The 72,089-nt window shown below is 42.0% G+C and overlaps 1 long non-coding RNA gene across 1 annotated transcript; it reads right to left on the bottom strand.

Moving 5' to 3' along the window:
* Positions 1–34,020: 34,020 nt before the first annotated feature.
* Positions 34,021–36,765, bottom strand: LOC148519941 (uncharacterized). Its single transcript, XR_015878894.1, has 3 exons — positions 36,655–36,765; positions 35,126–35,178; positions 34,021–34,511 (listed from the first exon to the last, which is right to left on the bottom strand). It is a non-coding gene; the product is annotated as an uncharacterized LOC148519941 (long non-coding RNA).
* Positions 36,766–72,089: the final 35,324 nt, after the last annotated feature.

Raw genomic sequence — 72,089 nt, 5'->3', positions numbered from 1 at the left:
CAATTGAACTATACATTATACATGACATTTACCTGCACAGGACTATGGTGCAATTTCTACAGTGCATTGCTGTTATTTACTTGGTATATTATCATGCATGCACTATTTACTAAATATACATAATAAGGGGCCCAGTCCCTGCTCAATCCAGTATGGTTTTCAAATCCTCTGTGGAGGCTGACCACACCCCCTCTGGAGGCTGGCCACACCCCTAAGCATGGGCCAATATCACTGCATTTCCCCGGTGGGCCCTTCATGCTCCAGTCTGACACTGGATAAGGGAGCTTCCTGGAACAGGCAAATATTTTTTCTCAGTTTAAACTGGGTCTCATATAATACCATCTGAGTTAGTACAGTACACTTCAATGGCTGTTATTTTTTTACTTATTGTTTTGCAATACTGATTAGAATGAGCAGCTGTCTTGTGTATTGCACTATTGTAAGAGGCACATAGCCTTAGCATCACTGTATTTAAGGCAAAACCAGTTTGTTTCTAGAACCATCAGCATCGGGGGTATGGAACATATGGAAAGTATTCAGCCAAAGAGGAGGGAGAACCTAGATATGCACCACCCATGCCCCACTAGTGACAGTGTAGACGCCCGGCGTCCCTTCAGTTGGGACCGGGCATCAGCCTCCCGGCATATGTCTAATGACAGGCATCGGCATATCGACACCTGTCTTTAGATCCTTGCTGGGATATGACAGTCGGGAAGCCGGCTGTCGGGATTAGGTCTGCCGGCTTCCCGAATGCATACCCTATGTACAGTAAGTCTGCTTATATAATATATTTATTAAAAGTTACGGTTTAATAATTTTTCAGAAGAGTGCCCCAAAAAATGTTTTTCTTCCTCTCTATACTATGTCTTTGCAGTTGAGAATCTTTACATGTTTGTATTACTTTGATAAGGACCAAACTGCAATAGCCAAACAATCGAGTCAGAGCATTTTTTAAACAACAAGGCTTGTGGGAGCTTCAAGGTTAGTCAAGGATATTATAGGAAGTGCTCACTGATGCCATCAATGTATCAGAGCGGTAACTGGGGCAGATACTGTATAATGAAGAATAACAGAATAATGCTAATGTTAAAATGTTTATGAACAGATAAGGTATAAAGTGCAAATGTGAATGTAGCAGATTGTTAATAGGTATGGGTTAAAAACTAAGGTCAAGATGTAATGAGGTATCCCCATCACCTTCTCACAGTGTGGAATACAACAAACCTGCAGCTAATGTCTTTTTGTAAAGTTTGATCTTGTCCTCTAAAAAATATGGTTGCTATGTTAATGAGCCACTGACAGGGTGTTGGGTGGCCAAACTCATCAATGCAAGCTGTCAATGAAGGCATCCCATTTGGTATGAACCAACAGAAGGGCTACTGTGGCACACATTGCAGAATACATGTATGTTAATGATGGTGATGGAGTAATGTGTCACAATGCATCGAAAACTGCTGCAGCTGGGGTTGCATAGCCACAGCCCAGTCTGATTGTACATGCTATTGCCTGTCCACCATCAAAAGCACTTACAATGGGCATGCTAGCATACTAAATGGAAAAAGGTGCCCTTGTTTGATGAATCTCATTTTCTGTTGCTTCATGTGGACCGCCTGGTATGTCTGTGTCATTTACCTAGGAAAGAGTTGACACCAGGATGCATTGTTGGAAGTAAGAAAACCTTTGGGTCCGGTCACTACATGGACATGTTTAGTGGACCAGGTACATCTTTTAGTGGACAGTGTTCTTTGATGGAAGTGGCCTCTTTCAGCAGGATAATATGCCCTGCCACACTGCATGAAATGTTCAAGCATGATTTTAGAAACGTGATGAAGAGTTCAAGGTGTTGCCCTGGTCCCAAATTCACTGAATATCTATTCACTTTAACATCTGTGGTATGTTTTGGAACAACAAGTCCAACTTACAGGAGTTAAAGGACTTACTGATAATGTCCTGGTACCAGATACCATAAGACACCTTGAGAGGTCTTGCAGAATACATGCCTTGGCAAACAGAACTGTTTTTGCGGTACACAGAGGAGATACAGCATATTAGGCAGGTGGTGGATCATCAATGCTGAAATATTTTGTTCCTACCAATTTTTATGTCAGTAAGATTTACAGCACCAGCTGTGAGATGTCCAGGTAAAGGAGAAGCAACATACTGGGCAGTGATATTTATTAGGAAAAAATAAAAATAGGAGGTGAGAGGAAAGTAGGAAGAAGGGGGAGGGCAATGTGGGCATTTACTACTAACAGAACTTTGTTAAGCAACATATCTACTTTACCATTCAACAGAGGTATATTATTCTGTATGACTGATATATGTGTTACACAAAAAAATCTGCTGATTTTTCAGTTAGCCGTATTTTTAGATGTGTGTGACATACAGAAACTTTTATGTGTATGTTCAGAGTGCCAAATGCTTCTAACTTTAAGTGGGACTCTTTCTGGAATTGCTCCTAACACTAACAGGGGTATTCAATATGAAACGTTAACTTCACTGTCGAAGTTAACGTTTCATATCAGAGTTTTTTCCTGCGTTAAAGTCTGGTGCGCGCTCCCGCTTATCACCGTATTCAATATTAAATTAACGAAAATGGGAAACTCCGAAGTAGGATTTGCGTAAAGTTACGAATTTTTCCTTAAAATAATTGTAAGACCCCCCTAAAGTTGTAAAAACATGGGGGAACACTATGGGTACCCCCGTTTTAGCCTTTAATTGAAAGTCGGGGATTTAAATAGCCGCAGCAGGTGTTTTTTTCCTGACATGGAAGAAGTGATGCAGAAGAGCACTTAGGTTATTTTTTTCGTTTTTTTAAGTGGTCCCATCAAATTTGGGGTACATGAATATGGGTACTAGCATATTTTGGTGTCCCTAAAGTATTTTTTTTTTAAATTCTGCATTTGTGCACCTGCCGCTATAATTCTATTCTAGAAAACATCTGCCGCATACTTGCAGAATAGCCCTGAACCTATTTCCGTATTGTTTAACAATTTTTTCCCTTTTTTTTTTGCACCCCAATTTTTAAATTAATTTTTTGGGGTGTCCCTATTTTTTTTTTTCATTTTTTTGACACCGTTCTTTTTTAAATGTCATTCTCGGGGGTGCAGGCTATTTTTTTTAAGCCTGCATCCCTAGACCCCAATTCTGCACTTTTTTTCGACACCTATTCAATGGTGAAAAGTTATCACCGTTTTTTATCAAAGACTTGTCAAAACTGCGATAAGTCTTTGAAATTGAATAGGGTGTAAAAGTAAAACCTGCGATAATGACGTCATAATTGCGATATTAACGCAAAAACTATGTTATCGCACCCATATTGAATACCCCTGTAAATGTTTGTCCTGAAAAGCCCATAACATTTTCTGGGGTAGTTCACAGAAAAACAAAAACAGCAACATTATTTATGTATAGATGTTGATTTATGTGGATGAATGTGTCTTGTGTGGTTATTTGCAAAACCTGAGTGTGTAGTTTTGTTTTTTTACCCTAAAGGAAAAAAAATTATTAATTGCTAAACTTGAAGAGATTGGATTGTTTTAAAGATGCCAAAAGCAAGTACAAACTTTTAATGGTATTTACATATCAGTATTATTAATAGACTCTACATGCAGAAATGTTTAAGAATTATAGAATAGTTCAGTATTTTCTCATAGTAAATTGTCTGCAGTTTGTCATCCATATCTAGAGAGGAACTAGGACAACCATGTCACCTGATTTCTCATAAAAGCAATTCTTTGCTTTCAGGTGCCAAGTATATAAAAACACATATAGGAATCAGTACATACATATTATGTTAATCAGAATGATTCAGAAATCTGAATTGTCAAAAAATTCAAATAACATTTCACAGATTACAAATAAGTAAAACCAGGATGGTACTGTAACCAAATTCATATCCTCTGCATGCTCTTGACTTGCTCCTCGATAACTAAATCACTAAGAAACAATTGCTATTACTGTGGGCAGATTTATGAACTCCTGGCCTGATTCAGACCCGCTTGCGAGCACTCGCAAGCGGGTCGATGGTGCCCTAGTGCGCATGCACACGACGGAGGGAGCTCTGTCGTGTGACTGCACGAGACCCGAATAACGATGGGGTAGCCGTCATTATGGGTCTCACACCAAAGGGGGCGTGCTGTCGATGGTGAGTGACAGCACGCCCCTTTGGTGGGCGTGCCGGGGGCGTGGCTGTCAGACAGAGGCGTTCCCATGGGAACGCCTACCATCTGGGTCCGGCCCCCCTGACATCACTCCAGGGCTTGCGTTCACCGAGACCCTACCGCAAGGTCTCGTCGCAAGCCCGATGGTCGCGATGGTCTTGACCATCACGACCATCATCATGGACGCTCGCATAAGCTGTGGGTGGTAACCCACAGCTATGTGAGCATCCAAAAGACCGGACGGACAAAAAAAAACACGCCCTGATTCAGAGCGGGCGCTCGTTCAGAGCGTCCGGCTCTGAATCAGGACCTCTATTAGTAAATATATATTATGGAAACCAACTACATGTTAACCACAAATGTCAATTTAATAACAAATAATTAACGACTTTGAAGCAAATGACAAGACATTCTTGAAACTTTACAGTTTTGCCAAGGTCCCTTGATTGCGTCTAATCATAGCCAATTTAAGAGTTTATGGGCCTGTGTTCAAGTTTTCCTTAACCCGTCCCAGAAAAATGGTGTCTATGAAGTATACAGTAAAGACTCTGGCAAAGGCTCTTTTCTATTTTCTGTACAGGCGCCAGTGGCATATTTCCAGAGCAATCTTCAGATGTGGTCTGAGTCCCATAACCACAGTTGAAGAGGGAGCTATAAATGTGGTGGCTGTCACAGATCTGGTTGTATGGTGGATCACATAAAGAATCCCTCAAACCATGTACACTTTATAGATAATGTACAGTATGTCACGGTTTGAGATCTAGCTTCAGAAGCTGTTGTAGGTGAAAAGAATGTATGCATCAGCCTTTGCCATGACAATGAGAGCCATGATATGCCTGCTGTAATTTTAGTCATGATATCCAGATCATATTTTACTATAAACTTGCTAGAATAGAGAACAATTACGAAAATTCATAAATATTCTGTTGCCAAAAATCATCCCCATACTGTACAAATGGTGAGTCTAATAGGGTAATGCATGTCCATATGGGTGTCACCTCAGTTCCTGAACAATAGGAATTATGTCCTAAAGTGTTCAATCGTCTCATTGTAATGGCCGGTGCCTCAACTGAAGCCTACTACTGTGTTGGCTTCGGAAAACCCCATTAACATTTAAATAGATTTAAATTACCCACCTTCCCTTTTCCTTCAGTGTCCCTGTGACATGTGACATAACTGCACCAGATGGATCAAAATGTAGATATATATTTATTGATCAGGAAAACCTGTATTAGGATGGTCAATATACAATATGTAGCACATTTATTGGTCACTACACATAATTTGAAATATGTGTGGTGAGAGTGTCTCTCACCTGAATTACCCACATTCTGGTGGAATCAGCTCCTTCCAAAGGAGGCTTGAGTGAAACCTTTGCATTCTGCATTGGCGGTGGAGGCGTGGAATTCCAGGTTTTCACATTTACACAGACCCAGATGGAATAATCACTGGAGCACAGGAAGGGTTTTAAACTCCCACACACCTGATGCTCCTTGCTCCTGATGCCAGACAAACTGGCCAGGCAATAGGCTGGGGGTGGTGGTTAGCATTATGGTGCCAGGACCTGGAAGGTCCACAGATATTGTGACTGATGACTGTTAAGTACAAAGGAGTGCTAGGACATTTACTTTTATAACTATTCGCTAATTTTCTGTTATGTGCCTGTGTGTATCCAGGCTTATGCTCATGTATGTTCAGGTGCAGTGTCTGCTACCATTAAAAGACACTGCTTTACCAAGTACTCTGTGCCTATGACAAAGCCGTGGGAGGAGCCACAGGGAAACGCGTCAGGCACGGCCACTGTTATCTATTTGCATGAGGATCATTTGTACTGCCGGCAGCCAGGATTTTTTCATCCCCTAGGGACCATTGATTCACACTGCTGTATTGTTGCATGCATAGACTTACTTCTTACAACGGGCTGTTGGGCTACCAGGCTGTCATCTGCCATTGTGCTGCTAACCAGCGGGATACCAACACGGCTTGATTCATTGCCGCGCCTGCCACACCTGGTCCCCAGCCACGCCGGTGTTACTCACTACCAGCATCGGCCGGTCAGCTGGAGATACACGCAGCTATCCATCTTGTTGTCATTGGAGACCAGGCACGCTGCTGGACATTCATTCATCCTATAGGTGAGAGCCCTCTTTTTCAAATAAATAGGACTCTCCTATTGCAAGTCCAGCATCAAGCACTATACACCTGACCCATTTACCATTTATTGGGATATACCATCATTCCGGCATAAGTAATCCAGGAGACCTCCAGTGAGGGCAGAAAGTTCCAACTCTCCAGCTTACCCGGATTATACCCATTGACCCATTATTCATTTATGCATGCAAGCACTACTTGCTATCTCAGCACTGTTTTTTGGTCTTGATCTTTTTACAGGTTATATTTTTATCTGTTTTTCATTGTGTTTATATGTCCAATTATATTATATCATTTTATATTAATATTAAAATATCTTTTATATATTGAATTGAGGGTACTGAGTTTTTGCGCTGTGGATAGTCTACACATTTACCAAGTACCTGCCTGTCTGGAGTCCTCATTACTATACCCTGTGTTACATTTGATAATAACTGAACAGGTAACACTTATTAAAACGGTATTATAGAAGATTATAGAGCCCAATCCTTTCCACTCCCAATAAAATAAAACACTTGTTATTTAAATTAACCCTATCTTACACCTACATCCTATAATAGCAGGGAAACAATTGTCTCCTAACTCTTTTCCCTAGGCAAACACAACAACAAACAGCGTCACCTCTGGAAGATCAACCATGTGACACACTGACTCCGGAGAAAGGCTTGTGGCTACTCTGATGGAGGTGATGCTGGTCTTGTGGTTACCTAAGGAACTGAGGGCCTGAATCAGAACTGGATGCTCTGACAAGAGCGCTTGCTCTGAATCAGGGTCCTCCTACCTAAAATTGGAGCGGCCTCCTGGCCGCTCGCATAGCTGTGGGTGACCACCCACAGCTTATGCGAGCGGCCAAAAAGATGGTCAAGACCAGGAGTGCTTTTGGCTCTATCAGAGCCAAAAGCACTCCCACTGACATCACTAGTGATGTCAGTGGGGCAGGCCCTAGATGGTAGGTGTTCCCATGGGAACGCCTCCATCTGGGCAGCAATGCCCCCGACACGCCCACCAAAGGGGTCGTGCTGTCACTCACCATCGACAGCACACCCCCTTTGGTGCGAGACCCATAGCAACGGCTGGGCCATCGCTATTCGGGTCTCGCGCATGCGCACGACGGAGCTCCTTCTGTCGTGCGCATGGGCACTAGGGCACCATCGACCCACTTGCAAGCGCTCTGCGCTCGCGAGCAGGTCTGACTCAGGCCCTGAGTTAGAGCAGGCCTCCTCACTTAGGGCCCCATCCTTATTACTTAACTTTATTATCTGGGTACTAGCCTCTTTAGATATAATTAACATACACCTCTGAAGAGACTGGCAAATTAAGTAAGCCAGAGAAATGTGACAGAAAGCTCTGGTGACCCCCATATCTGGTGCTAGCCTTTCTGAATATCCATGTTATTACCTGTACCCTGTACCTAACCATTGTACCCACATTACAAGCCAGGATGTCTAACATCTGCCTTTGTAAAGACCCACATCTAGAAGGATGTACATCGGGTGCCTTTTTGACCCCGGACATCAAGTGAGTTATTACTACTCTAACATACAATGCAGCAAAGTTTGAAGATCAGTGGGTCCCATGTGGCAAGCTGGATGCCTAATATCTCCCTCTTTAAAGACCCACATCTAGAAGTACGTACACCAGGTACCTTTGGGACTGTGGACAATGTTTGATGACCGACGGGCCCCATGTGGCAAGCTTATTATCTGCAAACCCACAATAAAGCATTGTAACCCCATGAGACCTGGACATTGGCCCTCATTCAGAGCCACTCGCTATCGGCAGTACGCTCGTTCCGAGCGATGTTCGCACATCTGCGCATGCGTACGGTTTTTAGTACGCATGCGCGAATTAGTCAGTGTGGCCGAAAATCATTTGTACGCAATATAGCGAGTGCCTGCTATTTTGAGTGACAGAATGAGGCGTATGTGGGTGGTAACAGGGGAAGGTGCTTGAAAACGGGGAGTGGAGATCCGATCGCAGGCGTGCTTAAAGGTCAAAACGGGCGTTTTATGGGTGCGCATAATTAATATAGCAGCGTCAATGACCACGTCACTTGTTTTTTTTTAACTCAGAACTGCTCGCAAAATAGCGGTTGAAAAAACCAACCACAAGAATAGCGAGCAGTTCATATCCTGTTCGATGTACTCGATTAATCTAATAAATAGCGGACATGACGTATGGTGCGAGCGGCCAGGGGGCGTTTTTAAGAAATAAAAGAGCGTATGTTTTGCTCACTCATTCAGACTTAGAGGTGTGAACAGACTGCAATGAGCGAACGGATCATTTGCATAGCCATCCCTTGTTTTTGAACGAACGAACACAAATAGCGAACGGCTCTGAATGAGGGCCATTGTCAGTTATATCTGACCCTTTGAGATCTGGACACTTTGCTTTATATATTAGGATCACCAAGCTGAGACCATCATCTCTCACAAAATAAGGGGTACATAACCCATTATGGAAATTGATGATATAATTTTGGGTCCAATTGAACATTGAACTTGCCTTCAGGATCTGGACATTCCGCACATTTTTGTTTATCCGATTGAGTCTATTTGCATATTTCATATGGAATAATTTTCTCTACAATCATTTAAGGAACAACCACCAGCAAAATTGAGCATAATTATTCCAGCTGCAATAACCCTGTATGATTATTTTGCTTAATACCATCTTATACAGAAAGAAATCACTGACTGTTATTAGCCATCATATCCATCTACAGGATCAAGCAGTGAAAAGCATGGAGAAGTGGACCACTGGAGAAGTTGCACATAGCAACCAATCAGCTTTTAAGTCACATTTATCAAGTGCAGTATACAAAATAATAGGTAGGAGCTGATTGGTTGATATGGGCAACTTCTCCACTGGTCCACTGCTCCATGCAGTCATCAGCAGTCAAATTGCAACAATGCTAACAAGAAACAATCCATAGAGGAGATCCAATTAAATTTATGATAACTACCTATTCAATTGTGAAACCATTTATAATGCAATCTTAGCAGGGAAATGAGAATCAGCAATTGATAAGATAATATAAGAGTTATGCTGACATATCAAAGGAGATCACCCATATGGGGACTATAATATTGGAATGGGATGTAGTTAATACTGACAGGGTAATCCCGACAAGGGACTTAAGATAGACATAGAAATACTGATGCCTTAATCCCGATACCGGAACGCCGAAGGATGCCATCCCGAATGAGGTAAGTCTGGGGCACCCATAGCATTGGCCGTGGGTGGGGGATAGTTAGAATTTGGGGGGGGAGGTTAGGGTTAGGCACCCCTAGGGGGGAGGGTAAGGGTTAGACACCACTGGGGGGTTAGGGTTAGGCACTAAGGTGAAGGGTAAGATTTGGGCACTAATGGGGAGGGTTAGGGTAAAGGGTGGGGAGGGGTTAGGGTTAGGCTGCAAAAAAGGAGGGATAGGGAGGAAGGGGGGAGGGAAAGTATACTTATCTGACCCCTGTCAGGATACCAACCATCGGAATGCCGCTGTCAGTATTCTGACAGGAGGCATCACGACAGCCGGCATTATTATTATTATTAACCTTTATTTATATAGCGCCACAAGGGTTCTGCAGCACTTCACAAAGTACATAAACAAATGGGCAAACACAAAAACAGTGACTTACAGTACAAAACAATGCAGGACAAGGATATACTGTAGTTTATATACATTACTGCAATAGCATCATAACACACAAAAATAAGCAGTGTCAGCTACCAAGTGTTAGGTGCCCTTGTGGGAAGTTTGGAGTAGATGATCGAATGAGTGAGGGAAGGAAAAGCACATGAGGGAAGACGGCCTTGCTCATTATTGCTTACATTCTAAAGAGGAGGGGCAGGCAGACATGGGTGACACAGATGGGGTAGACAGGAAGAAGTAGGTTAAGATAAAAGCTGGAAGGCTTTGATGAAATAATGAATTTGAGAGCCTGTTTGAAGATTTGTAGAGAGGTGGAGAGTCAGAGAGGGAGAGAGTTCCAGAGGTAGGGAGAAGCACAGGCATAAACAGAGGCCGGAGTGGGAGGAAGTACAGTAATCAGTTGGCAAGAGAGGTGGCATGCATTTGTTGAGCCAAATGGGTGGGCAGGAGTGTGAAGTGATATGAGATCAGAGATGTAAGAGAGGATTGGGTGAGGGCTTTGTAAGGGAGTGTAAGAACCTTGAATTGGGTTCTGAAGGGGAAGGGGAGTCATTGTAGAGTTTGTAGGAGAGGGGAGGCAGATGTAGAATATTTTTAGAGGAAGATGAGTCAAGCAGCAGCAATGAGGACAGACTAGAGTGGAGAGAAGTGGGAGTCAGGGAGGCCAGAGATAAGAGGAGGTTACAATTGTCCAATTGGGAGATGACCAGTGAATGTATGAGGGCCTTAGTTGCCTCCAGGGTGAGAAAGGGTTTGATCCTGGAAATATTTTTGAGATGGAAGCAGCAGGACTGTGAAAGGTACTGAATGAGTAGTTTTAAGGAGAGGGATGAGTCAAGGATAACTCCAAGACACCGCACTAGGGTGGTAGAGATAGTTGTGCTGTTAATAGATAATAAAATTGTGGGAATTGAGGTTATATGGGAGGGTGGAGAGATGATCAGCTCAGTCTTAGACATGTTAAGTTTAAGAAAGTGCTAGGACATCCAGGAAGACATAGCAGAGAGGCAGGTGGAAATACAGGTGAGGAGAGAGGGGGAGAGGTCAGGGGAGGAAAGGTAGATCTGAGTATCATCAGCGTGGAGATGATATTGGAGGCCAAAAGAGCTGATTAGTTCACCAAAAGAAGATGTATAGATGGAAAATAGGAGCAGTCCAAGAACAGAACCATGGGTAACACCTACAGTTAGTGGAAATGGGTGGGAAGAAGAGACAGAGAAGGAGCAGTCAGAGAGGTAGGAGGACAGCCAGGAGAGGGCAGTATCATGTAGACCAAGTGAGTGAAGGATCTGCATGAGAAGAGGGTGGTCCACAGTGTCAAAAGTAGCAGAGAGTTCAAGGTGAATGAGCAGAGAGTAGTAGCCCTTGGATTTGGCAGTAAGGAGGTGATTGCTGACTTTTGTATTGGCAGTTTCAGTGGAGTGGAGAGAACAGAAGCCAGACTGAAGTGGGTTAAGCAGAGAGTGAGACAAAAGAAAGGTTGCAAGGTGTTTGGAGCTTGGAGGCAAAAGGGAGGAGAGAGATGGGTCAGTAGTTAGGATCAATGGTAGGTTTTTTAAGAATGGGGGAGAAAAGGGCATGCTTGAATGCAGAAGGGACAGTGCCTGATGAGAGGGAGAGATTAAGGAAGTGAGCAAGATGGGCGCAGGCAGTAGGAGAGAGGTAGCAGAGGAGGCAGGAGGGGATAGGGTCAGGGGGGTGGAAGGGGGGGAGGACCAGATGAGGGCCATGATCCACTCCTGAAGCAGGGGAGAAAGATGCCTAAGTAGGTGAGATGGATGTGGAGAAATTATCAGGGAAGGGAGGGGGTGGAATGCTAGGGGTTTGGTGGGACATGATGTCATAATGTATGGATTAAATTTTAGATGTAAAGTAGGTGGAGAAGTTAAGGGTAGATAGTGTGGAGGGGGGGTGAAGGGGGTGGACAGAGGATGGAGTAAACAGTGGAGACACCAGGGGCTAGAGTACTGGGAAGATATGAGGTTCTTGAAATATGACTGTTCAGAGAGGAAAAGGGCAGAACTGTAGGATGAGAGCATACATTTTAAAAGGAGAAAGTCAACCTTAGAGTGTGATTTCCTACACTGTTGCTTGGCGGTACGTGAACACTTTTTTAGGTATCTGGTACTTTTGGAATCCAAGGGTTGAGGTGTGGCTCTGTAAGGGTGAGTAGTGATTGCCAGAACAACAGAGTCCAATGCAGAAGTAAAGTAGGCATTGTATAAGGAAGCTGATTATTCAAGACAGGAGAGAGAATAGGGGAGAGAAGAGAGTTTAGTATGGAGGATAAGGAAACTCAATAGCGTCAATGTTACGCTTAGTAATAGTAGCCTTTGGAGGAAGAGGCAGAGAAGGAGAGAGTGGTAGGTTAAAAGAGAGAAGGTAATGGTCAGAGAGGGGGAATGGGGAGTTGGAGTAATCAGTAATATCACAACGGTGAGTGAAAACCAGATCAAGAGAGTGGCACTCACATGGGAGGGTGATGAGGTCCATTGGGAGAGACCAAATGAAGATGTAAGGTTAAGGAGTTTAGAGGCAGAGGATTCTGTAGGGACATCGATTGGGATATTGAAGTCACCTAAGATAATAGAGGGAAAATCTGAGAAGGAGGGCAAGGGGGATGGTAAATGACAGCTACTCGCAGGTGTACTGGTTGGAAGAGGTGTAAGGCATGATCCTCAAATGTAGAAGATGTAAGGGATAGTTCTGAGGGTATGAGTTGGTAGGAGTTGCTGGGGATAGAAGGACCTCAACACCATCACCATGGCGACTCCCAGGGTGAGGAATGTGAGAGAATGTGAGGCCTCCAGAGGAGAGAGCAGCAGGAGAAGTAGTGTCAGAGGTGTCACTTTATCTCTCTCCAAGCTTTGATAAATCTCCCCCATAAAGAGCCTCCTTAGCACAAAAATGCCATTTATTGTACTATAAATGTTAGGGTTTTTATTTAGAAGAGGGATTACATATATATGTATATATTTATATATATATATATACATATAGATAGATAGATAGATAGATAGATAGATAGATAGATAGAGAGAGAGAGAGATTCCCAAACTCCGCCATTACAGTCCAAGTTTTAAGGATATCCATGCTTGAGCACAGGTGACTTAATTAGCAACTCAGACAATTTGATTTAAGCATCTGAACTAAAATATCAGATGCTCCAGATGCCAAAACTTTAAGTAAAAAATGTAAAAGCAAAGTGTCTGTTTCAATCACTTAGTATACGCTTGTACCCAATCCTCTAACACCTATATCACTGTTTAATCAACCCATATTTTTTTTACATATTTTTGCACCTTCAACAATTATATAACATTAATGCTTAGTCATAACATACACTTTAACCTTGTCTATTACTACACTACAAAACTTATCATAGAAATATAAATAGTGTCTGCGCTAGTGTCTATACAAAAATCCCCAAAGTTGTTATTTTTGTATAGATACTAGCGCAGACACTATTTATATTTCTATGTTTTTTGTGAGGGTTGTGAGGGTTTTTTGACAGAACTCCTTGGTTGTTAGCAGCAAGTTTCTATACAGGGCAGCATCTGTTAAACAGCGAACCTTCTTTCCCTTAATACAAATCTTATCAACCTGCTTTAACATTTAGATCTAGATCAGATCTATTTATTTATCACCATTCTAAAAAATTCCAGAAAATTACATTACTCATTGTATAATGTACAGGAGTAGTTTTACCTCTATTTCTACAAAACTGGTTGGCTGTTGCTAAAATAATAGAAATCAGAGACCACTATAAAACTTTCTCCTGTGTAAATTAAATGGTTCTGCTGCATTAACTTCATAAAACCATAATCCTCTCCTCCATAAACTATTACATGCACTGCAACATATCTGATTTATGAGGTGCAGAATCGATGGGAAAAAAATTAATGCTTCAAAAACATATTAGAGACATTATTGAACAGATTTTAATTGAGATTTGATTTCAGTGCCCCTTATACACATGATTAATAGATCTTGCCCCTCAACTTATATGTGGAAAGGAGAGAGTCTTTAATATGACAATTAAGTATCTGTCTTTGCGTTTTATGTAGCTATTCTCCCCAGATCACTTCATCAGTACAGTGTGGCTTTTGAGCAGATTAAATTGAGACTCAATTTTCTCTATTTTCCAGCACTTACTTATGTTTTATGACAAGCGGTAAATCAATTTTATGCTATTATTGATTTTTTCTTAAATGGACACAAACCATTTCGCCTTTTGCCCTTCTTTTATGCTTTTCTTTCCCTTTTTTCACTGTAAGCCTGATATACAGCCAGCAAAAGAATTTCCAACAATTTCCTGAGATTTCATCAGGTTGCCAAAACCCATTCAGTTTTTACCACATCAAAAGTGACAGAAAGAAAGAGAATGAAAGAAAGAAAGGATCTGGATATAAAGGAGTGTTTATATGTGTATCTAAGTGTGTATATATACAGTATATATATATATATATATATATATATATTACACAGGAGTTGAAAGGTGAGCGACAAAAGTGCTTAGTACACACTATTTATATATTACAATGAGTACATGAAAAAAATGTATTAATTCATATGTAGTGTTTCAATTGAATCAATAAATAAACTAAAATAACTAAAAAAAAACCTAAATACAAGCTCATATAGAAGTGCAAGTATAGGTGCATAAAGAGCTAAATGAATAAATACATAAATAAATATATATGCTGGCCTTCAACCAATAATAAATAATGAAAAAAGTGATGCTGCCATGTTGGTTCATGTCATCTGATTGGTATCCTCCAATGGTAGCCTATGGTCGCTCAGCTGTATCAATTGACCAGCCACCTAGGGATATTTTAGTCTGACTCTTGGATCAAGAATTTGCCTGTGCAACTTCGCTTCTCTAGTGTTCATTTGCATCCTAGGTTCAACACTATTCCCTAGTGTTCTCCATCAAGTTGAAACCCCTTTGTTTCTCATTGCTATACAGTGTCTGTTTCACTCAAAGCCATCATCCATCGCTATACAGCGTCTGACTGTTACCCATTGCTATGTAGCATCTGGATACTCATGGTCTCATCTCCACTATGTAGCAACCAGATCAACCAGTAGTACTATTTCATCATACAGCGTCTGGTGTCCCAGTGCAGCTTTCCATTGCAAATATAATCTGGAGTGCCAGAGTTGTCCCCATCGCTATTGGCAACTGCCCCATCTTACTAGTCCTTCTAGTTGTCCCTCCAGTAAATTTGTGGTCTTGTCCCTTGTCTTCTTGCTACTCTCAGATACCTATTACGGGGCTGCGACCTTTTCTCCTGGTGCAGCAAACCCTATATCCCGCTTGGAGGGGTCACTGGTGAATACCAATGGGTGGATTAGACTCCGCTCCCTTTGAGTAGCCTATGAGAAGTAGCCTATGTTGCCTCCAATTCACCCTAGACCCCCTGCTACTGAATCTAAACCTGAGAATAAACCACACCCAGGCCTTACACTCAGGTCATTTTTGCCAATGTCATAAACCACCAGACTGTGGCTCCTACTTATGAGGTCCATACAGTCATTGGTTCCACCTTTCTTAAGAGCAGAGGTTCCTGAAATGTGATTCATGGACACCGCCATCTTTCTCTCACTTCCATGTGCACCTGACCAATCAATTCCTGGATCTCCATACAGCTGAGTGGCAACAACCAATCCTTGCTAGGATTCTCATTGCCTGAACTTTATCTAATCTATATAGTCAGTAGAACTATGGCTCCTGGATATCCTTGTGCTCCAGAGTCATTGCCATTTCCTTTTGTGCACAGTCTCTCTCACTGCTCCTGCAGTTTAGCAGATACAGCTATGCTTTAACCCTCTATAGTGCATAGAAACTCACTGCTCTTTCAAACCTGCAGCTACATCGGGACTTTAACCCTTGTTATTCTCTGCTGTGCCTTTCCAACACTAGTATACCTTCAGTTCAAGTGCTCTATTTCTCTAACCAATCTTATCCTGAGATAGATTTTGCAACTCCAGTCTAACAGAGCTAATCAGGATAGATTTGGATATGAATCCACTTAAAATACTTCTGTAATGATAGTAAGTTTAGATCTACTAAATAGACTCCCCATGGAAACCTATACAGATGGTAGATCCAGTCTGCTCTGGTGTTTGTATCAATTCATATACAACCAAAATGCAAATATATACAGATATATATATATATATATATATATATATTGCTTGTTTCATTAAAAATACTTTTCTTAACCAATTTGTATTTATTTAGACAATAATATAATCATCTGCTTCCACATGTAAAATAGATATAACAATATCACGTAGTATACAGATTGATACTCTCTATAGATTGTGTCAAAACAACTGCTACTTGCAATAATAAATAACTCAAAATTGTCCTCTTATAGAACCACATTGTTTAGTAAACTATTAACAGTATATACTGTAAGTGTGCTCACCACTGTCCGTATTTGAGGAAAATCAGTTCTGGATGTTCAAATTAATGAATTAATGTCCTCCATACACAAGATATATTGATTTCCAGATTGTAAATAGGTTTTTATCGACACCTGTAATGAGGAGCATTGTAATCTGTCAGCTGTTGAATATACTCAGCTTTCCCAAATGAATAATCGCAGCTGGTGTCTCCTATATTGCCCACTATGTAATGAGCGTGCTGAGTTCTTGCATATGCAGATAGCTGTGGCTGCTGTCTCCTGTAGTGCCCACTGTATAGTAAGCGTGCTGGATTCTCCTGTCACCACTCACTGGCCGCAGTTGGTATGCAGGTGGCCTGTCAGCTACACAAGTCTACTTTCCTTATACAGTTAGTGCTCCAGCTAGGTATCTCCCTCCTCCACTCGCTCAGGTCACAATGCTGAATCCTGCAGCTAGCAGGCTCTTACCTTTCAGTGGCCGCTGGCAGCAAGTTCACTGGTAGTTCATCTTAGGTGTGGATAGCATTTAGCGGGGAGTCATGGGAGCACTAGGACAGCCTCTGTGGATATCTCAATAGGCTTTTAAGTAACCCTTTAGACATGTTTCGCTCCGGTCCAGGAACTTTATTAAGAGGTCTTCAGCCATGCAAGCATTGACTATAGTGGCCTCAATTTAATCACCATAAAAAAATCTTTATCTTGTTTCTTTTATTACAAAAATATTTGACCATATTAAAAGAGCAAAAGTCTTAACTAAGTTGGACCTCCATGGTACCTACAACCTCATAAGGAATTGTGGGGGAGGTGAGTGGAAAATGCTCATCAATATTAGAGATGGTCATTACGAATACCTCATTTTGCCTTTTGAGCTCTGCAATACCCCAGTTGTCTTTAAGGTGTTTATCAATGAGATTTAATGTGACTTGCTGTATATGTTCATGGTGGTTTGCTTAGACAACATTTTTATCTTTTAAATGATTTATCCTGCCACACAGTTCATGTGTGATGTTCTTTCCAGTATATGACAGAACAAACTCTATTGTAAGCTGGAGAACAGACTTTTGAAAAAAAAAAGATTCCTTTCCTTGAATATATAATTTCAAGTACTGGACTGTACATGGATCCAGAGGAAGTCCAAGCTCTTATCAACTGGCATAAGCCAACATGCCTCAAGGAAGTTCAACAGATCTTGTGCTTTTCCAACTATTGTCAAAAGTTCATTCAAGGTTATTCTGTGTTGTTGGCTCCCCTTACAGCTCTTACAAAAAATGGATCCAAATGTAAAACTAATTCTGAAGAAGCTACATTGGCTTTCAAAAAACTAAAAGAAGCCTTAGTGTCAGCACCTAATTTGAACACTTTGAAACATTCAGAAATGACTAAACAATTTTATTTGGAAGTCAATGCTTCCTCTGTCAGAGTTGGTGCAGTGCCTTTGCAAAGATCTGATTATGGGAAACTCCATACCTGTCACTCCTAAAATGTGAATGGTCTTTACTCCCAAATACCTCTGTCTTCCTCCTTTCCTACTCTGTCAGTTCCTGCTGCTAAATATATCAACAAGATTTTCTCTAAAAATTGGCAAAAGATCAAGTGCAACCTCAAAAAGTCATCAGCTTAATATAATTGTTTGCATATACTGTAAGACATGTAGAGTCATTTCCAATCTTCAGGTTTGAGACAGAGTTTAGTCTTCTACCTGAGACTATGGGGTATATTTACTAAAGTGAGAGTTTTTAGAAATGGAGATGTTTCCCATAGCAACCAATCAGATTATACTTAACATTTAACTAGCACCTTCTACTTGGTTACTATTGGCAACATCTCCACTTCTAAAAACTCTCACTTTAGTAAATATACTCCTGTGAGTGTCATGTATGAAGTTCACCCCTACCTACATTGTTATCCTTCAAATCATTAATTTGGATTCTTACATTCTCAAGTTCCATCCTACCCTCCGTCTCCACTACATTTCTCACATCTCTCTGTTAAAACCCTTTATTAACATCAGATTCTTATGATCTGAGACATTACAGAGATACAAACTCAATTTGGGGAATACTTGAAGGTTAAGTAAATGCCGGATTTCAGATTATCTAGGAAAAAAATTTGATTATTTAATTCACTAAGAAAGGTATGGACCAGAAGAAAGTACTTGGGTGCTCACTTATAATTAGAGATGAGCGGGATCGGTTCTCAGAGAACCGAGCCCACCTGAATTTTTCAGATCCGAGTCGGATCCAAGCAGGCTCGGAGTTTCCCGCCTGACTTGGATCTCGAAACCGAGGCAAAACCATAGAGTTGGAAATCTCGCGATTCGCGAGCTTACATCTCTATGATCAATGTAGTATATAGGGACCACGCGGTGGACGCCATTTCACTCTGGCTGTGGAGACTGAACAGGGAGGGTGGGTAGTGTAGGGCTGGGAGAGTGGTGCTGTGTCATGTGTCCTGGGCTGGTGCACTGCTGATCCATTCCGGGCTGGTGCTGATCCATTCTGGGCTGGTGCTCTGCTGTCTGCTGTGTCCTTGGGTGCTGCAGTGCTGATCCATTCTGGGCTGGTGCTCTGCTGTCTGCTGTGTCCATCTGGGCTGGTGCTGCGTCCATCTGGGCCCAAAGTCTGGACTCCCCAAAAAAATAAAAATAATATATTGTAAAAAAAAGTGTCTTTTAGTGTAATATTTTTCTGTGTGTGTTAGGCTTAACCGCACAAGATCCAGACAGCAACGCAAGTTGCAACCTAGTGCTGCCCGACTCCAGTCGTGATCAATCGGTGCTCTGGGCCCAAGTTCTGGAGCTTAAAAAAAATAAAAATAAATTGTCTTTTTTTATCTTTAACTTTAACTGTGTGTGTGTATCCAGCCAGCAATGCAATTTGCAACCTAGTGCTGCCCGACTCCAGTCGTGATCAATCGGTGCTCTGGGCCCAAGTTCTGGAGCATAAAAAAAATAAAAATAAATTGTCTTTTTTTATCTTTAACTGTCTCTGTGTGTGCATGTATCCAGCCAGTAATGCAACTTGCAACCTAGTGCTGGCTGACTCCATTCATGATTAATCTGTGCTCTGGGCCCAAGTTCTGGAGCTGAAAAAAAAAATGTATTGTATTTTTTTTGTCAATTTTTTTTTTGTGTGAGTGTCAGCCACATCTGGCTATCACTGTCATCGGTGTTGGTGCGCAGGGGTGCTGTGCTCCTGTCTGTCGAGGGGCTGCTGCCCAAAATAATAAACAATTTTTATTGTGTGCGTGTCAGTCACACCTAGCTGTCACTGTCATCGGTGTAGATGCACAGGGGTGCTGTGCTCCTGTCTGTCAAGGGGCTGCTGCCCAAAATAATAAATAAAAAAATTTATTGTGTGCATGTCAGCCACACCTGGCTGTCACTGTCATCGGCGTAGGTGCGCAGGGGTGCTATGCTCCTGTCTGTTGAGGGGCTGCTGCCCAAAATAATAAATAAACAATTTTTATTGTGTGCGTGTCAGCCACACCTGGCTGTCACTGTCATCATCGTAGGTGCGCAGGGGTGCTGTGCTCCTGTCTGTCGAGGGGATGCTGCCCAAAATAATAAACAAACAATTTTTGTTATGTGCATGTTAGTCACACCTGTCATCGGCGTAGCTGCGCAGGGGTGCTGTGCTGCTTTCTGTGAAGGGGCTGCATGAATATTGCAATGAAAACTTTTTTTAAGTTATTGGGTTACAAAAAGTAGTTTTTTTTTTAATCTTAAACATAGCAGAAATGTTATCCTAACAGCTTATAAAGTTGTATGCTCTAAAAAACTACAGCCTATATTTAATTACAAACCTATATAGAGTAGGGGTGTGCACCGGCCACTTTTCGTGTTTTGTGTTTTGGTTTTGGATCTGGATCTTTCTTCGTGTTTTGGATCTGGATTGGTTTTGCCAAAACCACCCTTCCGTATTTTGGGTTCTGGGTTTTGTGTTTTGGATCTGTAGTTTTTTTTTAAAAAGCATAAAAACAGCTAAAATCACAGAATTTGTGTGTTTTTCTACTCCTATGCTATTATTAACCTCAATAACCTTAATTTCCACTCATTTCCAGTCTATTCTGAACACCTCCCACCTCATAATAGTGTTTTTATGTCCAAAAGGTTGCACCGAGGTAGCTGGAACACTATGCTAAGAGATACGAGTGGGCGGCACAAACACGTGGTCCATCTAGGAGTGACTCCATCTAGGAGTATTCATTCTTCCCCGCTGGAATCCACAACCACAGGTCCCTCTGTACGTTCTGGAGGCTGGTCTCCCTGGAAGAGTTGATAATTCATTTTATGAACATCATCTTCTCCACATTTTGTGGAAGCAACCTCCTACGCCTTTCGCTGACAAGGTTCCCGGCTGCACTAAACACTCTTTAAGAGTACACACTGGAGGGGGGGCAACTCAGGTAAAATAGAGCCAGTTTGTACAGGGACCTCCAAATTGCCTCTTTTTCCTGCCAGTACAGGTACGGACTGTCTGACATGCCTACTTGGATGCTGTCACCGATGTAATCCTTTAACAGACAGACACATGATTGTCGCTGCTGCTTTGAGGATGCTGGTGCGGCTACAGCCCACACAATTCACAAAGACAGAAAAAAAGAAGAACATTTTATTTTTTGTGGAGGGCACTTTGAGGGTTACACCACCCTTTAACAGACAGACGCACGCTCGTCACTGCGGCTTTGAGGATGCAGGTGCGGCTACTGCGCATATATTTCACACACAAACACAGAAAAAAAGATTATTTCATTTTGTTGGAGCGCACTTTGGGGGTAACACCACCCTTTAACAGACAGACGCACGCTTGTCACTGCTGCTTTGAGGACAGTATCATATGCAGTGACAGTAGACTTGTCAGAAATTGTTGGTACGTCCTTCAGTCCGGACCAGATGTCCAAACCGGCCCTTGACTTATGTCACAGGCGCACACTTGGCGCTGCTACTTTGTTGATGCACGTGCGGCTACATCGCACACAAGTTACAAACACAGAAAAAAAAATGTTTTTTATTTTTTGGAGCACTTTGGGGGTTACACCACCCTTTAATAGACTTATGGGACACAGGCGCACGCTTGGCGCTGCTCCTTTGTTGATGCACGTGCAGCTACAGTGCACACAATTCACAAAGACAGAAAAAAAAGAATTTTTTATTGTTTGTGGAGCGCACTTTGAGGGTTACACCACCCTTTAACAGACAGACACATGCTTGTCGCTGCTGCTTTAAGGATGCAGGTGTGGCTACAGCCCACACATTTCACAAAGACAGAAAAAAAAGAAGAATTTTTTTATTGTTTGTGGAGCGCACTTTGAGGGTTACACCACCCTTTAATAGACAGACGCATGCTTGTCGCTGCTGCTTTAAGGATGCAGGTGCGGCTACAGCCCACACATTTCACAAAGACAGAAAAAAAAAGAAGAATTTTTTTATTGTTTGTGGAGCGCACTTTGAGGGTTACACCACCCTTGTCGCTGCTGCTTTGAGGATGCAGGTGGAATTTAGATGGGATTTGGAACCGGGGACACACTACCTCCATCAATTGTCTAAATCCCACTGCACTAATGGCGGATACCGGACGCACATCTAACACCAACATAGCTGTCAAGGCCTCAGTTATACATTTTGCTTCAGGATGACTGCTGTCGTACTTCATCCTCCTCGCTAGGGACTGTTGGAGGGTCAATTTTTTTGTAAAAGTAGTGGTGTTCCTACTTCCTCTCTGGGATGATGAACAACTCCCAGCAGCAGCAACAGCATATACATGCTGCTAAGGCGCACACAAACACAGAAAATAATTTTTTATTTTTGCTGGAGAGTAGTGCACTTTGTGGGTTACACCACCCTTTAAGAAATGAGCCAGCCGGCCCTTTACTTATGGGACACAGGCGCACGCTTGGCGCTGCTCCTTTGTTGATGCACGTGCAGCCACAATGCACACAATTCACAAACACAGAAAAAAAAAAATTATTTTGTTTGGAGTGCCCTTTGGGGGTTACAGCACCCTTTAACAGTCAAGCCAGCTGGCCCTTTAATTATGCAACACAGGCGCACGCTTGGCACTACTTTGTTGATGCACGTGCAGCTACTGCACACACAATTCACAAACACAAAAAAAAATATTTTTTTATTTTGTTTGGAGTGCCCTTTGGGGGTTACAGCACCCTTTAGCGGTCAATCCAGCTGGCCCTTTATTTATGGGACACAGGCGGACACTTGGCACTACTTTGTTGATGCACGTGCAGCTACTGCGCACACAATTCACAAACACAGAAAATATTTTTTTATTTTGTTTGGAGTGTACTTTGGGGGTTACAGCACCCTTAAATGGACAAGCCAGCCGGCCCTTTACTTATGACACAGGCGCACACTTGGCACTACTTTGTTGATGCACGTGCGGCTACTGCGCACACAATTCACAAACACAGAAAATATTTTATTTTTTTTTGCACTTGGGGGGAGCACCCCTGATGAACAGAGCACCCTCTGGACAGCACTAGAGCACCCCTTTAGCACTGGGACTTTGCACAGGACTTTGGAGTGGACACAGCCCCTATGGACAACTGACTGCACAACACTGTCCAGCCAGCCCCTATGGACTTTGGAGGAGTGGACACAGCCCCTATGGACAACTGACTGCACAACACTGCCCAGTCAGCCCCTATGGACTTTGGAGGAGTGGACACAGCCCCTATGGACAACAGCAGCACAGCACAACACAGCCAGTCCCTATGGACTTTGGAGGAGTGGACACAGCCCTTATGGACAACAACAACACAACGCAGCACAGCACAGCACAACACTACACTGCACTACACTACACTACACTACACAGCCCAGACAGCCCTAACTCCCACCCTCCCTCTTCACTTTCCACAGCCGAGTGAGAAAATGGTGCAGACGCGTGTACCTTATATAGGATCCAAAACCCGCGAGACCCGGAAGGCGGGATGATGACGTATTGCCTCGATTTCAGATCCAAGTCATGCGGGAAAAGTCGAGCCTGACTCGGATCGGCCTTGGATCGGGAGGCTCGGGGGGATTGGATTTCAGAAATTCGAACCCACTCACCCCTAATATAGAGTAGACATCCTAAATTCTACAACTGTTCTATTCAGAAATGTAAGCAAGAGTCAGGAGAGGCCTCAGAGAACATGAAAAAAGATACTCTAGATGCTGGACGTCAAGGGATTTCTCCATCATGTTCTGAAGTGTGGAAAGGTTTCATTCACATGTTTTCTATAAAGCAGTTCAAAGTTATAGCCTTCAAAGTGTCTGGCTATAACACCCACCTTTGCCAGGAATTACCAAATATTATTACAAGATAAGGATTCATATGTCCGGAATCTGTCTGGGAATTCATGGATCGTATTTGGCCTGAATGCACTAAGACATCCAGTGATTCTGTCACTGTGTTCTGTAGCAGACTTTATTCCTACCTGAATCGCAAACTGAAATACAGAATAGTAAGCACAGACAAAATGGAGGCCTTTGTTATTTTGCTGCCTGCATGCCATCCAATACCTCCCAGACTACACCCACTGGGGGGAGCAGGTCTTGATAATGACCATCCCCATCTGTTGCTAGGCCTTCTTCTTCCAAACCATCCATCCGGGACTTCCTGTCCAAAAAGGGTGAGCAGGGTACAGAAAGAGGAGCTAGATGTCCCCAATGGCATTTTTTTTCATCTATAATAGATGATGTGGAGAGATAAGAGCTTCAGATGTTGGAACACGGGCTCCCACCTATTTGGCTTCCCTCCAGAGAACATAGCTCTGTTCCTCAGGAAGTGTCTATGCCTGAGCTGATAGGTAGGTAGTCTCTGTCTGTTTGTAAACACCCTTCAGGAGATAGCAGCCCAAAATAACAACAACTATAATAATGTGTCCACTGATAACCAGCCTGATCCCTTAACAGCAACATACCCCGTATGGCCAACTCATAACATGACACCCAGTTTGCAGCCTCCTTTTCCTTATGACACTAATCCAGTAACCATGGTTGATCAATCAGCCATGTGTGGTCCACCCAAGTTTTGGCCTTCTACATACTAACATATTCACATATCTAAGAAGTGGACAGTGGGAACAATTGCAATTTGAAGGCCACTAACTAACTGTTTTTTAATGTCCCTGTACAGGTTGGAAAAAGCCTTTACAGAACAGAAGGTTTGCAAAGGATTATTTAAGTCAATTGTTTTTTGGAAGCACTCTTCATGGTCCCCTTCTGGGATGAAAATCCACTCCTACCTGCAGAAGCAGGCACAGGATTCTCAAGAAAGACACAAGTAAGGACTTAAATCATGGGTAGCCAACCTCGGTCCTCCAGAGCTAACATTTTCCAGATGACCTAGCTGGTGCACAGGTGTATTCATTACTCACCAAAATATTTAGAAAGATCCACAGGTGCAGTTAATTATTATAGTTTTGATTCTGTGAGGAGACCTGGAAAAAAAGCCTGTTGGTAGCTCTCAAAGACCAGGGTTGGCTAACCCTGCCCTTAAATCATAGATCTTACACTTGTCCACATATCTGTCCTGGTTAAGTGGCACTTTGAGGCCACTAACTATGTTTTTTTTATGTCCCTGTACAGGTTGGGAAATGCCTTTATAGAAGGTTTTCAAAGTATTATTTAAGTCAATTGTTTATTTTTTTTATTTGAAAGCACTCTTCCTGGTCCCCTTCTGGGATGAGAAAATCAACTCCCAGCAGCAGCAGACAAGCACAAGTATTCTTCTGTGGCAGGGACTGATGTAAATGTGCTGTATCACATTTTTTTGTAAATGCCTCCTCCCCTCCCCTTCTTCCTCATAAATTTTCTTTTGAATCAAAAAACAAAATTAAATTTACTATCAATCAACCCTCCCTGTCCCTGCCCTACCTTCAACTACATACATACTCCATCTCCCTCAGGCCTCTCTTGAATAATAAAAGTGTTTCCTGATGTGCCATGTTTGAAGTTGCATTGCCATGTGTTTGTGCTGCTCACTGCTGCAGCTTAGTTTAGTCAGCCAGCTATCTTGGTGCAAATTTTGGGCCTAAACAAGATGAACAAATCAATATTGTGAGCTGTGAGGTGGTCAAAATTGACTGCAAATTAGTGGAAATAAATATTATTGAGGTTATTAATACTCTAGGAACAAAAAAGGCAAATTTTATGTGATTTTAGATGTTTTTTTGATTTAAAAAAAAAAAATCCAGATCCAAAACCAAAACACAAAAACAAAACACGGAGGTGAGGTTTTGGCAAAACCAATCCATATCCAAAACCAGGGGAGATCCAGATCCAAAACCAAAACATGGGGTCGGCTACGTCTTTACTTATAATGTTCCTGCTCCTGCTTTAATTAAGATGTTCCATCAGCAGTTCTCTCTTTTGACTTTCTAATAGGTATCCAGAGGCCACATGTAAAAGGCAGTTACTGTCACAAACCACTGGACTGCATCTCCTACTTACTGTGTTCAGGCCATCACTGATCCTTCTTGCCTTGCAGCAGTGGTTGCTGAACTGTGACTCCTGGGTGCCACCATCTTGCTCCCACTTCCATGAGGAACTGACCAATCCCATTCCTGGATATGCAGACAACTTATTGGTATCAACCAATCATGGCCAGCAGGGGTGTATCTAGGGATCCAAGCACCCCTGGCAATGTAATGGACTGGCGCCCCCCATGCAGTGCCCCCAGTAGTAACCCTCCAGCTGCATTGCCCCCAGTAGTCCCCCCTATACAGTGCCCCCAGTAGTAGACCCCAGTTGTAGTCCACCCTATACAGTGCCCTCAGTAGTAGTCCCCCTATACAGTGCCACCAGTAGTGGCAACCCCCTAAATTACCCCCAGTAGTGGCCACCCACCTAAATTGTCCCCAGTAGTGGCCACCCCTATACAGCAGGCACCCCATATAAAGTGCCCCCAGTAGTGGCCACCCCCTATTTCAGTGTCCCCAGTAGTGGCCACCCCTTTAGAGAGCCCCCAGTAGTGGCCACCCCTATACAGAGCCCCCAGTAGCACGCACCCCCCATAAATTGCCCCCAGTAGCGGCCACCCCCTATTTCAGTGCCCTCCTACACACACACAAAGAAAAAATATATAACTTACCTGATCCCCGCTCCTGATGCGACCGCCGCTGTCCAGTCAGAGTCCCACCTGCTCTTCTCCTGCATGGGAGAAACGTCATATGTCATGGAGCTCATTAGTGAGCTCCAGCTGGCTCCCTCCACGGATGACGCAGCAGCAAATCAGAGTCTGTCTGACTCTCATTAGCTGTTTCCTACTACAAACACACAGCCGCTGCTGGCGGCTGCGTGTTTGTAAACTGTGTAGGGCAGACCGCTCTCACTGCGGTCTGCCCTACACTTGTGGGGCCGGGGGACTTGTCCACCCCTTGGCTACTGGTGGCACTGCCGGCGGCGCCCCCTTTGGGCGGTGCCCCTGGCGAGTGCCATCCTGGCCAATGGGTAGATACACCCCTGATGGCCAGACTTCTAATAGCAGCAGCCTTCTGTGCACTCAATCCCGGAACATCTAATCTACATGGCGAGTAGAACTATGGCTGCTGGTTCCTGGATATCCTTCTGCTCTAAAGTTTGTCTTTTTTTTTCTTAGAATTCTCCTGGAAAGATTCAGAGGGGTATTCAATATGGGAGCGAAAAGTCTGTGCTGGACTTTTCGCTGCACATCGGAGATTTTTCAGGGATAAAGTATCGGGCGCCCCGTATTCAATATAAAATCTACGAAAACGGGACCTGGCAAAGTGGGATTTGCGATAAACTACAAAGTTTTCCTGGAAAAAATTGTAGGACCCCCTAAAGTTGTAAAAACATGGGGGATCACTATGGGTACCCCCTTTTTAGCCTGCAAATGAAAGTCGGGGATTTAAATAGCCACAGCAGGTGTTTTTTTCCCGACATTGAAGGAGTGTTGCAGAAGAGCATTTAGGTTATTTTTTTCATTTTTTAAGTGGTCCCATCAAATTTGGGGTACATGAAAATGGGTACTAGAATATTTTTATGTCCCTAAAGTAAGTTTTTAAAAATTCTGCAACTATGCACCTGCCGCTAATAGCCTATTCTAGAATACACCTGCCGCATACTAGCAGAATAGCCCTGAACCTATTTCCCTATTTTTAAACACTTTTTCCCATTTTTTTTTCCACCCCAATTTTTTTAATAATTTTTTGGGGTGTCCCTATTTTTTTTTTGGGCACAGTTATTTTTAAAATGTCATTCCCATGGGTGCAGGCTAATTTTTTTAAGCCTGCACCCCTAAACCCCAATTCTGCACTTTTTTTCGCCACCTATTCAGTGGTGAAAAGTTATCCCCGTTTTTTTTAAAAGACTTTTCGAACCTGCGAAAAGTCTTTGAAATTGAATACAGTGTAAAACTAAAACCTGCCTGTGTCATTGTTGCCGATATCCTGGTTTTCCTTTTCGGGAGGGAACAACCATTTGGGAGATCTGGTTCGTGTGATGCAGGCAGGTGGGTGGTAAAGGGGCATGGCAGCATATTTGCATCATCATGGCGTTGCTCCCCATTATACAAAGCCACAATTCCTGGCAATATAAAGCAGGGATGGGGCTTATAATGATAGAATTCAGTGTGAATTGAGTAATTAAGCCACCCGGGATTCCCACTTCATTTGGTGACAGTGGTAAATGGCCTCTGAGGGACTTGCTTATATTCTGGGTGTCAGGGAAAGCCACCCAAGATTCAGAAGTCTCCAGGACATTCTGGGAAAGTACATAAGTATGCCCCTGGTTATCTGGGCATTCTGGAATTTGTAATTCTCCAAGTATGACAGGGCTTGATGGGACCTGTAGTTCATCAGCAACAAAACAGCTTTATTATTAACTAGATTATTAACCCAATTTCCACTGTCCACAGGTGCTTGATACAGTATAGTACAATCAGCCCCAAACAGTGTGTCCCCCTTCTGCAGTGCCCCCACACACTGCTAGTAAAGCCTACTGCTGGAAGAAGAAAAATCAGGAGAACCCCATGCTCTTTGTATATTTTGATTAATTTTAAATGTTCTCTATGGCACCTCTATCACTCTGTGATTTTTTTCAATCTCATTTTTGGTGACTGAAAAAGTTACAGTCTATTACCTCTGACTATTTGGACCTTTAGCATGGGAAAATATTGGCGGAAACTCGCAGCAATGGATTTTTATAATATTTGGCAGGTTTCTGGCATTTTTGCAGCTATTTGCTCTCTGGACCTGATTCAGAAGTGGACACAGCTGTAGTATTATTGCAAAGCCACAGGAGGCATCTTACGAAACCACTGCAGGGTTCTCTGATTCGCTGCTGCATCCAAAGACGCAGCCATCGGATCAACTGTGTGACCATCGGAGAAATGAGTTACCCTCAGACATCTGGGGAAATTATGCTGCATGGCTCAGGGCCAGTGAAGCTGCACACCCAGAAAAAAGGGCCGACATGCCACATTTTTCTGGAATGCTCTGTTTAGCTGTCCCGTTGCCACCCCCAAATATTAACAGTATGTCAATCATGCTATTATGTTTGGGGCACTGTGAGCGACATCACATCCCCAGATCTGCACAAGTACAGTGCAGATCCTGCGTATGCATTAGGGGTGAGCACCGGCCACTTTTCATGTTTTGTGTTTTGGTTTTGGATCTGGATCTTTCTTCGTGTTTTGGATCTGGATTGGTTTTGCCAAAACCACCCTTCCATGTTTTGGGTTCTGGGTTTTGTGTTTTGGATCTGTATTTTTTTTTAAAAAAGAATAAAAACAGCTAGAATCACAGAATGTGTTGGTTTTTCTGCTCCTATACTATTATTCACCTCAATAACCTTAATTTCCACTCATTTCCAGTCTATTCTGAACACCTCCCACCTCACAATAGTGTTTTTATGTCAAAAAGGCCATGCTAAGTGACACGAGTGGGCGGCACAAACACGTTGCCCATCTAGGAGTGGCACTGCAGTGGCAGACAGGATGGCAGTTTGAAAAACTAGGCCCCAAAAAGTACATAATGCAAAAAAAAAAAAGAGGTGCAAGGTGGAATTGTCCTTGGGCCCTCCCACCCACCCTTATGTTGTATAAACAGGACATGCACACTTTAACAAACCAATCATTTCAGCGCCAGGGTCTGCTACACGACTGTGGCTGAAATGATTGGTTCGTTTGGGCACCCACAAAACAAGCTGGCAATTAATCTGTCCCTGCACAAACTGGCTCTACGGAGGCAAGATGTCGTCCTCATCCTCCTCATCCACCGATTCCTCACCCTCTTCAGTGTTGTGTACATCCTCATCCTCACAGACTATTAACTCGTCCCCGCTGGAATCCACCACCACAGGTCCCTCTGTATGTTCTGGAGGCTGGTCCCCCTGGAAGAGTTGGTAATTCATTTTTATGAACATCATCTTCTCCACATTTTGTGGAAGCAGCCTCCTACGCCTTTCGCTGACAAGGTTCCTGGCTGCACTAAACACTCTTTCGGAGTACACACTGGAGGGGGGGCAACACAGGTAAAATAGAGCCAGTTTGTACAGGGGCCTCCAAATTGCCTCTTTTTCCTGCCAGTACAGGTACGGACTGTCTGACATGCCTACTTGGATGCTGTCACCAATGTAATCCTCCACCATTCTGTCAATGGTGACAGTATCATATGCAGTGACAGTAGACATGTCAGAAATTGTTGCCAGGTCCTTCAGTCCGGACAAGATGTCCAAACTTGGTCCTGCCTGCCCTGCATCACCACCAGCGGGTTGCTTCGGATACCTAAGTTTTTTCCTGGCAGCCCCAGTTGTGGGAGAAAATGAAGAAGGAGCTGTTGACGTGTCACGTTCCGCTTCAGCTGACAGTGTTTTCACCAGCAGGTCTTTGCACCTCTGCAGGCTTGTGTCAGCTGGAAAGAGAGACACCACATAGGCTTTAAACCTAGGATCGAGCACAGAGGCCAAAATGTAGTGGTCTGATTTCAACAGATTGACCACCCTGGAATCCTGGCAAAGCGAATGAAGGGCTTCATCCACAAGTCCCACATGCCGAGCGGAATCGCTCCATCTTAGCTCCTCCTTCACTTTCTCCAGCTGCTTCTGCAAAAGCCTGATGAGGGGAATGACCTGACTCAAGCTGGGAGTGTCTGAACTGACTTCACGTGTGGCAAGTTGAAAGGGTTGGAGAACCTTGCACAATACGGAAATCATTCTTCACTGCGCTTGAGTCAGGTGCATACCCCCTCCTTTGCCTATGTCATAGGTGGATGTATAGGCTTGAATGGCCTTTTGCTGCTACTCCATCCTCTGAAGCATATAGAGGGTTGAGTTCCACCGTGTCACAACCTCTGGCTTCAGGTGATGGTGGGGCAGGTTCAAGAGTGTTTGCTGGCGCTCCAGTCTTCAGCACGCAGTTGCTGAATGGCGAAAGTGGCCAGAAATTTTTCGGGCTACCCAAGGTGTCTCCTGCACGCCCCTGTCGCTTTTCAAAAAATTCTGCACCACCAAGTTTATTGTGTGAGCAAAACATGCGATGGGCTGGAATTTGCCCAGATGTAATTACCGCACAATATTGGTGGCGTTGTCAGATATCACAAATCCCCAGGAGAGTCTAAGTGGGGTAAGCCACTGGGCGATGATTTCCCTCACTTTCTCTAAGAGGTTGTCAGCGCTGTGCCTCTTTCTGAAACCAGTGATACACAGCGTAGCCTGCCTTGGAACGAGCTGGCGTTTCTGAGATGCTGCTACTGGTGACGCTGCTATTGTTGCTTCGTAAGGTGATACATCTACCCAGTGGGCTGTCAAAGTCATATAGTCCTTAGTCTGCCCTGTTCCACTTGTCCACATGTCCATGGTTAAGTGGACATTGGGTACAACCGCATTTTTCAGGACACTGAGGACACTTTTTCTGACGTTTCTGTACAGTCTCGGTATCGCCTGCCTAGTGAAGTGGAATCTAGACGGGATTTGGAACCGGGGACACACTACCTCCATCAATTGTCTAAATCCCACTGCACTAATGGCGGATACCGGATGCACGTCTAACACCAACATAGCAGTCAAGGCCTCAGTTATACGTTTTGCTTCAGGATGACTGCTGACGTAATTCATCCTCCTCGCTAAGGACTGTTGGAGAGTCAATTGTTTAGTAAAAGTAGTGATGTTCCTACTTCCTCTCTGGGATGATGAACGACTCCCAGCAGCAGCAACAGCAGCAGCGGCAGCAGTAGGCATAGCAATGCAGGATCCTCCGGAGGAATCCCGGATAGGAGAGTCAGTCATGCCAGAGACATGGCCTGCAGGACTACTTCTGATCCTGACTAAGAGGAAATTGATGAGGAGGGAGTTGACGGTGTGGTGTGGTTTGTAGGCGCTTGGATACAACAGGACAATGGGATTTAGGTGGCCCTGGACTGCTTACAGTCTTAGCCAAAGTTTCTGAACTTGACAGTAACTTTTTATGAACGCGCTGCAGGTGCCGTATAAGGGAGGATGTTCCTAGGTGGTTAACGTCCCTGCCCCTACTTATTTCACCTTTACATATGGTACATATGGCAAGACAGTTGTTGTCGGGATTTGGATAGAAATATTGCCAGACCAAAGAGGTGGAATGTTTGGTCTTCTGTCCAAGCATGACCGTGATGGGCTTTTTCATCCCACGGACAACAACTGTCTCCCCCGGAGCCTGATTTAAACAAAGAACATCACCATCAGAATCCTCCTCGCCAACTTCCTCCTCAGCGCCAGCTACACCAGTATCCTCATCCTGTTGTACTTCAACAGTGACATCTTCAATTTGCATATCAGCAAGTGGACTGTGGGTGCTCCTTTCAGCATTTGCAGGGGGCGTGCAAATGGTGGAAAGAGCCACCTCTTCCCGTCCAGTGCTGGGAAGGTCAGGCATAGCAACCGCCACCACACTTGGACTCTCCTTGGGGATTTGTGATATCTCCTTAGAATGCACAATTCTTCGCTGTGCTTTTGCCAGCTTATCTCGCTTGATTTTTTTAGTGGGAGGAGGGCTTCCATCGTCATGTGAATCTGAACCACTAGTCATGAACATAGGGAAAGACCTTAACCATTCCTTGCCACTCCGTGTCATAAATGGCATATTGGCAAGTTTACGTTTCTCTTCAGATGATTTAAATGTTTTTTTCAAGGTCATTTTCCTGAACTTTGTCATTTGGGATTGTATGTGCCCTCTACTATGACATTGGGCATCGGCCTTGGCAGACGACGTTGATGGCATGTTATCGTCTATGTCATGACTAGTGGCAGCAGCTTCAGCACTAGGAGGAAGTGGTTCTTGATCTTTCCCTATTTTATTTTTATCGGAGAAAGTTTGGTCCTCCATTTAAGTTATATTGATATATACGTGCTGCTAAGGCGCCCACAAACACAGAAAATAATTTTTTATTTTTGTTGGAGACTAGTGCACTTTGTGGGTTACACCACGCTTTAAGAAATGAGCAAACCGGCCCTTTACTTATGGGACACATGCTCACACCTGGCGCTGCTCCTTTGTTGATGCACATTAAGCCACAGTGCACACAATTCACAAACACAGAAAATATTTTTTATTTTGCTTGGAGTGTACTTTGGGGGTTACAGCACCCTTTAATGGTCAAGCCAGCTGGCCCTTTACTTATGACACAGGCGCACGCTTGGCACTACTTTGTTGATGCACGTGCGGCTACTGCGCACACAATTCACAAACACAGAAAATATTTTTTTATTTTGTTTGGAGTGTACTTTGGGGGTTACAGCACCCTTTAATGGACAAGCCAGCTGGCCCTTTACTTATAGGACACAGGCGCATGCTTGGTTCTGCTCCTTTGTTGATGCACGTGCAGCCACAGTGCACACAATTCACAAACACAGAAATTTTTTTTTTTTTTTGCACTTGGGGGGAGCACCCCTGATGGACAGAGCACCCCCTGGACATCACTACAGCACCCCTTTAGGACTGGGACACTGCACAGGACTTTGGAGTGGACACAGCCCCTATGGACAACTGACTGCACAACACAATCCAGCCAGCCCCTATGGACTTTGAAGGAGTGGACACAGCCCCTATGGACAACAGCAGCACAGCGCAGCACAGCACAACACTACACTGCACTACTCTACACAGCCCAGCCAGCCCTTATTCCCACCCTCCCTCTTCACTGTCCACAGCTGAGTGAGAAAATGGCGCCAAAGCGGGTACCTTATATAGGATCCAAAACCCGCGAGACACGGAAGGCGGGATGATGACGTTTTGCCTCGATTTCAGATCCGAGTCAGGCGGGAAAAGTCGAGCCTGACTCGGATCGGCCTCGGATATGGGGGGCTCGGGGGGGGGGTTCAGATTTCAGAAATCCGAACCCGCTCACCCCTAGTATGCATATATCTAAAAACATTGTACAGTTTACGTACATGTATAAATTAGGCATTCTATTAAAAATGGCATTCTGTAATTTGCTGGAATATTGCCAGAATCCTGCTACTGCAGCACATTTGCAGGCTATTACATCCCAGTCCAAATGTTTATTTGCACATGAATGACTTTTTCTGGTATGTTAGTTATGCTATGAATAACTTCTTGAATTATTATCCTCCCCAAAAACATTTTTTGATCACACAGGGCTTTCATTTGGTATTTTATATAAATTGTATGTATTATTTCTTGTGTGGGCATTAAACATCACGTTGTGAAAGAATTAGGATTGTAAATGATAAAACAGCATTTAGTGATTAATACTGTTGTATGCAAATGGTTTTACACAGGTACAATTGAATAGAATGGGTATCATTGACAGTAGAATCCATTTGACATTTAGAAAACATATTTTGCAAAGTGGCACTGTAGGAAGGGGTTAAGAACCCAAAAAAAGGTATGATTTATTCAATCGATGAAATTGTGGGAGCTGAGGGGACATTTAAATTCAAAGACATGTTGTGTAAATCACTCGCCATTTGCAGCCTTCAGCTCGTTACAAATGTATAGCTGCCCAGAACACAGTCGATGTGATTAAGCAGGCAAACAGTTTTAGCAGTAAAGCCATAGGTGTAACCATTAGAAAAGACCTCTGTGCAACCTCTAATGGCAATGAGATAATGTCATATTGTATGTATGTCATAATCTTTTCTTCATAAAGCGACTTCCTATGTGGTGATGCGATCTGCTGAAGGGAGAAATCATTGGTAAGCAAAATAACTGCGTATTAAGGTCACAAGGGTTAAGAACATAAAACAATAGTAGTTGTCACTGAACTTAAGTGTAACATCCTCTGTCCTCTTCTTCAAAGCAGTTACAGTATAACACCTTAATGTAGCACGCAGAACTGGAGAGGGAGGGACCACCTTCACAGTGCAGCTGGAATTGTAAGCTGTCTGCCTCTGCTGTTAGAAATATGTGGAGAAATTACCTATCATTCCCTGTAGAGACATCTAGTAACCATCCCAGTCCTGCTTTTTAGTTTGGTGATAATATGCTGCTATCAGTTTTAATAGGCCCATGCTGGATTCAGAAGGTATTATGGATTGTACAGCAAGCATATTGTCATTAAATTAAATTTTCAGAACATTCCCCAGCTCATCACAAATACCACAGAGAGTAATCATAATCGGTTCTGAACACATGTGTAATTGCCTTCAGCTGGCGTTTTTTACAGTTGACATTGTTCAGCAGTGATAAGGTGATTGGTGATTTGAATACACAGCTTGTTTCATAGCTGCCGTAATTGAAATATGGTATGTGTGAATGGAAGATTACATTAAGACTTAGGATAATCACCTGACATGAGAGTAATTGAGTCTACAATCTGCCACTGAGTCTCTCAGGGAGGGCTGAAATGAAAAGAAGACATTAGTAGATTATACCACTGCTGGCTCTGCTCTGTGCTAGAGTGCCAGGTTGGCATTCCAGTACTGCGGGCGATGCGTGGATGCCGTCTAGGGCACCATAAATGAAAAGAAAAGAAAGAAAAAACAGTTGATAAGAAAAGTTTAACTTAACCCTGGGGACAATGGGGTCTGTAGGACTATTTATTACTTAAACTAATTTTATCATATTTGGCACATTTTTTATTGTTGTTATGCACATTAGCTGATCATTTTAGCTTCTGTGTAGAAGCTGCATTTGTATTTATTATTATTTAGCTTTTTATCCACACAAAATGTTTTTTGGAACTCTAATTTCATGTACATAATTAGAATATTACTATAGCTGCATACACACACACGATTTTTTTAATGAACGATTTTAGTAAACGATTTTTTCCCTTGAAAAACTTAACTAAAATAGTTTACTAAAGTTGTTCATTTACTAAATGTCATGAACGATTTTTATGAACTACAAACGATTTTTGCATATTCCCTTAATGAAAATCGTTGAGTTGACAAGTCTGACTGAACTACAAACTACAAACGACAAACTACAAACTACAAAAGTGAACGCGCATGAATGATAATCGTTCATCGTTTGACTCAGAAAGTGAACGATTTTTGCAAACGATTATCGTTAAACGATATCTTTTAACGATAATCATTAAAAAAATCGTTGTGTGTGTATGCAGCTTAAGAAATATGTGGATGCAAATATATAAAAGTACTGTACAGGTTTGTATCGAATTGCATTATCAATCCAGTTTGCAACAGAGATAATACAACTGGTTCAGAAAGTATAAAGGTTACAACGAACAGTACTGCATTTAAAAGTCCTTTTTTTTAGCAACCTGTGATGTCCAGCTGTGATGTAAATTATTGGAATGTTATACCCCAATCTTAAAGACAGACATGTGCAATATTGACATTTCTTTTATCCATCCTTTCTGCACTGACTTTAAGGCTGCTGCAATGGTATCCGGTCCATTCATCTACAATAATAACATCTAAAATACAAAGATCGACAACATTAGATCGACTAACGATCGACCGACAGTAATGATTGACAACCAAAGCATCAACTACACTAAAATATAGACATATAGAAGATCGCCACTAATGAAATTTCAACAGATGTTGGATCGACTACACAAAGATCGACAGATACACATATAGACAGATATATTATCGACAACACATGTAATAGACAAATGAAAAGATTGACTGATATAGCAGTTACAGACCACTCATTAAATAGTGTAATGTTATATCTCCTGGCCTCCTCAATAATATATTGACCAATGTACAGTATATATACTGTGTGTATATATACACACACATATATATATATATATATATATATATATATATATATATATATACACACATACACACACTATCCAAAAATCTGGCACTCCTTTATACCAAAAATAACCTTACCCCATTGCCAGCACTAGCATGTCAGAATAGAAATTCCCAGCATAGCCCTTGGACCCTCCAGGTCCTGGCACCCTAATGCTAACCACAACCTGCAGCCTATAACCTGGCCAGTTTATACAGCATCAGGAGCTATGAGCAACATGTGTATGAGAGTTTTAAACCCTTCCTGTGCTGCCGACTTCCTGCTGGCTCTGGGCGACCTGGAAAACCCGGAATTCTATATTTCCAGTTTGAGCTGTGCAGCCCAGAAATTCCGGAATTCCAAACTTTTATTGTAGGTGCAGAATGTGTCAATCTTGTTTTCCTCTCCCTTGGAGGGAGCTGATCCCAACAGGTGAGAGACCACCCCTCTCACCACACATCCCCCCTGTTTGCTTTTCCAAGCTTGGGGAAGCGCACTTTTCCTTTTGCAATAGCTGAGAACATTCAGCCTATGAACCACCTTTCCAGACATGTCTTCTTCATACCCCCTGAATGTAGTGGGTTCTGCCAGAGGAGCAACAATCCTTCTTTTTTTGAGGACACTGGGCTCTGCTCTTTTCCACTGCCCAGCAGGCAAAGTATCCCTCAAAGAGCCAGTGCAACATCCGAGTGGTCTAACGAGAAGTACAGGGACCAGACTTTCTTCTTGCTGGAAAGCTTGTTGCTGTGCCGCAGGAATACGGTCACTGCTTTATGTTGACTCTTTCAGTTGTATTTATCCCATCTCTATTAAGGCAGTGTCCCCTGGCAGGGAAAAAAACACATCCTAATTATTACGAACTAAGGCTTCTGATCCTTTTCGCTGTTTTGCTGACAAGTTGTCCGCCAGCGGAACTTCTGTAGGGCCAAGTTAACTAGAGCGGCCCCCAGGAACCCAAGGTGTGGTGGTTTCCAGCACATCCATGGCAACATCTGCAAATATTTCTGTCTGGCCATAACTGGGCTAAGTGTTGCAGATTTCTTTCCTCAGATATTAATTGCACAGAGGTTCCCTCTCCAAAGAGAACTGGCAATGCTTTTCTACTCTTCTCCCTATTTGGAGGTAGGGTCTTGGAGACTTTACATTGGTGTTGTCTTTGTGGTTCCTTCACGAGCTCAACAAATCCTGGGAAATTGCGTCCCAATATGATAGGATAGGGGAGCTTAGGACTAACCACAGCAACCACCTCATAAGCGTGCCCCTTTATTGTGAGGCTCACTCGCACCCACGAAAAGTTTTCTGTGGATCCATGAACACAGAGTACTTCACTAACCATGGCACATTTTCCACTGGCCTGGGCAGGAAAGGTTCTGAGATCAGGGTTAGCTCACTCCCTGAGTCTGTAATAGCTGGGAGCTATTTAGTAACACAGTTTATGACATTAACTGGGGTCTGAAATTCAGGGGTACCATTGTGCAAAAAGCGGGGTATGTAGCATTCATACTAGCAACCCCACACTCCATAGGATCAGTTTTTCTGGAACATCCCGTCTTATATGACCTGGCTCTCCGAACTCATAGAAAATTACCCTGGCATCTCTAGTGGCATTTCCTTGAGGATGGTTGACATTCACGGTCACAGGTCAAAAGGGTGCCATATTAATGGGTCACTCATTCCCTGGTTTCTTTTTAGGCATTCTTGTCATATTTCCTGCGGTCTCATACTACTTTAATACTGTAACTAATTCCTCTAAATTCTGAGGATCTGCATGTATGACCCAGCACTGCATACTCTGCCCTTGGGTTCTTATACACTGGTCAATAACCAGCATCTCTACAATCTGAGTGGCAGGGCAGTCTTCTGGCTGGAGCCAACTCTTTTCATATGGCGAGTTCTGCAATTTTCTTCCAAATAGGGACCCCTGGTAGTAGGGTCCATTCATGGAAGTGATGTGCCTTCCCAGAAGGAGTAAGACCTGACCTAGCTAGAATGGCACATTTGACTAGGTCATATTTCTCCACCTCAGCAGAGGACAAATCAGCATAGGCTTTCTGAGCCTCACTAGTAAGATAGGGGGCAAGTCTATCAGCCCAAGTATCTGGTGGCCACTATAAATGCTGTGCCACCCTCTCAAATATGCCTCTGGGTCATCTGAGGCAGATATTTTCATCAGATGCCCAGCACCCGCTGTGCCCATTGACTGGGTCACTAACTGTAACATTCGTTCCTCTGTCTTTTGGTGAGAGGCCAACAAATTTACTATTTGGTCTGAAAAACTTCCTCCATTTTTATAATGGGAGGGGTATGTACATGTGTAGGTGCTTTTAGATAACAAGCCAGTTTACACAAATAAATATCTCTTTCTTCAGCAAAGCAATTGTAATTTACGTTTAACACAGAAAAAATAACACTGCTTTTATTTTCCTCCAGCAATACAGTGGTTAAACAGAACACAGGAAAAAAAACTGGCTTTTATTCTTCCAGCACTGCAGTGCTTAATTAGACCTCAGTAATATGTGTGTCTTGCGCTTGCTCAGTGAACAGGTGAACTTAATTAGACAGCATATTTGCTGGTGAAGATACTAATCAGCATTTGTTATATCTCAAGCACCTTAGTAATAACAAAGCAAAGTAACTTTTTTTTCTCAGTACACACATAACCCAAAGTTTTGCACAGCAAGTTATGGTGCATACACATGGAGCGATATTAATGCACGATTTAAATAACAATATCGTTAATATCATAATCTTTCAAATCATGCATTTTTTGCTCCCTACCAATGACCAGCAATGCGCAAGCATGTATGGATGATAGCAATATGATCCATTGGCCAAACATGCTGGCCAACCTGCTTGATATCGAGCAGGTTACTATAGGTACCCGTGATCATTGATTGCAGGTTACTGTAGTCATCAGTAAGTTGGTGGTGTGCTGAATGATTGATATCGATCATTCAGCACACCAGGGAGGGTGCAAGACAATCAGCCAGTGATATTGTATTTCTGGCTGATCGCTCTGTGTGTACGCACCATTACAGTGTAATGCATGTTACACAATGTCCTTAACACAACAGTGTTTTTTCTGGTTCACCAACCATACTCACATATACCGAATGATCTGCCTTGTCAGTACCTTTGCCACACTAGAAGCAGTTTGCCGTATGCACTGTGACAAAGCAGTGCAGAGGTCCCCGTATTGGCCACCACATTTAACATGGGGTATAGATTTGAGGATTCCAGACAGGCAAGTATTTTTGGTAAAGCATATGTGAGGTTAGGCCTGCACACATACAGGCACATAATAATAAAATAAACAAACAAACATAAAAGCATCAGCACACGTTGTGCTAATCAGTCAGCAGTGGCTTGCAGCCACAATTTGGGCATGCTCTCCCAGAATAGCCCTTGGACCCTCCAGGTCTTGGCACCCTAATGCTAACCACCAACCCCAGCCTATCACCTGGCCAGTTTGTTCAGCATCAGGAGCCATGTGCAAATGGTGTGTGAGAGCTTTAAACCCTTCCTGTGCTGCCAACTGATGGCTCTGGACAACCTGGCAAAACCCAGAATTCCATATTTCCAGTTTGAGCTGTGCAGCCCAGAAAACCCGGAGGGAGCTGGTCCCACTAGAATGTGGGCAATTCAGGTGAAAGACCACCCCTGTCACCACAATATATATATATATATATATATATATAAAATAGTCCATAGAAAATCGCAGACCTCATGTTATGTAATGGGTGCAAGGTAATTAATCATTCAAATATAATGCTTACACTGTATCCAAGGAAACAGGCAACAGGCAGCACCAACCAGAACACCAGCTTTGTAGCAAAAAAGACAAACATTTATTTCAATTAAAAAAAGGCATATAGCTGCATTCCATCGATGTAGATGACATAATGATACTTATCATGTCGTAGTTATTGTAGGCATATTGGTAGCTCCCCGCCCCCAGCTCCAACCCCCCTGGGCTGGGAGCTATCAATATGCCTACAACAACTATGATATGATAAGTATCATTATGTTATCTACATGGATGGAATGCAGCTATATGCCTTTTTTGCATTGAAATAAATGTTTGTCTTTTTTGCTACAAAGCTGGTGTGCTGGTTGGTGCTGCCTGTTGCCTGTTTCCTTGGATACAGTTTAAGCATTATATATATATATATATATATATATATATATATGATGTGCACCAACCCCCGTGTTTTGGCTTTGGGTTTGGATCTGTATCTCCTCGTGTATTGAATCTGGATTTGGTTTTGCCAAAACTGCCCCTTGCTTGTTATGGTGTTGGTTTTGGATCTGTAAATTTTTTTTTAAAAATGATAAAAACTAGTACATCATTTGTTTTTTTTGTTCCTACAGCATTATTAACCTCAATTACATTAATTTCCACTTGTTTCCAGTCAATATTGACCACCTCACAGCTCACAATATTGTTTTAATCCGGTTTAGGCCCAAAATTTGCACCAAGCTAGCTGGCTGACTAAGCTAAGCGGCAGCAGTGGGTGGCACAAACACATGGCCATTCAACTTCCAACATGGCACATCAGGAAACACAGTATTTTTTCATTAATCAAGAGGCCTGAGAGAGTTGGATCATGTATGAAGTTGAAGGCAGGGCAGGAAAGGTTGATTAGTAGTAAATTTTATTTAATTTTTTGATTCCAAAGCAAATTTATGAGGGAGGAGGGAAGGGGAGGCATTTACAAAAAATATTTAAATCATTAACATCAGTCCTTGACCCAAAAGAATCCTTGAGCACTACACCTGCTGCTGCTGGGAGTGGATTTTCATCCCAGAAGGTACTTTAAAAAACAATTGACTGATAAACAATCCTTTGCAAGGGGGATCAAGTATGACAGCAGTCATCCAGTTGCAGTCATCCAGTTGCATAGTGAAGCACTGATGCCATAACATATATGTTGGTATTAGATGTGCATCCAAGATCTGCCAATAATGCAGTGGGTTTTAGACAGTTAATTGAGGTCCTGTGTCCCTGCTGCCAAATCCCATCAAGATTCCTCTTCACTACAAAAGCAATTTCCCAACCTGTACAGGGACATTAAAAAAAACCTTAATTAGTGGCCTCCAAAAAGCTTTTGTACCCACTGTTCACTTAACCACAAATATATGGACAAGCTGAACAGAGCAAACACAAAATTTCAGATATAAGGTTTAAGTCATACAGTGTCTTCCCAATGGACACAGATCTGAAGAGATGCGAAGAGCTGTTGGTAAGCAAATTGTCAGCTCAAGAGGCACATGATGCAGTGATGTTTTCTCCTTCAGTTTCTCCAGTAAGTGCATCTGCCGAGAAAAAACTAAACTTTCCCAAAAGACCCACTGGTGATGAAAATGAGTGAACACAAAACACAAAAACTTTTTGGATGGATGCGCTGCAGATGACATAACAGGGAGGAGATTCCTAGATGGTTAAGTTTACTACCTCTTCTTACTCTGGCTTTAGAAAGGGTACAGATGACTTGACAATAGTTGTCCAGATTTGGGCAGAAATTTTTCCACACATAAGAAATGGATTTTTTTGTCTTGTGCACAGGCATGACAATGGACTTTTCCATATCATGGGCAATAACTGTTTTTTCCACTGGTGGCTGATTTACACAAACAACATCCTCCTCAACAACATCCTTATTAACATCAGCTACACAAATATCCGGCTCATCCTGGTGCACTTCCACAGAAGCATCCTTGATTTCTATGTCAGCATGTTAACTTGTGCTCACGTCATCAGATGTGGCAGAACCACAGGTCATATATAAAGGCCAAGGCCTTAGCCTTTCCTTGCCACTTCATGTGGTGAAAGGCATATTGCCAATTTTATGTCTTTCTGCAGCTAAATTTCCCTTTGATGTTTTTTTCTTTACCACTGTAAAAGATTGATTCTTGATTTTAGATGCCCTGACTTAAGCCCTGTATGCCCTTGGGCATCGGCTTTAGTAGATAAGGTAGATGGACTAGTATTGTCATGACTGATGGCACTGGCAGCAGCCCCAGCACTAGCAGATGGTTCCTGCTCTCCTCTCAACTGATCGTTCTCCATATCAACAAATACAAATGAAGTTGGGTACAGCACATATATCAATTTGTACTAATTTTAAATATTACAATGCGGTATTAATGACCTACAGTGTCACAAGATTTTTTACGAACAACAAAAGAATAACACACTGTGCAGCCACTTAGTGTCACTGCACTATGACTTATAGTGTCACAATACATGGACCATATACTGCGGTCTGCCAGGCAGTGTCACCAAACAATAATACCGCAGCTAAATTGCTAACACACACACACACACACAAAAAAAGCACTTTTATTTTTTTTGACACTTGGGAAGAGCAACTCTGAATGAGGCAGCAGCCCCTTAAAGAACAACACAAACAGCACCCCTTCTTTATAGACAACAAAGCACCCCTGCTGAGTGTGGACAGACCCCCTGCAAAGCAGAGTCACAAATACAAGGATGATAAACTTCATTCTGGTACGCAGTGTCACTAAACAATAATAGCGCTAACACACACACACACACACACACACAAAAAAAAAGCAGTTTTTTTACACTGGGGAAGAGCACCAATGATTGACAGAGCACCTTACTGGACAACACAGCACCTCTTTATGGACTGCAGCCCTAGCCTGATGGACAGGACAACAACACAGCAGCAGTCACAGTTAATTGACAGGACAAGTGACACAGCACTGCAGCACCCACTGAAAGAAGCCCCCCTTTATATACTGCAGCCTAAGTACCTTTATAGACAACACAGCAACAGTGACTGACAGTGACTACACATCTGTTAGCTTCTCTCTCTGCAGCCGGAGTGTAAATGGCGCCGATCATGGGGACCTTTATATAATCCAAAATCTGTGAGAATCTGACAGTGGGAGGATGACGTATCGCCTCGTTTTGAGATCCGAGTCATGCGGAAAACCCGAGCTGGGCTTGGATCCAACTTGGAATTGCAATGTTTGGGTGGGTCCGGTTCTCGGAGAACCAGACCCGCTAATCTCTAATATATATATATAAATAATAAATAAACAGTGGCACTAGGAGACTTGAAAAAGATTAAGTTTTAATGTGGCACAAAGTGTCACATCACCTGGAGATGTGACACTTTGTGCCACATTAAAACTTAATCTTTTTTATTTACATCAGTGCACGGAGGGCACAGGAGCACCAGTGTTGACAGTACAGCAGAGTGCCGGTCCACACAGCCATCTATATATATATATATATTATATATATATATATATGCACTAGCATGTCAGAATAGAAATGCTGTAATAAACATGTCAATGTTTCAATGGCTATGCATTTATGTCAGGATGAAAACTGCCACCCCAAATGTTCCAAACATCGCCAACCAGGACCCACTGGTAGTTGGTGTAGCTCCCCTATTTGAATATTGGACTGCGCTGCAGCCCCACCTCTGGAGCCACCACTGATATATATATATATTAGAGATGTGCTTTGGTTTTTTGATCTGGATCTTCCCTGGTTTTGGATCTGGATTCGGTTTGCCAAAACATCACCTCTGTGTTTTGTTTTTCGGTTTGGTTTTGGACTCATTTCCAGTCAATTTTGACCACCTCACAGCTCACTGTATTGATTTTTTCATCTAGTTAAGGCCAAAAGGTTGCATCCAGATAGCTGACTCAAAACTGATTGATAAATCGAGTTGAGGACTGTGCAAAGATGATGATTGGGGTACCCCTTGAGGATTGAAAAATTGATAGTTGATAGTTGGCACAGCCACTGGCTGAAGTAAGAAGAGATGATTCTTGATAATTGGTGCAGCCACTAGCTGAAGAATTGATAGGTGGCGCAGACACTGGCTGAAGTCAGATTAGTTGATATTGATAAATTGGTGCAGCCCCTGGCTGAAGAATTGATAATTGGTGCAGCCCCTGGCTGAAGAATTGACAATTGGTGCAGCCACTGGCTGAATAATAGATAATTGGGGCAGCCACTGGCTGAAGTAAGATGAGTTAACACTGGATAATTGGTGCAGCCACTGGCTGAAGAATTGATAATTGGTATAGCCCCTGGCTGAAGAATAGATAATTGATGCAGCCCCTGGCTGAATAATTGATAATTTGTGTAGCCACTGGCTGAAGTAAGAAGATTTGACACTGGATAATTGGTGCAGCCACTGGCTGAAGAATTGATAATTGATAGTTAATTGTTGATGCAGCCTCCGGGCTGAGTAGTAGTGGAATACAGAGCTATGATTAGGAAGGAACCAGTCCTGCAACAGCCTTGAGGCCTGCAACAGTTGGTAAGTTGCGGCTGTTACAGCCTTGAGGGCTGGTGAGGAGTGACGACAGGTGGCCTTTGGGCCGTGAAGCAGGATGCAGCCTTTGGGCCATGTAGCAGCCTTAAGGGCTGATAAACTGTGGCTGAATGTCACTGTAGTGTGACTTGTGCACTTGACATAACAAGTAGCAATTGGTTCAGAATTTTCTTTAAAAAAAAATGAAAGGGGCATGCAGGAGATGCTGTCTGTGGCCATTACAATTTCTGGACATTCATAAACCATAACATTAAAAATCTCAGGCAGCAGTGCCCCAACCTGCACATAATGGAAAGGAAAAAGATGCAAGATGGAATTGTCCTTGGGCCCACCAACCCACCCTTATTTATTTATTTATTACCAGTTATTTATATAGCGCACACATATTCCGCAGCGCTTTAAAGAGAATATTTTACCATTCACATCTGTCCCTGCCCCAGTGGAGCTTTCAATCTATATTTTCTACCACATGCTCACAAACATACACACTATGGTCAATTTTGAGGGCAGCCAATTAACCTTCCAGTATATTTTTGGAGTGTGGGAGGAAACCGGAGTACCCGGAGGAAACCCACGCAAGCACAGGGAGAATATACAAACTCCGCACAGTTAGGGCCGTAGTGGGAATCGAACCCATGACCTCAGTGCTGTGAGGCAGTAACGCTAAGCATTACACCGTCTGTGCTGCCCCTATGTTGTATATATGAAACAGGATATTCACAGTTTAACAAACCGATCACTTCAGCAACAGGGACTGCCACTTGTGGCTGAAATGATTGGTTTGTTTGGACCCCCACAAAACAAGTTGCCAATGCGCAGTGGACATTGGTGGCAATGATCCCATACAAAAACTGGCTTTATGGTACATTAGATTAGATGTCGTCATCATCATCGTCATCCCCATCAGTGTGTGCATCCTCCTCTTCTTCACAAAATATTAATTAGTCCCAGCTGGAATCTACCATTACAGATGCTTCTGTATTTTTTGGACGTAAGTGCTGGTAATGGTCTTCCTCATGGAATTTGTCATTAATTTTGATAAACATAATCTTTTCCAAATTTTGGGGAAGTAACCTCCTACGATGATCACTGACAAGGTTCCCGGCTGTGCTGAAAACTCTTTCAGAGTACACACTGGAGGCAGGGCAACTTAAGTACAGCAAAGCTAGTTTGTGTAAGGGACTCCAAATTGCCTCATTTTCCTGCCAGTAGTGAAACGGACTGTCTGACATGCCTATTTGGATGCTATCCCTAAAATAGTAACCCACCATTCTCTGAATGGTGACCATATCAGACAAAGTCACGGTAGACATGTCACTCATTGTAGCCAGTTCTTTCAGACCCAACCAGATGTCATGAGGTTTTGCTGACTAATATGCATCACCACCAGTAGTTGGTCTCTTAGTAAAATTTAGTTTTTTCCTGGCAGCTGTAGAAAATGAAGGAGGAGATGCTGCCGAGTCACGTTCCACTTGAGCTGACAATTTTTCACCACCAGCTCTTTGCATCTTTTCAGATTTATGTCTGTTGGAAAGAAAGACACAAGGTATGACTTAAACCTAGGATCAAGTATGGTCATCAAAATATAGTGATCTAATTTCAAGAGATTGATGACCCTTGTATCCTGTCAAAGCAAATGAAGGGCTTGAGCTACAAGTCCTACATACTTAGCTATATCACTCTGTTTCAGCTCCTCCTTCACTCTCTCCAGCTGCTTTTGCAAAAGTCTGATTAGGGGAATGACCTGACTCAAGCTGGCAGTGTCTGAACTAACTTCACATGTGGCAAGTTCAAAGGGTTTGAGAACCTTGCACAACACAGAAGGGACACAGGACCTATATTAACTGTCTAAAACCTACTGCATTAATGGTGGATACTGGATGCACATCTAATACCAGCATAGCTGTTATGGCGTCAGTAATCCGCTGTGCAACTGGGTGTTTGCTGTCATACTTGCTTGCCAATGCAATGGATTGTGTGATAGTCAATTGTTTGGTTGTACTTGAACTACTTAAAATAGTCTTCTTCCTGGTCCCCTTCTTGGATGAAGATCCAGTCATAGCAACAGCAGGTGTAACACTCAAGGATCCTTCTAAGGAACAACGGATTATAGAGGAGTCAGTCCTTATGATATTGGATGCAGGTCTACTTCCAATCATGAATGAGGATGTTGATGATGATGCAGGTGTTGGTGGTGGAGATTGCAGGCACTTGGATCCAGATAGAAGGGTACAGCTAGGTGACACTGGAAATATTGTTGTTTGCTGTTTTGTCAACAAAGTTTTTATACTCTTTCCAATTTGATGAATGCGCTGCTAGTGACGTAACAGGGAGGAAGTTACAAGATGGTTAAGGTCCTTACCTCTGCTCACTGTTACATGGCAATGGTTACAAATGGCTTGGCAAAAGTTGTCTGGATTTGGGAGGAAATTATTCCACACATGAGATGTGGATTTTTCGGTCCTTTACCCAGGCATGGCAACAATAGGATTTTTCCCACCATGGGCAACAACTGTTGTCTGAGTTACAGTTTTTACACCAACATCCTCATCACCATCAACATACTCATCATCCTTGTTGTTATCGCCAACTACATAAATATCCTCCTCATCCTTCCTTGTGCAATTCCACAAAAGCATCCTCGATTTCTACATCAGCATATTGACTTGTGCTGCTCATCCCCACATTTGCAGAGGGCACACAAATGGTGGAAGGAGGATCCAAAAGGTCAGGCTCACACATGGCAACCATGGACACACTTGGACTCTCCTCTGGGATTTGTGATTTTTCAGAGCACACAGTTGGTTCCGGTGTCTTACTCGTCTTAACAAGTTACATTTTTTTGGTACCTCTCCTACAAGCAGAGGGGCTTAAATCATCACTAGAACCACCAGTCATAAATAATAAAGGCCAAGGCCTTAGCCTTTCCTTGCCACTTCTTGTAGTGAATGGCATATTGCCAATTTTTTGTTTCTCTAAAGTTGACTTAGCTGTAGTTTTTTTTTCTTTAACAGGGTAAAAGTAGTTTTTTTACCCTGACTTTTAGGCCTGACTTAAGCCCTGGTACATCGGCCTTCATAGATGATGTTGACAGCCTTGCATTGTCATCATGACTGCTGCCGGCAGCTACAAGACTGGTATGTGTATCCTGTTCTCCTGTCATGCGACTGTCCTCCATACTCACTGCAGTCTTACAGAAGTGTCACCAAGCAATTATAGTGTAGCTAAGCTGCGGCTAATGCACACAACCAACCGCACATGAAAAAAATTGTTTTATTTGAACACTGGAGGTGTGGCAGACTAACACACACACACAAAAAAATGTTTTTATTTGAACACTGGTAGTGTGTGGCAGGCTAACACGCACACACCAAAAAAAATTTTATTTGAACACTGGTAGCGTGTAGCAGGCTAACACGCACACACAAAAAAATTGATTTAATTTTTTTCCCACTGGGGATGAAGAGCACACATGAACAAGGCAGCAGCCTCTTGATAAATGAGACACAGGCAGCACAGCACCCCTGCACTCCTATGGAGTGGACATGACAACAGCAAGCCAGCCCCAATATAGAACTTACTATATATGGATTGGATATTATGGACAACAGCCAGCCCCTAAGGAGTGGACAGAAGAACAGCAAGCCAGCCCCAGTATATTGACAACAGCCAGCCCTGCCCCCTATTGACATAAGCAGCCAGCCCCTGAGACAGCAGTAGCCTAGCCAGCCCCTATGCACATATGGTCATAATAAGCAGCCAGCCCCTGACACAACATTAGCCAGCCCCTATGCACAGCAGAACAGCACAGGTCCCAGCTTCCTCAGCACAGCTCCCAGCTCCCTCCCTCTTCAACCTCCACAACCAGAATGAAAAATGACAGTGGGTGCAGGACCTTTTATAAAATCCAAAATCCGCGAAAATCCGACAGCAGGATGTTGACATTTTGCCTCGTTTTCAGATCCGAGTCAGACGGGAAAACCTTAGCCGACTCGAACTGACTCGGATCCCCTAAGTTCGGGTGGGTTTGGATCTCTGAAATCCGAACCCGCTCTCCTCTAATATATATATATATATATATATATATATACTGTATATATACTGTATATATAAATATATGCTCTGCATAAGGTGCAGTGTACCAGCACTCCTAATAATGTAATATAGCTTCAGCCCATGCCCCCAAAAAGGTCGATAAATATCAATGCAAAGGTGCTGCACCCAGCAATAAAGATCACACATAAGCAGTTAAAATAGCTCAACCACTTATGTGAGTTCTTTATTGCTGGGTGCCGCACCTTTGCATTGATATGTGTGTGTTTGTGTGTGTGTATTTTCTATCCTAAATACTTCTTGCAGCTGCCATTTTTTACTCAGGAGGCAAATGCAGTGCAAAGTAATTTCTCTAATGTGGGTTGTGTTTAAATTGCCAATAAAATATTAATATGTCTAAGCTGGCCATACATTAAATCTATACTGTTCCAACCAGCCAACTAGTTGGCAGGTTCGAACAATATGCAGGTAGTTTGTGGGAGCAAATGATAATTGTTACTTTGCTCCCACTTGCCGAAAAACAGCAAAAAAAATGGTCATTCCAACTACTTCGAAAAATTAAACATGTTTGATATTTCCCATCTAGTTGCCCGATAATCGTTATAGTGTAGGGCAAAAGTTTCAAACTCCCGCCACCATCTGATCAATAAGTAGGTGGGCACTGGCCGTCAGTGTATGCCTACTTTTTCACCCTCATTGCCATCGCTGTTGGCCTGCACTGTCAGCCTGGAATCCCTGTCAGCAGGGGAATGTGAGTAGTTTAAGGAGGAGTATCGGTACTGCTGATGCTGGTGCTAGATCAGCGCTACTGTTACTGCATGTCAGTAAGAGAGTGTCTGTTCAGAAGTGTCAGCCCTCATTATCTGGTCTGTATATCTGTGATGATGTATATTAATACTATTACACTACTGCAATTCCCTCCATGATATTTTTACTATTTAATTTTTTATTTCAATCTTCCATTTCTTGTAATCTTGAATAACACACTGTCATATTTATCCTAAAAATACTGCCATTTATTTTTAAATCAGCCTTTATCATTGTTGCCTTTGTTTTGACTTGTTAGATGAACTCTCACTGCTCCCCCATACCCTGTGCCCCACTTATGTACTCTTTCCACCTCATGCTCCATCTGCCCACTTTCTCCCTTTCTTCCTTTTGGTCCTTTTCTTGTCCCCTTACTTTGTAGCCCACCCCTAGCTCCTCTTTATGGTCCTCTGCACACTCTTGTGCCTTGTTCATTTTCCCCACTTGCCCTTGGCTATAACTCCTTACATTTCCCCCTGCCAGTACCCAAATTCTGTAATTTACATACTCAACACTCTGACTCTCCCTCTAGTCCCATGAATCCAAACTGACTCATTCCCCCTTTTCCCCCATGATTCTCCACCATCTACATACCTTACCTGTCCAATCCCAGTGTGCTCCCACACTTACACCCCCTGCCACCTCCAGAGCTCACCTGTGGGGCTAATTTGTGCATGAAAATGGAGGGGCTACTGTAGATATCGGATATATCTGCTGCAGTCCCTCCATGGTACATACCGGGGATCCTTAATGTTTTGTGTTGCTTCAAAACCACAAGTGGAAGCTTGCCCTCACACCAGGCCATGCTGAATATTGTAGTTTGACAATCAAAAAATGGCAAAAAAAACACTGAATGCAAAGAAATGTTTATGCTCATTCTTCATTTATTTCAGACATATCTGGTCCAGCTGTCCAGAAGTAGTCTAGAGGGTAAATTTTAACAATTTCTAAAAAATAAATAAATAAAAATTACTACAGGAAATACTGAAGTACAGGTACTGTACCACCAGGACAAGCTTGTACTTGTAGTTCTCCACTAGGGCAAGCTTGTATTTTTTGTCCTCCAAGTGTCAGCTTGCCTTGAGACCCTGATTATGCTGCGACCAGTAGTACACTATAAAAAAAATATTTTATTTAAAAAATGTATGCTGGTGGATGGGAAAAATCAGTTTTATTGAAATAAATAGATAGATATGCAAAAGTTTATTTTATTTTTTATTATATCTAAAAAACAAAAATGGATTAAAAACATGCAGAAGTAGGCAGACATGGTTCTCCTATTACTGTACAACACAAATTGGAGAGAAGTTGACTGGTCTATGGCAGGTTGGCTGGTCTGATGAAAAAGTTGGTTAGGTGTTTTAGTTGGACAAGAAGTTGGACAGTTGGTTGGATGGTTAGAGGAAAGTTGGTCAAGTGCATGGCCAGCTTAAGAACTATTGTATAAAACACCTACAATCCCCATCTGTCAAAGTGGTTACTACTCTAGTGATAAATAGAGTAGCTAAACACTGGGAGCATTCTTATGACTGATATAAAATATAGGAAGCAATATACAGTTCTGTATGTCACAGGCACTAAGATTGTGGAATAGCAGGCAATAAGCTTAAACGAGTGTACTTTACCAACTGATACTCCTATATCACTGCTCACAGAGGAATAATTGCAGTCTGTTCAGAGGTGAGCATAGACAGAGATATGTCTGATTTCAGACAGATCACTTGAAAAGAGAATAGGCCAGGTGCAAATATGTGCTGATAGTGATGATCTCTTCATTGAGAAATGGATGGTCCACATAGTTGCTGCCAACTCTGAATACAGGGCTAGATCTGCATTTATTACTGAGCACTCAATGCATTTCAGTGTGCAACTCAACCCACTAAAGCACAGGTAAATGGGATAAAATGGCAACATTTACAAAACAGTGGGATGCCTTAGCAAAGAATGGGCACAGAAGTTACTATTTTGCAGAATAAGACTACAGAAAGGCGAATTGAGGAGAAGGAGTGTTTTAGGCCCCTGGCTGTGCACCTTTGGCAGATAAATGCATTGCTAAGAATTCACTAAACAATATAATGGATGAGCTTTACATGCATACAGTTGACACACACAATCAATAAGAACAGTGATAGCCTCTTACTCTCATGACTAAAGAGGAAGAGGTCATTTTGAAGTGGTGGAATGTTAGATTTAGATGCAACCTTTGTACTTTGTCCAATGTAAATGTTACATCATAATCAAATATTTTCCTGCCTCTCCGCACCCATAGGCACACCTCTAGTTTCTGGAGGTGCCTTCTGAGAGCATAGAGTAGTTGTTCACATTGATATGCACACTTCCAGGTGCACAGATGGAGTAGTAAGGGGTTTTGTAGTGTACATTGAGCACTGTAAATGAGACCCAATGAATTGCAGTGGAGATGGAGAAGGATACACTGGATAATTACTTATGTTGCTAAACTCTATGGCTAATACTATCACAAAGTTATTTTCTGGGATTACAAGTCCCTGCAAACACTTGTAGCCATTAACTGTTTGTGTATTCTGATTTCTAAGTCATCTAAGGCACTAATGCTATGTTATTTGAGTTGATTCACGAAGTTGTACTATTCACTTTACTTCTGTTGGTCAGTGGTTTGTGAACTATGCGGTTTTATTGTAATTGTCCAGCCAGGTCATCTTGTTTGTCATTCTATATGTTGATTTAATTCTGTTTAAGCTGTTAAAGTGTTACTTGTAATGAAAAATCTACAGTTGATCAGTCTCTGAGGTAGGTAAAGAATTATAAGGAGGCTCTGAAACATATAAATGGGCATGAGGGGGCTCTAAGACATATGAGGTGTGGTTTTGGCCCCTGTTCATACCCCTTTGTCACACCCCTTGTCTGGAAATATGAAAATTAAAAGGTGGAGCAAAAATGCAGAAGAGAGACAACAAACAAAAAATAATGATTTAATAGACCAGGAGGAGCATGAGACAAAAAAAAATTAGAGAAGTGCGCTGACCCCCATGTTTTGGTTTTGTTTCTAAATCATCGTAATTTGGTTTTGGGTTTACAAAACCACCCTCAAGTTTTATGGTTTGATTTCAGTTATGGTTTTGGATTTATTTAAAAATTGTTATTTGTAAAATGTAACTTGTAACTGTTTTGTTCCTAGAGTATTATTAACATCAATAACATTAATTTTCTGTAAATTTTGAATACCTCACTGCACCTGAAATCATGAGAGAGGGGCGTAAATGCAATCCAAAATATGCTAGATCCGGTTTTCAGATCTGAGTTTCGAACTTGGAGAGAAGACCTGAGTCGGGACTCGGTTCTACTGGGAACCTCAAAGTGACCCACACCAGGACTTGGTTTGACTTGGAATCCCAAGGTTTTTGTATTTAGGGTTTTCAGCAAAAGCAAACCGCTCGCCTCTAAAACAAAATAAAAAACAGGCATCCAAAAAACTAGACAATATATTACTTACCTTTAATCAAAAGTATCAAATGTTCATGTAACACTTTGGCACTTTTCCTGGGGATTTCTCTACTACTCATGTGCATATTTCTGCTAAAATGGCGCTGATAGTTTTAGTGGCGGCCCTAAGAGAATTATATTCAATAGGTGCTGCCATTATAGGTATGCTGGTGACTTGAGGCCTGGTCTAAAGATATGTGATAATGACACTAGCAGAACTACCTAGCTGCTCCTGACTGGCTATTTCCTATTGATTCTTCCAGCTGAGAGTACTTAATGCATAAGCATTGCAGATATATTATATAAAGTTGCGTCCGTCTATTCGGATTACTTATATGTCATTTCTATGTGGACTATAACATGAAAGAAGTTTCCAAATTAAATTTATTCTCTCTTTTGTATATGAAACACATTATATTGTGTATAAATAGGGTAATGTGATTTTTCGTAATTATTGCTAACAGCAAAAACTGTATACTGTTGTGGGTGTAAGTGTGCTGGAGGCAGCAATAATGTAGAGATGTGCGCAGACCATCATATTTTGGTTTTGGTTATAAATCATCATCCTGTTTTGATTTTGGCAAAACCACCTTCAAATGTTTTGGTTCAGTTTCAGTTTTTTAGTTATAAATTTCTTTAAAATTAATAAAAACAGCTAAAATGATGTAATCATTTGGACCTGTTTTTCTTCCTATAGTATTATTAACATCAAAAACATTATTTCCAATCATCAATTTTGACCACCTCACAGCTCACAGTATTGTTTTCACAAATATTTGCCAAAGGCTGCAGAGAGCTGGCTAGCTAAATTAAGTGGCAGAGCAGTGGCACAAACACATGGCAATAGTTCATCTATTAAAAGCAATTGTATATGCAGCTCACGTCAAGTGCACTTCTAACAAACATACATAAGAGCCTGTTTGCACTGGACTGCAGGTGCTACTAGTGTCTGACAAACAAACACACACAATGACAAAGATGCCTGCAGACTTTTGCACGCTTCCCACACACACACACACACAAAAAAAAAAGCAGTTTTTTTACACTGGGGAAGAGCACCAATGATTGACAGAGCACCTTACTGGACAACACAGCACCTCTTTATGGACTGCAGCCCTAGCCTGATGGACAGGACAACAACACAGCAACAGTCACAGTTAATTGACAGGACAAGTGACACAGCACTGCAGCACCCACTGAAAGAAGCCCCCCTTTATATACTGCAGCCTAAGTACCTTTATAGACAACACAGCAACAGTGACTGACAGTGACTACACATCTGTTAGCTTCTCTCTCTGCAGCCGGAGTGTAAATGGCGCCGATCGTGGGGACCTTTATATAATCCAAAATCTGTGAGAATCTGACTGTGGGAGGATGACGTATCACCTCGTTTTGAGATCCGAGTCATGCGGAAAACCAGAGCTGGGCTTGGATCCATCTTGGAATTGCAATGTTTGGGTGGGTCCAGACCCGCTAATCTCTAATATATATATATATATATATATATATATATATATAATAAATAAACTGTGGCACTAGGAGACTTGAAAAAGATTAAGTTTTAATGTGGCACAAAGTGTCACATCTCCTGGAGATGTGACACTTTGTGCCACATTAAAACTTAATCTTTTTCAAGTCTCCTAGTGCCGCTGTTTATTTATTTTATTTACATCAGTGCACGGAGGGCACAGGAGCCAGGACCCACTGGTAGTTGGTGTAGCTCCCCTATTTGAATATTGGACTGCGCTGCAGCCCCACCTCTGGAGCCACCACTGTTATATATATATATTAGAGATGTGCTTTGGTTTTTTGATCTGGATCTGCCCTGGTTTTGGATCTGGATTCGTTTTGCCAAAACATCACCTCTGTGTTTTGTTTTTCGGTTTGGTTTTGGACTCATTTCCAGTCAATTTTGACCACCTCACAGCTCACTGTATTGATTTTTTCATCTAGTTAAGGCCAAAAGGTTGCATCCAGATAGCTGACTCAAAACTGATTGATAAATCGAGTTGAGGACTGTGCAAAGATGATGATTGGGGTACCCCTTGAGGATTGAAAAATTGATAGTTGATAGTTGGCACAGCCACTGGCTGAAGTAAGAAGAGATGATTCTTGATAATTGGTGCAGCCACTAGCTGAAGAATTGATAGGTGGCGCAGACACTGGCTGAAGTCAGATAAGTTGATATTGATAAATTGGTGCAGCCCCTGGCTGAAGAATTGATAATTGGTGCAGCCCCTGGCTGAAGAATTGACAATTGGTGCAGCCACTGGCTGAATAATTGATAATTGGGGCAGCCACTGGCTGAAGTAAGATGAGTTAACACTGGATAATTGGTGCAGCCACTGGCTGAAGAATTGATAATTGGTATAGCCCCTGGCTGAAGAATAGATAATTGATGCAGCCCCTGGCTGAATAATTGAAAATTTGTGTAGCCACTGGCTGAAGTAAGAAGATTTGACACTGGATAATTGGTGCAGCCACTGGCTGAAGAATTGATAATTGATAGTTAATTGTTGATGCAGCCTCCGGGCTGAGTAGTAGTGGAATACAGAGCTATGATTAGGAAGGAACCAGTCCTGCAACAGCCTTGAGGCCTGCAACAGTTGGTAAGTTGCGGCTGTTACAGCCTTGAGGGCTGGTGAGGAGTGACGACAGGTGGCCTTTGGGCCGTGAAGCAGGATGCGGCCTTTGGGCCATGTAACAGCCTTAAGGGCTGATAAACTGTGGCTGAATGTCACTGTAGTGTGACTTGTGCACTTGACATAACAAGTAGCAATTGGTTCAGAATTTTCTTTAAAAAAAAATGAAAGGGGCATGCAGGAGATGCTGTCTGTGGCCATTACAATTTCTGGACATTCATAAACCATAACATTAAAAATCTCAGGCAGCAGTGCCCCAACCTGCACATAATGGAAAGGAAAAAGATGCAAGATGGAATTGTCCTTGGGCCCACCAACCCACCCTTATTTATTACCAGTTATTTATATAGCGCACACATATTCCGCAGCGCTTTAAAGAGAATATTTTACCATTCACATCTGTCCCTGCCCCAGTGGAGCTTACAATCTATATTTTCTACCACATGCTCACAAACATACACACTATGGTCAATTTTGAGGGCAGCCAATTAACCTTCCAGTATATTTTTGGAGTGTGGGAGAAAACCGGAGTACCCGGAGGAAACCCACGCAAGCACAGGGAGAATATACAAACTCCGCACAGTTAGGGCCGTAGTGGGAATCGAACCCATGACCTCAGTGCTGTGAGGCAGTAACGCTAAGCATTACACCGTCTGTGCTGCCCCTATGTTGTATATATGAAACAGGACATTCACAGTTTAACAAACCGATCACTTCAGCAACAGGGAATGCCACTTGTGGCTGAAATGATAGGTTTGTTTGGACCCCCACAAAACAAGTTGCCAATGCCCAGTGGACATTGGTGGCAATGATCCCATACAAAAACTGGCTTTATGGTACATTAGATTAGATGTCGTCATCATCATCGTCATCCCCATCAGTGTGTGCATCCTCCTCTTCTTCACAAAATATTAATTAGTCCCAGCTGGAATCTACCATTACAGATGCTTCTGTATTTTTTGGACGTAAGTGCTGGTAATGGTCTTCCTCATGGAATTTGTCACTAATTTTGATAAACATAATCTTTTCCAAATTTTGGGGAAGTAACCTCCTACGATGATCACTGACAAGGTTCCCGGCTGTGCTGAAAACTCTTTCAGAGTACACACTGGAGGCTGGGCAATTTAAGTACAGCAAAGCTAGTTTGTGTAAGGGACTCCAAATTGCCTCATTTTCCTGCCAGTAGTGAAACGGACTGTCTGACATGCCTATTTGGATGCTATCCCTAAATAGTAACCCACCATTCTCTGAATGGTGACCGTATCAGACAAAGTCACGGTAGACATGTCACTCATTGTAGCCAGTTCTTTCAGACCCAACCAGATGTCATGAGGTTTTGCTGACTAATATGCATCACCACCAGTAGTTGGTCTCTTAGTAAAATTTAGTTTTTTCCTGGCAGCTGTAGAAAATGAAGGAGGAGATGCTGCCGAGTCACGTTCCACTTGAGCTGACAATTTTTCACCACCAGCTCTTTGCATCTTTTCAGATTTATGTCTGTTGGAAAGAAAGACACAAGGTATGACTTAAACCTAGGATCAAGTATGGTCATCAAAATATAGTGATCTAATTTCAAGAGATTGATGACCCTTGTATCCTGTCAAAGCAAATGAAGGGCTTGAGCTACAAGTCCTACATACTTAGCTATATCACTCTGTTTCAGCTCCTCCTTCACTCTCTCCAGCTGCTTTTGCAAAAGTCTGATTAGGGGAATGACCTGACTCAAGCTGGCAGTGTCTGAACTAACTTCACATGTGGCAAGTTCAAAGGGTTTGAGAACCTTGCAAAACACAGAAATTATTCTCCACTGTGCTTGACTAAGGTGCATTCCCGCTCCTCTTCCTATGTCATAGGCCACAGTGTAGCCTTTGATGGCCTTTTTCTGCTCCTCCAGCCGCTGAAGCATATAGAGGGTAGAATTCCACCTAGTTGCTACATCTTGCTTCAGCTGATGGCAGGGCAAATTCAAAAGTTCTTGCTGGTGCTGCCATCTTCGACACGCAGTTGCTGAATGTCGAAAATATCCAGAAATCTTTCAGGCCACCAAGAGCATCTACTGCACGCCCCTGTCATTTGTTAAAAAATGTTGCACCACCAAATTCATTGTGTGAGCAAAATATGCTATGTGTTTGAATTTGCCCAGATGTATTGCTCACACAATATTCCTGGCATTGCAGAAATCTCAAATCCTGAGGAGAGTCCAAGTGGGGTAAGCCATTTTGCAATGACTTCCCTGAGTTTTTCTCAGTGGTATGACTCTTAGTGAAACCGGTGATACACAGAGTATCCTGCCTCTGACTAGAGCTGGCATTTGTAATATGCTGCTGCTATTTGCACTGTTGGAGGCAATACACCTACAGTACCCAATGGGCTGTCACAGTCATGTAATCTTTAGTTTGCCCTGCCCACTTGTCCACATATCTGTGGTTAAGTGGACAGTGGGCACAACGATATTTTGGAGGACATTAATAAGTTTTTTTTTATGTCCTTGTACAGATTGGGAATTGCTATTCTAGAGAAGTGGAATCTAGAAGGGACATGGTAGCAGGGACACAGGACCTATATTAACTGTCTAAAACCTACTGCATTAATGGTGGATACTGGATGCACATCTAATACCAGCATAGCTGTTATGGCGTCAGTAATCCGCTGTGCAACTGGGTGTTTGCTGTCATACTTGCTTGCCAATGCAATGGATTGTGTGATAGTCAATTGTTTGGTTGTACTTGAACTACTTAAAATAGTCTTCTTCCTGGTCCCCTTCTGGGATGAAGATCCAGTCATAGCAACAGCAGGTGTAACACTCAAGGATCCTTCAAAGGAACAACGGATTAAAGAGGAGTCAGTCCTTATGATATTGGATGCAGGTCTACTTCCAATCATGAATGAGGATGTTGATGATGATGCAGGTGTTGGTGGTGGAGATTGCAGGCACTTGGATCCAGATAGAAGGGTACAGCTAGGTGACACTGGAAATATTGTTGTTTGCTGTTTTGTCAACAAAGTTTTTATACTCTTTCCAATTTGATGAATGCGCTGCTAGTGATGTAACAGGGAGGAAGTTACAAGATGGTTAAGGTCCTTACCTCTGCTCACTGTTACATGGCAATGGTTACAAATGGCTTGGCAAAAGTTGTCTGAATTTGGGAGGAAATTATTCCACACATGAGATGTGGATTTTTTGGTCCTTTACCCAGGCATGGCAACAATAGGATTTTTCCCACCATGGGCAACAACTGTTGTCTGAGTTACAGTTTTTACACCAACATCCTCATCACCATCAACATCCTCATCATCCTTGTTGTTATCGCCAACTACATAAATATCCTCCTCATCCTTCCTTGTGCAATTCCACAAAAGCATCCTCGATTTCTACATCAGCATATTGACTTGTGCTGCTCATCCCCACATTTGCAGAGGGCACACAAATGATGGAAGGAGGATCCAAAAGGTCAGGCTCACACATGGCAACCATGGACACACTTGGACTCTCCTCTGGGATTTGTGATTTTTCAGAGCACACAGTTGGTTCCGGTGTCTTACTCGTCTTAACAAGTTACATTTTTTTGGTACCTCTCCTACAAGCAGAGGGGCTTAAATCATCACTAGAACCACCAGTCATAAATAATAAAGGCCAAGGCCTTAGCCTTTCCTTGCCACTTCGTGTAGTGAATGGCATATTGCCAATTTTTTGTTTCTCTAAAGTTGACTTAGCTGTAGTTTTTTTTTCTTTAACAGGGTAAAAGTAGTTTTTTTACCCTGACTTTTTGGCCTGACTTAAGCCCTGGTACATCGGCCTTCATAGATGATGTTGACAGCCTTGCATTGTCATCATGACTGCTGCCGGCAGCTACAAGACTGGTATGTGTATCCTGTTCTCCTGTCATGCGACTGTCCTCCATACTCACTGCAGTCTTACAGAAGTGTCACCAAGCAATTATAGTGTAGCTAAGCTGCGGCTAATGCACACAACCAACCGCACATGAAAAATTTTTTTTATTTGAACACTGGAGGTGTGGCAGACTAACACACACACACAAAAAAATGTTTTTATTTGAACACTGGTAGTGTGTGGCAGGCTAACACGCACACACAAAAAAATTTTTTATTTGAACACTGGTAGCGTGTAGCAGGCTAACACGCACACACAAAAAAATTGATTTGATTTTTTTCACACTGGGGATGAAGAGCACACATGAACAAGGCAGCAGCCTCTTGATAAATGAGACACAGGCAGCACAGCACCCCTGCACTCCTATGGAGTGGACATGACAACAGCAAGCCAGCCCCAATATAGAACTTACTATATATGGATTGGATATTATGGACAACAGCCAGCCCCTAAGGAGTGGACAGAAGAACAGCAAGCCAGCCCCAGTATATTGACAACAGCCAGCCCTGCCCCCTATTGACATAAGCAGCCAGCCCCTGAGACAGCAGTAGCCTAGCCAGCCCCTATGCACATATGGTCATAATAAGCAGCCAGCCCCTGACACAACATTAGCCAGCCCCTATGCACAGCAGAACAGCACAGGTCCCAGCTTCCTCAGCACAGCTCCCAGCTCCCTCCCTCTTCAACCTCCACAACCAGAATGAAAAATGACAGTGGGTGCAGGACCTTTTATAAAATCCGCGAAAATCCGACAGCAGGATGATGACATTTTGCCTTGTTTTCAGATCCGAGTCAGACGGGAAAACCTTAGCCGACTCGAACTGACTCGGATCCCCTAAGTTCGGGTGGGTTTGGATCTCTGAAATCCGAACCCGCTCTCCTCTAATATATATATATATATATATATATATATATATATATATATACTGTATATATAAATATATGCTCTGCATAAGGTGCAGTGTACCAGCACTCCTAATAATGTAATATAGCTTCAGCCCATGCCCCCAAAAAGGTCGATAAATATCAATGCAAAGGTGCTGCACCCAGCAATAAAGATCACACATAAGCAGTTAAAATAGCTCAACCACTTATGTGAGTTCTTTATTGCTGGGTGCCGCACCTTTGCATTGATATGTGTGTGTTTGTGTGTGTGTATTTTCTATCCTAAATACTTCTTGCAGCTGCCATTTTTTACTCAGGAGGCAAATGCAGTGCAAAGTAATTTCTCTAATGTGGGTTGTGTTTAAATTGCCAATAAAATATTAATATGTCTAAGCTGGCCATACATTAAATCTATACTGTTCCAACCAGCCAACTAGTTGGCAGGTTCGAACAATATGCAGGTAGTTTGTGGGAGCAAATGATAATTGTTACTTTGCTCCCACTTGCCGAAAAACAGCAAAAAAAATGGTCATTCCAACTAGTTCGAAAAATTAAACATGTTTGATATTTCCCATCTAGTTGCCCGATAATCGTTATAGTGTAGGGCAAAAGTTTCAAACTCCCGCCACCATCTGATCAATAAGTAGGTGGGCACTGGCCGTCAGTGTATGCCTACTTTTTCACCCTCATTGCCATCGCTGTTGGCCTGCACTGTCAGCCTGGAATCCCTGTCAGCAGGGGAATGTGAGTAGTTTAAGGAGGAGTATCGGTACTGCTGATGCTGGTGCTAGATCAGCGCTACTGTTACTGCATGTCAGTAAGAGAGTGTCTGTTAAGAAGTGTCAGCCCTCATTATCTGGTCTGTATATCTGTGATGATGTATATTAATACTATTACACTACTGCAATTCCCTCCATGATATTTTTACTATTTAATTTTTTATTTCAATCTTCCATTTCTTGTAATCTTTAATAACACACTGTCATATTTATCCTAAAAATACTGCCATTTATTTTTAAATCAGCCTTTATCATTGTTGCCTTTGTTTTGACTTGTTAGATGAACTCTCACTGCTCCCCCATACCCTGTGCCCCACTTATGTACTCTTTCCCCCTCATGCTCCATCTGCCCACTTTCTCCCTTTCTTCCTTTTGGTCCTTTTCTTGTCCCTTTACTTTGTAGCCCACCCCTAGCTCCTCTTTATGGTCCTCTGCACACTCTTGTGCCTTGTTCATTTTCCTCACTCCCCCTTGGCTATAAATCTTTACATTTCCCCCTGCCAGTACCCAAATTCTGTAATTTACATACTCAACACTCTGACTCTCCCTCTAGTCCCATGAATCCAAACTGACTCATTCCCCCTTTTCCCCCATGATTCTCCACCATCTACAAACCTTACCTGTCCAATCCCAGTGTGCTCCCACACTTATACCCCCTGCCACCTCCAGAGCTCACCTGTGGGGGCTAATTTGTGCATGAAAATGGAGGTGCTGCTGTAGATATCGGATATATCTGCTGCAGTCCCTCCATGGTACATACCGGGGATCCTTAATGTTTTGTGTTGCTTCAAAACCACAAGTGGAAGCTTGCCCTCACACCAGGCCATGCTGAATATTGTAGTTTGACAATCAAAAAATGGCAAAAAAAACACTGAGTACAAAGAAATGTTTATGCTCCTTCTTCATTTATTTCAGACATATCTGGTCCAGCTGTCCAGAAGTAGTCTAGAGGGTAAATTTTAACAATTTCTAAAAAATAAATAAATAAAAATTACTACAGGAAATACTGAAGTACAGGTACTGTACCACCAGGACAAGCTTGTACTTGTAGTTCTCCACTAGGGCAAGCTTGTATTTTTTGTCCTCCAAGTGTCAGCTTGCCTTGAGACCCTGATTATGCTGCGACCAGTAGTACACTATAAAAAAAATATTTTATTTAAAAAATGTATGCTGGTGGATGGGAAAAATCAGTTTTATTGAAATAAATAGATAGATATGCAAAAGTTTATTTTATTTTTTATTATATCTAAAAAACAAAAATGGATTAAAAACATGCAGAAGTAGGCAGACATGGTTCTCCTATTACTGTACAACACAAATTGGAGAGAAGTTGACTGGTCTATGGCAGGTTGGCTGGTCTGATGAAAAAGTTGGTTAGGTGTTTTAGTTGGACAAGAAGTTGGACAGTTGGTTGGATGGTTAGAGGAAAGTTGGTCAAGTGCATGGCCAGCTTAAGAACTATTGTATAAAACACCTACAATCCCCATCTGTCAAAGTGGTTACTACTCTAGTGATAAATAGAGTAGCTAAACACTGGGAGCATTCTTATGACCGATATAAAATATAGGAAGCAATATACAGTTCTGTATGTCACAGGCACTATGATTGTGGAATAGCAGGCAATAAGCTTAAACGAGTGTACTTTACCAACTGATACTCCTATATCACTGCTCACAGAGGAATAATTGCAGTCTGTTCAGAGGTGAGCATAGACAGAGATATGTCTGATTTCAGACAGATCACTTGAAAAGAGAATAGGCCAGGTGCAAATATGTGCTGATAGTGATGATCTCTTCATTGAGAAATGGATGGTCCACATAGTTGCTGCCAACTCTGAATACAGGGCTAGATCTGCATTTATTACTGAGCACTCAATGCATTTCAGTGTGCAACTCAACCCATTAAAGCACAGGTAAATGGGATAAAATGGCAACATTTACAAAACAGTGGGATGCCTTAGCAAAGAATGGGCACAGAAGTTACTATTTTGCAGAATAAGACTACTGAAAGGCGAATTGAGGAGAAGGAGTGTTTTAGGCCCTTGGTTGTGCACCTTTGGCAGATAAATGCATTGCTAAGAATTCACTAAACAATATAATGGATGAGCTTTACATGCATACAGTTGACACACACAATCAATAAGAACAGTGATAGCCTCTTACTCTCATGACTAAAGAGGAAGAGGTCATTTTGAAGTGGTGGAATGTTAGATTTAGATGCAACCTTTGTACTTTGTACAATGTAAATGTTACATCATAATCAAATATTTTCCTGCCTCTCCGCACCCATAGGCACACCTCTAGTTTCTGGAGGTGCCTTCTGAGAGCATAGAGTAGTTGTTCACATTGATATGCACACTTCCAGATGCACAGATGGAGTAGTAAGGGGTTTTGTAGTGTACATTGAGCACTGTAAATGAGACCCAATGAATTGCAGTGGAGATGGAGAAGGATACACTGGATAATTACTTATGTTGCTAAACTCTATGGCTAATACTATCACAAAGTTATTTTCTGGGATTACAAGTCCCTGCAAACACTTGTAGCCATTAACTGTTTGTGTATTCTGATTTCTAAGTCATCTAAGGCACTAATGCTATGTTATTTGAGTTGATTCACGAAGTTGTACTATTCACTTTACTTCTGTTGGTCAGTGGTTTGTGAACTATGCGGTTTTATTGTAATTGTCCAGCCAGGTCATCTTGTTTGTCATTCTATATGTTGATTTAATTCTGTTTAAGCTGTTAAAGTGTTACTTGTAATGAAAAATCTACAGTTGATCAGTCTCTGAGGTATGTAAAGAATTATAAGGAGGCTCTGAAACATATAAATGGGCATGAGGGGGCTCTAAGACATATGAGGTGTGGTTTTGGCCCCTGTTCATACCCCTTTGTCACACCCCTTGTCTGGAAATATGAAAATTAAAAGGTGGAGCAAAAATGCAGAAGAGAGACAACAAACAAAAAATAATGATTTAATAGACCAGGAGGAGCATGAGACAAAAAAAAATTAGAGAAGTGCGCTGACCCCCATGTTTTGGTTTTGTTTCTAAATCATCGTAATTTGGTTTTGGGTTTACAAAACCACCCTCAAGTTTTATGGTTTGATTTCAGTTATGGTTTTGGATTTATTTAAAAATTGTTATTTGTAAAATGTAACTTGTAACTGTTTTGTTCCTAGAGTATTATTAACATCAATAACATTAATTTTCAGTAAATTTTGAATACCTCACTGCACCTGAAATCATGAGAGAGGGGCGTAAATGCAATCCAAAATATGCTAGATCCGGTTTTCAGATCTGAGTTTCGAACTTGGAGAGAAGACCTGAGTCGGGACTCGGTTCTACTGGGAACCTCAAAGTGACCCACACCAGGACTTGGTTTGACTTGGAATCACAAAGTTTTTGTATTTAGGGTTTTCAGCAAAAGCAAACCGCTCGCCTCTAAAACAAAATAAAAAACAGGCATCCAAAAAACTAGACAATATATTACTTACCTTTAATCAAAAGTATCAAATGTTCATGTAACACTTTGGCACTTTTCCTGGGGATTTCTCTACTACTCATGTGCATATTTCTGCTAAAATGGCGCTGATAGTTTTAGTGGCGGCCCTAAGAGAATTATATTCAATAGGTGCTGCCATTATAGGTATGCTGGTGACTTGAGGCCTGGTCTAAAGATATGTGATAATGACACTAGCAGAACTACCTAGCTGCTCCTGACTGGCTATTTCCTATTGATTCTTCCAGCTGAGAGTACTTAATGCATAAGCATTGCAGATATATTATATAAAGTTGCGTCCGTCTATTCGGATTACTTATATGTCATTTCTATGTGGACTATAACATGAAAGAAGTTTCCAAATTAAATTTATTCTCTCTTTTGTATATGAAACACATTATATTGTGTATAAATAGGGTAATGTGATTTTTCGTAATTATTGCTAACAGCAAAAACTGTATACTGTTGTGGGTGTAAGTGTGCTGGAGGCAGCAATAATGTAGAGATGTGCGCAGACCATCATATTTTGGTTTTGGTTATAAATCATCATCCTGTTTTGATTTTGGCAAAACCACCTTCAAATGTTTTGGTTCAGTTTCAGTTTTTTAGTTATAAATTTCTTTAAAATTAATAAAAACAGCTAAAATGATGTAATCATTTGGACCTGTTTTTCTTCCTATAGTATTATTAACATCAAAAACATTATTTCCAATCATCAATTTTGACCACCTCACAGCTCACAGTATTGTTTTCACAAATATTTGCCAAAGGCTGCAGAGAGCTGGCTAGCTAAATTAAGTGGCAGAGCAGTGGCACAAACACATGGCAATAGTTCATCTATTAAAAGCAATTGTATATGCAGCTCACGTCAAGTGCACTTCTAACAAACATACATAAGAGCCTGTTTGCACTGGACTGCAGGTGCTACTAGTGTCTGACAAACAAACACACACAATGACAAAGATGCCTGCAGACTTTTGCACGCTTCCCATCCACTTCATCTACCTACAATGCTCTCTAATGGTGACTAGTACAGTATGTAGTACTGCAGCATGAACTACAGCCCACACCCTCTCTACACACTCTCCTGTGTGAAATCACCAGGGAGGGACTTGCATGCAATATAAAACACGCAAGATCTGTTTTTGAGATCCGAGATCCAAACTTGTTGAGAAGACCCAATGCAGAACTTGGTTCTACTCGGGAACCTCAAAGTGATCTGAGCCATAATTTGATTTGACTCAGAACCCCAAAGTTTGAGTGTGTTCTGTTTTCAGCAAAACCAAACTGCTCATCTCTAAAATAGTGCTGTTTTTAAGTTGGTAATATCTTGAGTAATTCACATATGCAAGTAAGTACGCTGTGTTTGCAACAGAAAGTGTATGTTAGAATATAAAATGCATCAAATTGTAATAATACAATTTATCACTACTTGAGTGGATAAGAGGAGTTCAGAGGAGTTCAGACTACTTATGGAAGCATGTGCAAATATAATTTTTTTTTCATGACATCACTTAAAAATGTATGTGCAGGCTTCCCCATCCCCAAATGAGTCTGAAGCAGTCTCTATAGGTGTAAAATGAGTGTGTAGTGTAGTGTAAAATCACTTTTAAAACACTGTTGGATCAGTTTAAGAGGGTTTGCATAAATGGGTGTGTTTTCACCATTTGTGATCAATCGCATGCAGTTATCATTATCAACTTTATACTTACACCAGGGTCAGTGCACACACAACTCAGAAACCTCCAGGAAACTGTTTGAGACTTTTCTGCAGCCATTTTAGTCACACTCTATGAACAAACAACACCACTTCCAAACTACTTTCGCTGTGACTGCGCTCGCACACATGCCAATTGCCTGTGATTGCACTCCCACATCCCGCAACTCCATGCCCATTCCATCCACTGCCTCATCCCCTATTCCTAGAAAGTCAAACTCACATTTCAGACTTTAAAAAAAAGCATTCTGCAAAAATTTGCTCATACTTATTATTGCAAATTGCAATAATTATTGCAAATTGCATATCAGACTGACTGAATAGGGGCCAATCAGGGGCGTATCTATAATGGGTGCAGGGTATGTAATGCACACGGGCCCCTGGGTCCAACTAACCTTTCTGGAGTCCCGTGCCGGAGTTAGCAGCACTGTACAAATCACTGGTAAAATGGCACAGCGTACATTTCTCCAGCGTTTTGCACAGTAGACTCAGGAACAGCACTTAAGTCTACCAGTGCCCTGAGTCTACTGTACCACTCAGTGCACTGCAGGCCACCGGGTAGAGAGGAATGGGCCCTGGAAACAGACTGCCCATGGGCCCCCTCCTCTCTTTATGGTCCCCTGGAGCCAATGTTGTCTGGCAGTCACAGATCTAGAAAGAAATTACTAATTTTTTAATTTTTCAGATTATCTACAATATATTGCAAACAATCTTAGTTTCTCATATCATTTGTTATTATCAGTTAGGGAGTGGAGAAATGATACAATTATCACATTATACTACACATAAACAGTTGGATTCCAAAAACTTTTACTATTGTATGTTTGAAAAAGTAATTGAGCAGTATGAAGAGTTTAGCAAAGAGCTGAAACCTGCAACAGATTAAATTTAACAGCAGTATTTGCAATATCTAATAAATAGAGATGTGCGCCAACCCCCGTATTTTGGTTTTGGATCTGTATCTCCTTGTGTTTTAGATCTGGACCTGGTTTTGCCAAAACCGCCCCATGCGTGTTTTGGTTTTTGTTTTGGATCTGTATTTTTTTTTTTTTATAAAATCTGCTAAAATCACATACTGTAATTTTTTTTTTTTGTTCCTACAGTATTATTAACCTCAATAATATTAATTTCCACTCATTTCCAGTCAATTTTGACCACCTCACAGTTCACAATATTGTTTTCATCCAGCTTTGGCCCAAAATTTGCACAAAGCTAGCTGGCTAACTAAGCTAAGCGGCAGCAGTGGACGGCACAAACACATGGCAGTTCAACTTTCAACATTGCACATCAGGAAACAAATGTTTTTATTATTCAAGAGGCCTGAGGGAGTAGGAGTATGTATGTAGTTGAAGGCAGGGACAGGAAGGGTTGATTGGTAGTAAATTTTATTTAATTTTTTTATTCCAAAGTAAATTTATGAGGGAGGAGGGGAGGCATTTACAAAAATATTTTACTCATTCACATAAGCCCCAGAAGAATCATTGAGCACCATGCCCTGCTGGGAGTGGACCAGCAAGAATACAAGTAGTGCTTTTCAAAACAATGTTAAATAATCCTTTGCAAAGATTCCACTTGAAAAGCATTTCCCCACCTGTACAGGGACATTAAAAAAAACTTAGTGGCTTCCAAAATGCCATTGTAACCATTGTCCACTTAATCAAAGATATGTGGACAAGCCAAACAGAGCAAATACAAGATTTAAGGTTTAAGTCTTATGTTGTGTCTTTCTTGGGAATCCTTGAGTGCCATGCCTGCTTCTGCTGCTGCTGCTGGGAGTGGATTTTCATCCCAGAAGGGGACGAGGAAGACTACTAGTAATGCTTTCCTAAACAATTGACAGTTAAATAAACCTTTGCAAAGAGACCACTTGAAAAGCATTTACAAACTTGTACAGGGATATTAAAAATAACATAGTTAGTGGCCCCCAAACTGCCATTGTACCTACTGTCCACTTAACCACAGATATGTGGACAGGCCGAACAGAGCAAATGCAAGATTTAGAATCTAAGGTTTAAGTCTTACGTTGTGTCTTTCTTGAGAATCATTGAGCGCCATGCTTGCTGCTGCTGCTGGGAGTGGATTTTCATCCCAGAAGGGATAAAGACATTGTGTCTTTCTTTCCAACGGACACAAATCTGAAGAGATGTAAAGAGCTGTTGATAAGCAAATTGTCTTCTCAAGTGGCACGTGATACAGCGATGGCTTCTTCAGTTTCTCCAGCAAGTGCATCTGCCGAGAAAAAACTAAACTTTCAAAACACCCACTGGTGATGCAGATGATGAAACACAACCAATTTTTTACTTTTGACATCTGGTCGGTCAGAATTGCCTCCAATTAATGACACCTCTACCATTACTCCATCTGATAAGGTCACCATTCAAAGAATGGTTGAGGATTATTTAAAAAATTTTAATGATAGCATCCAAATAGGCATGTCAGACAACCCATTTGACTACTGGCTGGAAAAAAAGGTAATTTGGAGGCCCTTGCACAAACTTTGCTTTACTTGAGCAGCCCACCCTCCAGTGTGTACTCAGAATGAGTTTTCAACACAGCCGGGACCCTTGTCAGTGATCGGTCTATGAGGCTACTTCCCCAAAATGTGGAAAAGATGATGTCCATCAAAATTAACTACAAATTTTATGAGAAAGACCTTTACCATAAATTATGTGAAAAAATTACAGAGGCACCTGTAATGGTGGATTCCAGCAGGGACACATTAATATTGTGTGAAGAAGATGTATATACTGATGAGAATGAGGATTTTGTATGATGATGATGGCGACAACATCTTGCCTCTGTAAAGCCAGTTTGTGCATGTAGAGATCATTGCCAGCAATGTCAGCTGCCCATTGGTAGCTTGTTGTTAGGATCAGCAGGTAGTGGATAATCTTGGTGGCAGTTCCCAGTCTTGGTCACTACTGGAGACTGCATCTAATCCTGTTTTGTCTGTGTTCAGTTCATAGCCTGTCATTCTTGTCTGTGTGTTTTTCTCAGGTGCTACTAATTATCTGCCTCTCTGCAGATCTCAGGTGCACATCAGCCTGTGATTAGGAATTACTCTCTGCTGGAGAAAGCTCTGATTGGGTCCTGCTTCTCTTAGGTTACAGCCAGCCCTGCACTCTGTGCCGGTTATACTGTCTAAACCTTGCTGCACTAATGGCTCTTAAGCCACATCATCAGCTCCTAAGCTGCAGCATCGGCCTCCAGCCACTCTACTGGCTCTCCAGCTACATCATCGGCACTTTGCCGCACCAATGGCTCTTAAGCTGCATCATTGGCTCCCAAGCCACAACATCGGCCTCCAGCCACTCTGCTGGCTCTCCAGCCACATCATCGGCACCTTGCCGAACCAACAGAACTTTAGTCGCACCATCGACTCCTTAGCTGCACCATTGGCTCTCTAGCCATACCATCGGTCTTCAGCCACACTATGGGTCTTCAGCCACACCGTTCATACTTTGGACTATTTTTTTATATGTTCTTGCCTGTTTTTTGTGACAATAAAGTTACTTACTTTGATTTCACCCTACATCTCCTGGAGTCTCTTTCCTTGAGGTATTCTGCTCATCCCAAATTGTTTTGTGGGGGCCCAAACAAACCAATTGCTTCATGATTGAGGATATTGTTGAAGAAGGTGTTGGTGGTGAAGATGGCAGGTGCTTGGATCTTGCAGAGAGAAGGGAGCTAGCTGATGCTGGACTGCTTGTTGTTACTTTTTTGGCCAAAGTTTCTGAATTTTGCAAAAACATTTTTGATGGATGCACTACAGATGGCGTAACAGGGTGGAGGTTCCTAGATGGTTAAGATCCCTATCTCTACTAATTTTGGCTTTACAAATGGTACAGATGCCTTCACAACTGTTGTCAGGATTTGGGTTAAAATAATTCCACACCCAAGATGTGGCTATTATGGTCTTATGTCCAGGCATCACCCCAGTCTATAACCCCTGTTTATATCATCACCCCAGCCTATACCAGCACCCAAGCCTATATCGTCATCCCATCCTGTGTTGTGTATAAATTACAGCTGCGCTCCCTATTAGAATGGATATTCATTGTCCACTTTAGTGGATGTGAGCTCCATTTTAGTCCATATCACCACACCCCCTACACATCTTCTGACCTGGGCTACAGGAGGAGCAGCTGCACTCTGGAATACGGTTGCAAGGAGTTGCCCCTCTGACTCACTGAAATTCAGGTAGAGGGGCCATGGGTAGGGAGTAGGGACACTATAATCAGTGAACACAGTTTTAGCTGCTTTATTCAATTTTTTAAACCATATCCTCTATTTTCACCTTTTGAAAAGGTGAAAATATGTTTATGTGAATCTCAGTTGAAGCAATTGTGATGTCATTATGTTTAATATATTATGCATGTTACTTAACACTTTGTTGTGATCTTGATGTGTAGATTAATAATTTATTCATGATTGAGGAAAGAAGTGAAAAGTTGCATTTTTTATTGCTAACTTTGTGTTATTAAATAGTAAAATTGTGAAGTTTCCACTTACAGTGTCACAAGTTAATTTAATTTAATTACAGTGTCACAAGTTAATTTAATATGTGTTGAATATTACACTGTGGTTCCACTTACAGTGTCACAAGATTTTTTATGAATACATTGCATTTCCACTAACAGTGCAAATATTTTTTATGAATACACTGCGTTTCCACTTACAGTGTCACAATATTTTTTACAAATACACTGCGTTTTCCACTTGCAGTGTCACAATATATTTTACGAAAACAATGTGTTTCCATTAACAGTGTCAACACTGTGTTTTCAACTTACAGTGTCATAATACTTTTTATGAATACATTGCATTTTCCACACAGTGTCACAATATTTTTTACGAATACACTGCGTTTCCACTAACAGTGTCAATATTTTTTATGAATACACTGCGTTTCCCACTTACAGTGTAACAATATTTTTTACGTATACACTGCATTTTCCACTTACAGTGTCACAATATATTTTACGAATACAATGCGTTTACATTAACAGTGTCAATATCTTTTATGAATACACTGTGTTTTCCACTTAGTGTCAAAATATTTTTTACGAATACACTACATTTCCACTAACACTGTCAATGTTTTTTATGAATACACTGCGTTTTCCACTTACAGTGTCACAATATTTTTTACGAATACACTGCATTTTCCACATACAGTGTCACAATATATTTTACGAATACAATGCGTTTCCATTAAGTGTCAATATATTTTACGAATACATAGTGTTTTCCACTTACAGTGTCAAAATATTTTTTACGAATACACTGCATTTCCACTAACAGTGTCAATATTTTTTATGAATACACTGCGTTTTCCACTTACAGTGTCACAATATTTTTTACGAATATACTGCATTTTCCACTTACAATGTCACAATATTTTTTACAAATACACTGTGGTTTCCACTTACAGTGTCACAATATTTATTATACACTGCGCTACTACTTACAT

Source organism: Taudactylus pleione, unplaced genomic scaffold (genome assembly GCF_031769625.1).
Source record: "Taudactylus pleione unplaced genomic scaffold, aTauple2 ptg000179l, whole genome shotgun sequence".
Classification (NCBI taxonomy): Eukaryota; Metazoa; Chordata; class Amphibia; order Anura; family Myobatrachidae; genus Taudactylus; species Taudactylus pleione.
Note: the sequence above shows the minus strand (reverse complement) of the source record. Positions and strands in the feature narration are given on the sequence as shown.